Source organism: Papaver somniferum, unplaced genomic scaffold, assembly GCF_003573695.1.
Source record: "Papaver somniferum cultivar HN1 unplaced genomic scaffold, ASM357369v1 unplaced-scaffold_118, whole genome shotgun sequence".
NCBI classification, from domain to species: domain Eukaryota; kingdom Viridiplantae; phylum Streptophyta; class Magnoliopsida; order Ranunculales; family Papaveraceae; genus Papaver; species Papaver somniferum.
In genome coordinates this window covers 4,916,177-4,988,265 of record NW_020620825.1, presented here as the reverse complement: position 1 = coordinate 4,988,265, position 72,089 = coordinate 4,916,177, and the positions used below count along the sequence as shown (strand labels likewise).

Sequence of the window (72,089 nt, the reverse complement as noted above, 5' to 3'; positions counted from 1 at the left end):
GGTTAAAGCGAAAGCTTACCAACACATTTTCCATAAATATATAAGCGAGTTAAACTCAGCTCGAAATATCAAATGTCTATAATATAAAGTCTATATAGCTATACGACTTTTGTCTCAATAGGAGATAGAATAGAAATAGACTTCTGAGTGATAGATGAGTTCAAGTCTCCACATACCTTTTATTGGTAAAGTTCCACAAGCTCCCCTTAGTAGTTCTCGTCTTCAATTGATGAACGCTGTGAAGTCTAAATCTCAACTACACATCTATCATAATCCGAGACATAGCTATAAGTAGACTAGAAATCAAGACTTATAGTTTTTGCAACTAAACTTGACAAACTAGCTTGAGATAGCAACGCTTGAGAGTTCGACCGAGCAGTTCTCTAACAATCTCCCCCTTTGTCAATTTTAATGACAAAACTATCAATACATATGGATTACAAATAAATAAACTTTATATCTTCTCATCCAAATGCTTGATTACTTGGTTCTTCAACATTACTCGAAATCTTCGTCACTTCCAAGTACTACAGTGATTCTGAACATGTTCAACTCAGCATCATAGTTGTTGAAGATCCGTAGCCATAACAATAAGAAAGCAATTGTTCTCAATTATTTTTATACAGTGTCGTAGTATTATTACACAACATCAAAGTCCAATTGTATCACAACTTTGACAATAATACTATGGTGATATGTATCACTCCCTCTTAGTCAATACTTCATCTCACAATGAAAACCACTCCCCCTTACATAATGATCCGTACACCATATGTATTTGTAGCGTTAACTACTTAATAATTGTCCCCCTTTTTGTCAATATAAATTGAAAAAGGTACGAAAACTAGTGGGATCATAATGAAATTCTCATAGAGATACTTCATGACTAAAAGAGAACATATCAACTTTGTTTCAATGATTTCACATAGTCAAAACTTAATGTATCGATCAAAGAGTTTATAAAGATACAAGAAAACTCCTACAATATTCCACAGCCGCACTCCCCATAAATATTTGGCAATTAAGCAGAAGTTCAAATAAGAATTCTCCCCCATAAAATGTCATTCCCGAAAGTAACAACAAGAGGGACCTTACTTTCACAAGGAAAGAAGGATTTCTTTGGACATTAACAAATTAAACAAAACATGAATCTACGTCCAATAAACTCAATTAAATTAACCACAAGAGAACCCATTATTAATATAATCGGAAATGCTCGACATAAGAGAACTTGCGGAGACATACAATACTTTCACATAGAAATGGATCAGGGAAAGATCAATACTGCGGAATACACAAAGATTCATTCTATTTTTCACCAATATTTGCATAATGAAATCATAGACTTAGTCTTTGAAATCAAAAGTTCAATCTATTTTCCATCATTATTTGCATAATGACAAAATAGGATTAACTTTTGACATATATGGGACAATCATAGTTCACGGACGCAAACACACATATCCCGTAATAATTTTTGCAATATATAAAACCAATAAAGTTTAATACTACAAAATCATCTTCCAAATAAACTTTAGAATTTAAATAAATAAATCTAAAAACATTGCAAGATGAAAAAAGTTGGCAAAAACAATGTGTAATCACAAAACAAGCTATTCCAAACACTAGTTATCCTTCTTAAAACACAAGAATAAAATCCTCATAAGAAGTTTCCTAGACATTGTAGAGCTTTCTCAAGGAATCTAATGAGAATTCCTTCTCATTATTGAAGAACTCATTGATTATGATATCATTTAAATCCTCCAAATCTTCATAAATATCAGCTAACTCACTAAGTTCTCTTTTTAGTTCACACAAGGTGTTCTTTGTCAGGGATAACATTTGTTCACAGTGAGCTATCCTTTCCAACGAAAACATGATTTGAGATTTTAAATCATTTCTTTTGCTAATGAAATCTTTCACCATAGCCCTAAAGTTATTATTATCTAGATAAATAGACAAAAACCAGTTAAAGGAAGAACCTTTTTCGTCATTTGTAGATTTCTTCTTTTTATTTCTTGAGGATAGGGTCCCTTCACAAAGATACACATTAACTGCTTCTACTGCATCCCTTTTTGTGGTTCCTATAGTTACAGGAGCCATGAAAATGTATATTTCAAAGAGAAAGGAGTGAAGGGAATTTTGATCACGAATGAATATAAATAGCATACCGGATAAGTAAATCCTAAAAAAAAACTTTGACAAAGTCATCATGGTTCACGATCCATTATCTATTTTTTGATAAGAAAATATTTAATTGCAAATCTTAACTTAAATAATATTAAACTGCCAAGGATAAGAAATTAACAACTATACAAGAATTGAGAAACCTTGATGCAATCCTCATATTCTCAAGTTAATAATGAGGATGCAAACATCATTATAGTTAAATAGTGATGGAGTGAGCAGAATGCTCACATCTTGTGTCACTTGGTGACTTATCAAGGTTTGTTTCATAAACAACTTTCTTACCTCGTCTGACTCTGGTTCTCTCAGACTTCTTCTTGTTGTCAGGAGTTCTCTGTTGATTACCCAAAACCAGATTCATCCTTTGCATGTCATTCTGAAGTTTGGCAATTCATTTGTTGTTCCTCTTAAATTTCCAATACTTACTTTGAACGTGACTTGCATTTCCACAAAACATACACTTCAGAGATGAATTTTCGTTTTGCATATTTGGCTCCTGTTTATCACAATTTTAATATCCACAGTTCCAGAAGAACGGAACAAAGGAATTATTTGTGCTCATAGTCTTGCTTTTGAACCCTAAACCGTTTGTGTTTCCAAAAGACTTCTGATCGAATAACAGTGCTGAAATCTTGTCAAAACTTCCAAATAACCTTTGCAGGTCACACTTAAGAGTATTAATCTCTTTTTCTTTTAAAGATAGGGTTCTGGTGAATTCATCATTAAGACAGTCAATCTCAAGATTTTTCATTTGAAGTGATGATTCAAGTTTCTTCAAACTTAGTTTTAGTTGAAGATTTTCTTGGTGAATTTCTTCATTTTTATCCAAGAATTCAAAAATCTCAGTGTCAGACTCACATTCTAAATCAAAATTTGAGCTAGAGGAAGTTTCTGCTGTGAAAGCTTAAATTTCCTGTTCAAACTTTGGAAGAATGCGGATTGACCAACTGAATTGATTTTCTTTGTATTGAATCATCAGAAGCATTAGAGAGAGAAAGATGTCCCTCAGATCTTTTTCTTCTTCTCACAATTTCCTTGATCTTTTGTAAAATCAATGACCTATCAGGATCAATATGATTTGAACAACATTCATCATCCAAAGACAAGCAAGGACGACTACTTGAGTTGGTCACATCATTGGACGCAGATATTTTGACTGTTTTCTGATCATGATCAAGAACTCTCAACTTTCCAATGAGTGAGTTCCTGGAAAGTGTTTCAAGGTTATTTCCTTCAAATATGGCATGCTTCTTAGAATCGTATTTGGCTGGCAACGATCTGAGAATTTTGATCACAATGTCCTTTTCAGGAATAGTCTTACTCAACGCAAAAGATGCATTAACAATTTCAGACACTTTGTGATTAAACTCATCAAATGAATGTTCATCATCCATACGAAGGTTTTCCCAATCAGAACTTAGATTTTAAAGGCTAGCTTCTTTCTCAGAGGAATTTCATTCGAATACAGTCTCTAAGATATCCCGGGCTTCTTTAGACTTGGTGCATGTAGTCACATGGTGATGAAGATATGGGGTAATGACATGTATAATATCATTTAAACCGTCATAATTTTTCTTCGCATCAAGAATCTCGTCAGGCTCATATCTACCAATATCCTTTGGAACAGTTACATCACCTTCTGTAACAACCGGAGGATCATAGCCATTAACAACACGAACCCATGTTTGAAAATCACGAGCTTGAAGAAAAGCACTCATAGAAATTTTCTACCATGAGCAATTCGAGCCATCGAAGACTGGTGGTACGTTTATAGAGATAGCACTTCTGTCCATAGAGTCAGATTGATACAAACACATACTTATGAGGTCTTAAACGTGTTTGCCTGTTTTGATACCAATTGAAAAGGCGGGGGTCTAACAACCACACCCAATATTTCGTTTAGGTAATATGTATGGAATAAATCCAATATATTTCCAAGAGAATCAACTAGACAGTCAGACTCAATCAAGGAAAATACATCCAAGAGTTATATCTCAATTTCTCAAATCAATCTGCAATCGAACAGATAGAAATCTGTGAGCCGGATTAATATGAGAAAAAACTTAGATGGTACCAAAAACCAATATCCAAGTGTCAATCAATTTATATCCACAACCAGAGGTTGGATTATCTAATTGATTGAACTACGCACAACTTGTGGTATATCAATTATATAAAGATATAATGCGGAGAAGAAATAACACAAACACCAGAAATTTTGTTAACGAGGAAACCGCAAATGCAGAAAAACCCCTGGACCTAGTCCAGATTTGAACACCACATTGTATTAAGGCGCTACAGACTCTAGCCTACTACACTGACAGCGATCTGAGAATTTTCATCACAATGTCCTTTTCAGGAATAGTCTTACCCAATGCAAAAGATGCATTAACAATTTCAGACACTTTGTGATTAAACTCATCAAATGTTTATTCATCTTCCATACGAAGGTTTTACCAATCGTAATTAAGGTTTTGAAGCCTAACTTCTTTTTCACTGGTATTTCCTTCAAATACGGTTTCTAATATATCTCAAGCTTCTTTAGACTTAGTGCAATTTGACACATGGTGCTGAAGATTTGGGGTAATAGCATGTATAATGTCATTCAAACTATCGGAAGTTTGCTTTGCAGTATTTATCTCCGCAGGGGTGCATTCACCAATATCCTTGGGAACGTTTATATCTCCAACTGCCACAACGGGAGCATTATAGCCATTAACTACATATACCCATGATTGAAAATCACGTGCTTGAAGAAAAGCTCGCATAGCAATTTTCCACCATAAGTAATTAGAGCCATCGAATACTGGTGGTACGTTAATAGAGATAACACCTTTGTCCATAGAGTCAGATCGCTACAAACACAGACTTATAAGGTCTTGAACGTGTTTTCCTGCTTTGATACCAATTGAAAAAGCGGGGGTCTAACAACCATACCCAATATTTCGCTTAGCAATCTGTAAGGACAAACTCCAATATACTTTCTAGAGAATCAACTAGACAGTCAGACTCAATCTAGATAAAAAGTATATCAAAGTGTTTATATCTCAATCTATCGATTTGATATATACTCAAGCAAATAGAAATCTGCGAGTCTTTATCAAATACTAGAGAGATAACTTGGATGGTACCAAAGACCAGTATCCAAGTGTCAATCAATTTAAATCAACAACCAAAAGGTCGAATATTCTAATTGATTGAACAACGCACAACCTGTGATATTTCAATTATGTAACAAAATATAATGCGGAATAGAAATAACACAGACACCATAATTTTGTTAACGAGGAAACCGCAAATGCAGAAAACCCCGGGGACCTAGTCCAGATTAAACACACATTGTATTAAACCGCTACAGACACTAGCCTACTCCAAATTAACTTCAGTATGGACTGTAATTGAACCCCAGCCAATCTCACACTGATCCAAGGTACAGTTATACTCCTACGTCTCTGATCCCAGCAGGATACTACGTACTTGATTACCTTAGCTGATCTCACCCACAACTAAGAGTTTCTACGACCCAAAGTCGAAGACTTTAATAAACAAATCTGTATCACCCAGAAAAGTCCACAGTAATAGATAAATCCGTCTCCCACGAATTACCTATGAGTTTTGTTCTGTCTTTTGATAGAAATCAAGGTGAACAAGAACCAATTGATAAACCAGACTTATATTCCTAAAGAACAGCTTAGTATTATCAATCACCTCATAATAATCTTAATCGACGCGGCGAAAGAAGATATTGTGGAATCACAAATAATGAGACGAAGATGTTTGTGATTACTTTTTATCTTGCCCTATCGGAGATATAATCTCAAGCCAATTCTTTCAATTGAACTCGTACGATAAAAATGGCAAGATCAGATCACACAACTACGAGAAAGTAGTATCAGTCTGGCTTCACAATCCCAATGAAGTCTTTAAGTCGTTAACCTGGTTTAGAAGAAGAAACCAAAGGTTAAAGGAGAATCGACTCTAGCTTAGCACAACTAGTATCACACATAATGTGTGGGGATTATGTTTCCCAGTTGCTAGAGTTCTCCCTTATATAGTCTTTCAAATCAGGGTTCGCAATCAATGTTAGCTTGGTAACAAAGTATTCAATATTCACCGTTAGATGAAAACCTGATAAGATTCAAGCTAATATTTATAAACCGTTAGATCGAAAACATAGCTTGTTATACACAAATGAAATGCACGTTTCTAGGCTTGTGTAACCGTATCAAAACTTGTACATTAGTTGGTTCAACAATAGTTAACCAAATGGTTAGCCGTATGATCAGTTTCATATCAACCATATTCTTCTTCACCATAACTAGTTCAAATGACACAAATGAACTAGTTATAGAATTGTTCAATTGCAAGGAAATCTTATGTACTACACAAGACACAATTGAAGCAAAAACGATGTGATTCACTTGAATCAGTTCATGAACTATATAGCCATGGTTTGCAATTGCATTCCTTAGTTTATATAAGAATAAGTTCACAAACATCGTTTTTAGATATAACCTATTCAAGTTCGCGGACTGGGTTCGCGGACTTAAGTTCCCGGATGGAGTTCACAAACTCCAGCAGAAATTCTCGGGTCGAGAACTTCTGCCAGTTCGCGGACTTAGCTCACCCACTACTCCGGTTCTCTTGATTAACAAAGTTCGCAAACTTCGGTTCAAGGAATAAGGACTTATACATATATGTGTTTCCACAACAATGCTTATATCCTCCAATGGTTATATAATTTAAACTCTCATTTCAATCATTTGGAACATTCTTAGAGGACTTTATTATATAGTTGTTATTCACAAACTATTTTTCGTCAAAGTAAGCAATTTCTAAAGTGATTGAAACTTGTCATGACTTTCGTCACTAGGAGAAGATGAACTTGGCTAAAGCGAAAGCTTTACCAACACATATTTAGAGAAGATACCAAATGTGTATAATCTAAGTCTATATAGCAAAACGACTTTTATCTCAAGATAGAAGATAAATAGTATTTTGAGTGATAGATAAGTTCAAGTGTCCACATACCTTTTAGTCGATGAAGATCCACTGGTTCCTTGAGTAGTCCTTCATCTTGTATGATGATTTCCATGGAGTTCTTAATCTCAACTACACTTTTCTATCCTAATCCGAGACCTTAGCTATTGTAGACTAGAAATCAAGACTTATAGTTTTGATCACTAACATTGACAAACATGCTTGAGATAGCAACGCATGCGAGTTCGACCGATCAATGTTCTAACAATCTCCGCCTTTGTCAATTTTAGAGACAAAACTATCAATACATATGGAATACAAAAAATATATAAATAAACTTTTGTAGTTCCTATTACACATGCCTAATCTTCAACATTACTCGAAATCTTCGTCACTTCCAAGTACTCCAATGATCCCAAAGGTTATAAGTTTAGCATCATCGTTGTTGAAAATCCGTAGCTATAAGGGTTAATTTGCGTTATCTCCCCTGGAGAAGATCATAATTTGAGTTACCTCCCCTACATAACAAATATTAGTAAAACCTCCTCTCGTCACTTTTTCCATCCAAACCCGGTTAGCTGAGAAGATCATAATTTGAGTTACCTCCCCTAGAGAAGATCATAATTTGAGTTACCTCCCCTAAGAGCATCCAGCTGTACGAAGCAGCTGACTCAGCTAACCGGGTTTGGATGGAAAAAGAGACGAGAGGAGGTTTTACTAATATTTGTTCTGTAGGGGAGGTAACTCAAATTATGATCTTCTCCAGGGGAGGTAACGCAAATTACCCCTATTATATACCACTCAAATTTTGATAAGGGACATACTACTTTATAAACACACCCAATATTAAGGTACATGCACCCCAAACACATAATAATATTATAGTGACACCAAAATTAGCAAAGATATATATACACAACCCACAGTGCACACATTCACCATAATTAAAAATCATTTTTATTTTTTCATTTTATTTTGGCAAACATAATATTTTTTCGTTTTATTTTGGCAAACATAAATATAATTAAAACTAAATATTTATTCTTTATAAATTATGATTTCAATTACAGTCCGAACAAAAATATTATGCGTGGGTTTTATGTGCCGAAATCGTATTAAGAAAATTACGGGGTGTTACATTATTAACCCCTTAAAAGAATTTCGTCCCGAAATTCAATAACCAAAAATATCGAGTGTCACACTATTGATACCTTAAAAGGAATTTCGCCCCGAAATTCAATAACGAAAAATACCGGGTATCACACTATTAACACCTTAAAATGAATTTTGTCTCGAAATTCCAAACCGAAAATAACGGGTATTACACTATTAACACCTTAAAATGAATTTCCTCACAAAATTCCAAACCAAAAATACCGGGTGTTACACTATTAACACCTTAAAAAGAACTTTGTCCTGAAATTCAAAATCAAAAGGGATTATTTTATTTTTTTTTATTTTCAAAATTTAGCTTGTTAAATACTTTAGTTTAAAATCCACAAATGTAAACAATTTATTATTTAATATTTTATTAGGTTTTTTAGTTATTTACCCTATACCCAAAATAAATTTAAACATAATGAATTTAAAACATGACCCATTTTATAAAGAGAAATTCGATAAGAAAGTACGGAGATTAAAAATCTAAAAATTATTTCGATTATTTAAAACACCAAATCACTGTACAAGAGATTCTTTTTTAAAAGAAATTTTAAACAAGACTTTCAAAAACTGGTAAGTCCATACGCACAATCCAAGTAAATCGAAACTGTGCTCTGATACCAACGGTTCCAGCCCGGATTTTCGGACTTCCAGCCGACACGGATTCGACCTTGTGGGTCGGGTCCGATCCAGCTAGCAAGTTCAAATTTCCGGACCTTCACTCGTGTAGGACCAGGTATTTTTGTTTTAAAAGATTTTAATAAAATACAAAACTCAACTCAAATGAAATATAATAATATTATTTTTAAATTACAAAACTGTAAAATACTAATTATAAAATCGAAAGTACAGAATCGACAAACAACACCTCGATTGAATTTAAAATGCAATTCTCAATCCCCGTGATACATAATAATTTCTTACGTCAATCTCAACCACGAATACTTAACATTTCTTACTCAAAATCTTCAACCTCAAATTCTAGATCATTAATCTAGTTGTCAAAGTTATTCCGGTAAACAAATCACAATTATTCACGAACAGTCTTATTTTTCTTTTTTCAAATGATTTTTAATATAGTTATCAGAGTTATTCTAGTAAACAAACCAATATTGTTCCCCGAACAGTCTTCCCAGGGTAGCCACCAGTAGTGGAATGCCATAAAGGCTTGACATTTCAGCAACAGAGAGATTGTATATTCATTATTCATTTCTAAACATTAGACCTGCGTACAAACACCAAAACATTTTCAATAACTAATAATCTAATTCAATATATTCACTTTCACAAATCAAAACTCAATTAATATGCACTAGGGAATCACCTGTGGCGTAACGGCACTCGCTATTTCACATTGTTTTAAGCTGAGGTATTAGACAATTCGTAAGAGTGAGTCATTCCTTTATCTTGTGGGTTGAAAAAATCTGTGTTTTATTCTTATGAATCCAAGTGGTTATTGGGCAAAGGTGAAGGTTGATTTCAATCCAGGACACGTCGTTATTAAAAGACTAACGCATTATTCTTTGACAAATACCAAAATGATTTTCTTTTGAAGCTCACTCTGTCCACTTTCTCTTCCATATATTTCTTTTTTTTTTGTCCAGATATTATCACCAATCTCCTGTACTTAAAAGATGAAAGCGCAAAAAGTTAAATACTCCCTAATAGACTCCCATTCATCCAACTTAAAGAAGATGAATGAGTAAGAACTAAAAATGAGAAACCTGACAATCAAGCAGCTTGGTTAATAAGGAAGCTGAGAACCCGACAGTATATATATATATCACCAAAACACAAAAATTCTAACAGTCCATACAAAAAAATGAAATTACCAAATATATGTAAGCTTTAACGGTTGAACAACATACAAATCATAAGACACAACTTCAAATAACATAAACAGTTGGACTAAAAAACAACGAAACAAACTATCATAATTATAGGTGATATTTCTTTTGTGCCTTGGGTGATGTTTCCCTAGTTTGTTCTTCAATGCCTTAGATTTAGGTGTTATCCAGTGCAGAGCTTCTTTTGTGCTTTGTGCTCACCTAATAACGTCTGGGTTTAATGTTCGCCATCCTGCATAAATTCCCGACATCGAGTCGGCTCATAGTGGACCGTGGGTCATCCTTTGTATGTTGTATATTTACATAGTCACATTGAAGCTGGTAACAGATTTCGACCCCGGAGATAGTTGTAATGCATCATCAACTGATAAGAAAGGTCCCAATCAGTCGTGTACCTATTTATTATACTTACAGTGCATAATAGTGACATGGTGAATGTATCACAATACATGGTTTCACATCTCTTCACTAAAATTAACACAGAGGTTTCTAAATTTATATCCATGCTTGCTTTGTACATTAGTTAATGTAATACATGTTCATCGACTATATTTCAATAACCTCTAGAGAGGTTCTTTATTGTAGTCAATGAAGAGATTTAGGAAGAAGTTTCCAGTTGTGGATTTATTATGAATGGATCCTAGTTACATGTTCCGCAAGAGGTAAGTCATTCAGAAGATTCACAAAATCACGTTTCCACATATACTAAATTTTATCACCGACTGTCGGGTCTCTGTCTCTCTGTTGTTCTTTTGATCTCACAATTTTTTTTATCTGCCATAAAGTCATGTGGTAAAACCTAGAAATATCATTTGGCACATTACACAAAGATAGTGAACGAAACATGCTCAAGAAGTTAGGTGCAAAACTTATCTGCTCCACTTCAGTATTCAGGTTGTTGAAATGGCACCATTTGTGAGCAACATCACCGAGATTAGAAAATTGATATCACACGGAAAAGCTGCAAGAGCCTCTTCCTGTCATATGACTCGAACATTGTCTGCTAGGAAAAACAAAAAAACATGGGTCAAAACTCTAGGGTTCAGAATACATGAGACACTAAGAAACTCAAAAAAAAGTCCATGAGACACTAAGAAACCCAAAACACGAACGTCAAGTCTAAAACCATATAAGTTTGTGCGGAAGACAGTACGAAAGAAACTCATCACTAAGATCCAATATTCTGTTTGTGGACGTTTACCCGGTGATTTCTTATATTTTCCCGACCTTTCAATCGACCAATTCCGAAACAGTTACACTCTTTTCAAAGCCAGAAATAATTTCTATGCATAAGCAGTAACATCAGTCATATACATCACCGAAAAACAACAACCCACTCCTTTCAACCCAATCATGCAAGTGAAAACTGTCAGGAAAGTTTTTTTCCACCTAAATTAGCGATAACCCCAGAAGATTAATACAATGACGAAAAATAAATAATAAAGCATTATATCCTCCAGCATATAATTAGGAAATCTTGGGTTGATAAAAGAGGCAATTGCATTACCAAAGGTTAATTACTATGACATAAAGCCCTCATCCCAACTTCTCAAGTATATGACTGATGTTACTGCGTGCCGTGAATTGATCCAAAATTTTCTTCCATGGTAATAATGGGATACATATAAAAAAGATAAATTATGCAAGTTAGAGATAACGCTTTCAGAACACAGGTTCCTCATGGAAAAAAGCGTAGCTGGAGAATATATCATATACACGATTAGAGAAAAAAGGTTTCTATGTAACATTAATTTGGGAAAACTGAGTCGATTAACACCCATTTGAACGATCTTCCACATTCAAGAGAGTTTCAGAATTTTTAGCTCAAGGGTTATGGTGTGAAGATTATTCAGAGTGTTAAGACTCTCATTTTCAATTGGCTCTTGCCATGACTTTGTTAAGGCACATATAAACACAAAAAAAAAAAAAGGTAAAAAAAAAAAGGTAAAAAAAAAAAGTAAATAAACCTGGCTAAATAATTGAACTAACCGAATTCCCCCGGAAAAGTATCCACCATTTATTACCCTACTAATATTAGTTATCATCATTCGAATACCTGATAGGTAGACCTTCTAAACATCATCAGTGGCTTTTTTGGTTAGGTATGGCCTGCAAGGAAATTTGTTACCATTAGCCAAATAATAACCAAAGCAATTCAATATTCAAAACAATCAACCCTAGGCTGAATCCTAAACCTGACCTGCATATTGCGAGCAAGCCAAGAAAACTCTATATCTTGACCAAGTTCCCTATACTTCAATGACCATCTTGATAAATCAGGCTTATCTTTCAAAACCTGTTAAATATCAATCAACAGCAGGTTTTAGTAGATTTGCTTATGCATACAAACCATTGACGCAAGAAAACTACTGAAATTACTACACAGCGTAAAGGGTCATAGCTCAAGCCATTGTTGTACGTCTATGTTCATTTCCAAATTGTACATTGTACAGATAAATCACATCTCATTCTAACTCTGTCTTTTTGCAATAATGAATAATCCAACAGAACTTGATTATCGAATGAGATAAGGCCGCATAAGAACCATATATTCTTGAATAAAGGATACAATCAATTTATTTTTGAAAAGAAGATCTTACCAATTCAAATCTGCATATGTATTGTTTCTTGAAGTCGAGCTTGCACAATTAGCCTAGGACTTCTGCGGAGTGTTTCACAGGAGGCGCCGCTGCCATCCAAAGTATAAATATAGGAGAAATTAGTGTTATTCGATGATTACCCGTTTGTTTTCTTAACCAAACTTATCAAGAACTTAATATTATCAAACAATTGCTTGCAAGGGATTCACTCTAGCTACCATTGTAAGATAACTCACGCGCAATAACTGAATTCAAAGTTTTCAAGTAACAAAGGCGTCGAAAAATACCTGGTTGATGGAAGGCACCCACGACTCTGCTCCTGAGGCTACATTTACCGTTTTATCCATCACATCAATAACCCAATGGATCCACCGTATTTACTACAGGTTTACCTGCACGATGTTTCAAAGAATCCACCACTCTACAACAAAGCCAAAGAGAAAAATACAGTTTAGAAGAGAATCCCCTTTAAACCCCATATAAAGAATTGCAATCGAACTAAATTAGAGATACCTGCATCTGTTTCTGGTCATCTTTGCTGCAGGACAATTCAAACTGGTTTGCAGTTGAACGGGTCATGCAAACCCAATAACAAAGACGAATATCCATAATTCTCAGTGAGACAATAAAAGCAAACACTTTCAATGCATTTTTTTTTACCTTAAGGCTATCTCGGAGAAGCAAAGATTGCTGCATAAGACCTCAACATGGGTTTCCTTCTTCATGGATTAAACCAAAAACGCAACCTGGCTTTCTTTTTTCTACAACAAAAATAAGAACAACTTCATTAAACATCACCAAAAGTGAGAAACTTAAATTTAATATATGGAGATTCATTTCTCTCGGTAACGATAATCAAAGTAATAACAAAACCCAAAAAAAAAAACGACTGAATTTTCAATCATATTCTTCGAGCTTAATTCATCATCTATCTCGGTGTGGAAGAACATGATTTCGGAAAACAAAATAAACACAGTGTGGATACAATAGTTGAGGATAAGAATATAAAACTTGTCAATCTAGGGTTTCAAGAAGAAATAACGAATTGGGGAAAATTACCTGAAGCCGTACTGAATTTCTTTGTTGCTGCTTATCGCTCCAAAATTGACGATTCTTCTTACTTTTATCAGAAATGGAGACTGTGAGTGAGAGGCAACAACAACGCAGTATCCTGGCTAAAATCAATAGTGTGCGTTTCAGTTTGATTCTTTTTTTTTTCTTTTTTTTTTAACAGGGAATAATGGGAAGGGGAACAATTGAGTGAAAATACTGTAGAAAAACCCATCGAGTAAATCCTAAAAAAAACGGAAAAATGAAAAGTCAGGAGAATTTAGGAATTTAATGGGCACCATTAATGTGTCTGTGAAGTAACGCACACAACTATTAGATCACATCGTATGAGATAAGGTTGGGAGGGTGAGATCCCAGCCGCTAGTTGATAACAAAGGATGTATCCTGACCACTGGGTGACACACCGGACACTACTGCGGTATGAAGATTGATTAATATAATTTGCTTAATAAATAGAGACAAAACATTACTATCTAGATCAATTGTTAAAATAAAAATCCATAAAAATCTAATAATAATGGTTAATAATCAATATACAAAATTTCATAAATAAATCAATTTATACGAAGAAAACAACTTAATAAATTTAAAACAACCATCATGTTTATTATCATAAAAATGAAAAGGAAATCAATATAATTATCCTGGCTTGATTGGGGTATATCCAAATTAATTGGGGTATACCTAATGAGACAAAAGCCATGTCATTTTGAAGTAAAACAGGCTACCCCTTAACCTTGTATTTTCTAAATGGCTAACTCTTGTTTAATTAACACTAAAAATTTTGATTAGGTTTATTAATTGAGTTTAGATGAATTAATTAAGTAGATTAAAACTTATGAATTTAAGTTATCAAATTTTATTTTTGATTGAGCTCATGTGGGAAGATTTTTGATGAAAAAAGTTGTTTTGAGAATTTGTTTGCAACGAAAATGAAAACATACTACCCAAACACTTCTAAAAAGGGGATTGCAAAGCTAATGTATGAAATCATACTCAAAATTAAAGAAGAAATCAACACTTTCAGTTATGAAACTATGAAAAGTCGGCAGGTTCGACGAATAAAGAACATGCCGACTATATCCGGCCAGCAAGGTCTACGGATGAATAACATGCCGACTTTATCCGACCGACAAGGTCCGTGAATGAAGAAGATGCCGACTTTATTATTTTTGACACACAGGAGAATGTTGTAAATGCTTCACTAGTCGGCATCTTATTGATTTTTTACCTTGCCGGCTATCTTACAGTCGGCAAGGTCGACAAAAAATACCATGGCGAATATAGGATTGTTTGACATACAGAGAAAGGTGTTACAAATGTATAATTAGTAGGCAAGGTTTTAATTTCATAACCTTACCGACTAAACTATAATCGACAAGGTATAAGGATGAATACCGTGCCGACCCTGTAAATATTACTTTCAGAAACAAAACTCTTTGAAAAGTCGGCATGCTATTCATCTTATAACCTTGCCGACTAAAAATAATACATGAAAAGTCGGAATGTTGTTCATCCTATAAGTTTGCCGACTAAAAATAAATATGAAAAGTCGGCATGCTCGACAACCAAATACCATGCTGACTGTGTAACTACAATTCAACAATTTTAAATTTCCTGATCTAATTTGTCATTCATATAACAAAACAAAGTATTAGAATGAATTTGAAAGGATTAATCGACGATAAATAAGATCATAATCAACGATATTTTTCATTTGAAAATGATGAAATATAGAGTAGGAGAAATGAATTGATCATTAGATTGATGATGAAGGAGAAGGAAAGAAATTAATAAGGTTTTGATCTAAAATCCAAAAGGGGTGGTTTTGGTTATTATTAGGAGAAGGGTAATTAGGTAACTTTACACATATTAGACACCCCTTAACCCTCTATTATTGTTGGGAATAAAATGAGTATACCCCAATTAATCTGGGTATATCCCAATCAAGCCAGGATAATTATAATGCTAAAATAGGTTTTGATTTTTGTATTAGGTAGAAACCCCCTACCTTTTTAGAAAATCCTAAAACTCTTGAATCAATCCAAATCCAAAGAATGCATGCACAATTTCCAAAAAGAAGAAGGATTAATAGCTTGGTTTTCTTTTTATTGTTTAAAGAAAAAGAAAAAGAGAAAAATTAGAAGGAAAGAGAAATGAAAGCGATGAATAATAGTGTTATTGGGTTTTTATGCCAGGAGACAAAAGAGAAGAAGTTGGAGAAGATGACAGTGACGACTCCTTTTTGATTTCTTTTTTTTTTCTATTCGCGTATTTGTAAATAAAAAGCCTAACCAATTATTATATATCACTCAAATTTTGATAAAGGACACACTGCTTTATAAACACACCCAATATTAAGGTACATGCACCCCAAACACATAATAATATTATAGTGACACCAAAATTAGCAAGGATACATATATATATACAACCCACAATGCACACATTCCCCATAATTAAAAATCATTTTTATTTTTTCGTTTTATTTTGGCAAACATAAATATAATTAAAACTAAATATTAATTCTTTATAACTTAAGATTTCAATTACAGTCTGAACAAATATATTACGGGTGGGTTTTATGCGCCAAAATTGTATTAAGAAAATTACGAGGTGTTACTGTTAGATCACTGCTCAGTCGAACTCGCATGCGTTGCTATCTCAAGCATGTTTGTCAATATTAGTGATCAAAACTATAAGTCTTGATTTCTAGTCTACTATAACTAAGTCTCGGACTAGGATAGAAAGTGTAGTTGAGCTCAAGAACTCCATGGCGATCATCGTACAAGACGAAGAACTACTCAAGGAACTGGTGGAACTTCATCGACTAAAAGGTATGTGGAGACTTGAACTTATCTACCACTCAAAAGTGTATCTACTCTATCTCATATCTTGAGACAAAAGTTGTTTTGCTATATAGACTTTGATTATACACATTTGGTATTTCGAGCCGAGTTTATCTCGCCTATCTATTTATCGAAATATGTGTTGCTAAGCTTTCGCTTTGGCCAAGTTCATCTTTACCTAGTGACGAAAGTCATGTTATGTTTCAATCAATTTGAAAATGGCTTTGACGAAAAATATTTTGTGAATAACAACTATATAACGTCCTCTAAGAATGTTTCAATGATTGAAATGAGAGTTTACATTATATAACCATTGTTGGATATAAGAATTGTGTGGAAACACATATATGTATAAGTCCTTATTCCTTGAACCAAAGTATGCGTATTTTGTTGATCAGGAAAACCGAAACAAGAGCTGTGAGCTCAGTCCGCGAACTGGCAGAGGTTCTCATCCCGAGAATATCTTCTGGAGTTTGTGAACTCCTTGCGGGAACTTAAGTCTGCGAACTAAGTCCGCGAACTTGAGTTGGTTTTATCTATAGACAATTATTTGTGAACTTATATTTATATTAACTAAAGACTGCAAATTGCAAACTGTGGCTATAAAGTTCAAGAAATGATTCGAGGGAATCAAATCGTTTTTGCTTCGGTTGTGTTTTGTATAGTTATATAAAATTTTTACAATTGAGAAACTCTCTAACTAGTTCATTTGAGTCATTTGAACTAGTTATGGTGAAGAAGAATATGGTTGATATGAAAGTGCTCATATGGCTAACCATTTGGTTAACTACTGTTGAACCAAAAAATGTACATGTTTGGGTACGGTTACACAAACCTAAAATCGTGCATTTCATTTGTATGTAATAAGTTAGGTTTTCGATCTAAAGGTTGAAAGATATTAGCTTGAATCTAATCAGATTTTCATCTAATGGTGAATATTGAATGCTTCGTTACTAAGCTAACATTGATTGCAAACCCTGATTTGAAAAACTATATAAGGGAGAACTCTAGCAACTGGGAAACCTAATCCCCACACCTCATGTGTGATACTAGTTGTATTAGCTAGAGTTGATTCTCCTTTAACCTTAGGTTTCTTCTTAAAAACCAGGTTAACGACTTAAAGACTTCATTGGGATTGTGAAGCCAGACTGATACTACTTTCTCGTAGTTGTGTAATCTGATCTTGCTGATTCTATCGTGTTGAGCACAATCGTAACTATTGGATTGAGATTAATATCTCCGACATGCAAGATATAAAAGTAGTCACAAACATCTTCGTCTCATCGTTTGTGATTCCACAATATCTTCTTTCACCGCGTCGATTAAGATTATTGTGAGTTGATTGATAATTCTAGGTTGTTCTTCGGGAATATAAGTCCGGGTTATCAGTTGGTTCCCGTTCACCTTGATTTATCAAAAGACGGGACAAAAACTTGTAGGTAGTTATGTGGGAGACAGATTTATATATTACCGTAGACTTTTTTGTGTGATATAGATTTTTTATTAAAGTCTTCGACTTTGGGTCGTAGCAACTCTTAGTTGTGGGTGAGATCATCTAAGGGAATCAAGTGCGTAGTATCCTGTTGGGATCAGAGACGTAATGAGAGCAACTGTACCTTGGATCCGTGTGAGATTGATTGGGGTTCAACTACAGTCTAGACCGAAGTTAGTTTGTAGTAGGCTAGTGTTTGTAGCGGCTTAATTCAGTGTGTGTTCAATCTGGACTAGGTCCCGGGGTTTTTCTACATTTGCGGTTTCCTCGTTAGCAAAATTCTGGTGTATGTGTTATTTCTTTTCCACATTATATTTTGTTATATAATTGAAATATCACAGGTTGTGTGTTTGAATCAATCAATTAGAAATCCGATCTTTGGTTGCTGATTGAAATTGATTGATACTTGAACATTGGTATTTGGTACCGTTCAAGTGTTTTCTCTTGTATTCAATTAGACTCGCAGATTTCTATTTGATTGAGTAAATTATTGAATCAAGAAATAGAGGTGTAACTCTTTGATATACTTTATTAAGATTGAGTCTAGTTGATTCTCTTGAAAGTATATTGGAGTTAGTCCATACAGATTGTTAACCGAAATATTGGGTGTGGTTGTTGTACCCCCGCTTTTTCAATTGGTATCAGATCTGGCAAACACGTAAAGACCTCACAAGTTTGTGTTCGTAGCAATCTGACTTTATGGACATAGGTGTTATCTCTATTAACGTACCACCAGTCTTCGATGGCTCTAATTACTTATGGTGGAAAATTGCTATGCGATCTTTTCTTCAAGCACGTGATTTTCAATCATGGGTATATCTAGTTAATGGCTATGATGCTCCAGTTGTGGCAGTAGGAAATATAAACGTTCCTAAGGACATTGGTGAATATAGTCTTGCCGAGATACTTGCTACAAAGCAAAACTCTGACAATTTGAATGCCATCATACATGTCATTACCCCAAATCTTCAGCACCATGTGACTACGTGCACTAGGTCTTAAGATTTTTGGGATATATTAGAAACCTTATTCGAAGGTAATACCAGTGAAAAGGAAGTCAGGCTTCAAAACCTTAATTCCGATTGGGAAAACCTTTGTATGACAGATGAAGATTCATTTGATGAGTTTAATCACAAAGTGTCTGAAATTATTAATGCATCTTTTGCATTGGGTAAGACTATTCCTGAAAGGACATTGTGATGAAAATTCTCAGATCGCTGCCACCTAGGTAGGATTCTAAGAAGCATTCCATCGTTGAGGGAAATAACCTTGATGCTCTTTCCAGAAACACGTTGGTTGGAAAGCTAAAGATCTTTGATCATGAGCACACATCCAAAGTCGGAAAGGATGTTGCTTTCAAAGCACAAAAGAACACTAAATTACTTGATAGAAGTAAAAGTGTTTATGTCTCTGAGGATGATCTTTCTGAGACTGATTCATCAGATAAAGATCTTGACAAATCAGTCTTTATGATCACAGGACAGTTTAGAGATTTTCTAATGAAGAGAAGTAAACGGTTTTCAAGAAACAAACTTAAGTCATCAGTTAAACCTCATAATCATATTTCTCCTAAAAACAGGTACACAGATGAAACTGATGACGAGGATATGCCTCAGTGCTTTAAGTGAAAGGGATTTGGTCATTTTATAAACGAGTCCCCAAATTAGAAGAAATCCACTGGGAACAAAGGTCTTGCTGTAACTCTTGATGAAATGTATGACAGCTATGATTCTAATGAAGACGAGAAATCAATGGTTGCACTTCTTGGTGAAAATATTGATTTTGATAATTGTAGCAATACATATACATCAATCTTGATATTCTTTTAGAATAAAACTCAACCAATCTGGAAGAAAAAATTTACCTTTTTCTTGGAAACTCTGTATGTGATGTTTCAGGTTCCACTATGTGTCTAACAGCTTGCACATCTCAGATACCTGGTTTATATCCAAGATTGACGTGCTCATATTGTTCTTTAAAGGGTCATGAACTATCAAAGTGTTACAAGTACAAACACCAATTGAGGCATGTCAACAAACTTCAACGGATAGCAAATCTATTAGCAAATAAGCTTAAACTTGCTCAGAAGACCGCTGAGGTATGTAGGATTTTATCTTCGTCTAAGAAGTTAGTTTCCAAGGATAAAACAAGACCATTAGAGAAGAAAGTATGGTCAAATCGCTTTGATAGACAGAGGTCCGTGGATTCCTCTCAAGAGGAAAATGGTGGACGAATTTTTATTCACCGCAACACAACTTGATTGTGTTGATTGGTAAATCCTGTCTCATGTGCCTGATCCAAAGAGACAAGATTGTGTACCTCTCAGGCTTTAAGAAAAGTTTGTTTTTTCTTCTTTTCTTAGTTTTGTGTCTATCAATAAATGAGGGTTATTCTCGACAATTATACTCTCTCTGGGGTTCAGAGTTGTGCGTGCACGAACCTGTTAAAAGGTTGCATAACCCTACATTCCTTTTTCCTTCCCTGAAACCTATTTTTATCTCAAGACTACTTGTTGAGTTTAAGTTGTGATTTCCTCTCACAAACCCATACGCTTATGGATACTCCAAGCATCATGTCTTCTGATGGAAAATATGTTAATATGATTGTCAAGCCATCAATCATGAAGGAAAAAGAGAAATCTCCGTTAGCTCCGACATTGAAAAGAAAAAGAAGGAATGCGAGGAAGCCTAGAGTTCTTCCTTCAAATTCTCAGAAGTTTTCTGATGTTCTTGAAGTGTTGAAGGAGATGTAAAAGGATATGCAAAAAATAAAGGCTTTTGTGTTTAAGCCTCATGAGATTCAGAAGGCCCTGGTTCGACAACAGTCAAGAAGGTTTATTGATATTAACTCCTATCTTCATGAACCTTATGTCCCAATGACAGTTGACGACAAGGAGTTCGGGGACGATAAAGAATTCTCCAAAAGTCTTAACGTCTAGTAAATCTTCTATTTTCTTGTTTTGTTTAGAAGAATAACTAGAGTTTGGAATAGCCATTATTGTGATTACACATAGATATGTCCAACGTTTTCATCTTCATGTTTTTAGGTTTATTTGTTTAAATTCTAAAATTGTTTGGAAGATGATTTTTGCAGTATTAATCTTTATGGTTTTATATATTTAAATTTTTTATGGGATATGTGTGTTTGCGTCCGTGAACTGTGATTGTCCCATACCTTGTCAAAAGTTAAGTCTTTCATATGTCGATATGCATGTATTGATAAAAGAATGAATGGAATTTTGACATCACAAAAGTTTGAAGCCTATTATGTCATTATTGATGGAAGATAGGATGAACTTTTGTTGAAAAGGATTATGTCTATTGTATGTCATTGTGTGAATAGTGTTGGAAAATATAATGAGTCCTTGTATATTCCACAGTATTGATCTTCCCTGATCCATATTTTATGTATATACTGTGAGGCTCCGTAAGTTCTTTTATGTTGAGAATGACCAATTAAATTCATCACTTTTTGTGGTTAATTTGGTTGTATATTTCTGATTAGATTAATTATGGGTTCCCTTGTGATTAATCTAATTGAGTTTTTTTGGATTCGAATTCATATTCGTATGTGATTTGTCATGTCCAAAGAAATCCTTTTTTTCTTTTGAATTTAAGGTCGCTCTTGTTGTTCTTTCGGGAATGACATTTTATGGGGAAGAGTTCTTAATTGAACTTGTGCTTAATTAAATCTTTGTGGGGAGTGCGGCTGTGGAATGTTATAGGAGTTATCTTGTATCTTTGTAAACTCCTTGATGAAAGCATTTAGCTTCGGCTTTATGATTGCATCTAAACAAGTTGATATATGCTTTATTTTGGTCATGAAATGTCTCTTTTAGAAATTTCATTAGGATCTCGTTCTTGTACCTTTTGCCAATTTTATTGACAGAAAGGGGGAGAATTAATATGTAGTTCACACTACAAATACATATGGTTTTCGGATCATAATGTAAGGGGGAGTGGTTTCCATGTGAGATGGAGTATTTACTAAGGGGGAGTAATACATATCACCATAGTATTGTTGTCGAAGTTGTGATACAATTGAACTTTGATGCTGCAGAATGATACTATGACACTGTATAACAATGATTGAGAATTATGTTTTCTCATTATTATGGCTACGAATTTTCAACAACGATGATGCTGAACTTACAACCTTTGGGATCATTGGAGTACTTGGAAGTGACGAAGATTTCGAGTAATGTTGAAGATTAGGCATGTGGAATAGGAGCTACAAAAGTTTATTTATTTATTTTTGTATTCCATATGTATTGATAGTTTTGTCACTAAAATTGACAAAGGGGGAGATTGTTATAGCACTGCTCGTTCGAACTCGCATGTGTTGCTATCTCAAGCATGTTTGTCAATATTAATGATCAAAACTATAAGTCTTGATTTGTAGTCTACTATAGCTAAGTCTCGGACTAGGATAGAAAGTGTAGTTGAGCTCAAGAACTCCATGGCGATCATCATACAAGACGAAGAACTACTCAAAGAACTGGTGGAACTTCATCGACTAAAAGGTATGTGGAGACTTGAACTTATTTATCACTCAAAAGTCTATCTACTTTATCTCCTATCTTGAGAGAAAAGTTCATTTTGCTATATAGACTTTGATTATATACATTTTGTTATTTTGAGCCGAGTTTATCTCGCCTATCTATTTCTCGAAATATGTGTTGGTAAGCTTTCGCTTTGGCCAAGTTCATCTTTACCTAGTGACGAAAGTCATGTTATGTTTCAATCACTTTGAAAATGGCTTTGACGAAAAATAGTTTGTGAATAACAACTATATAACATCCTCTAAGAATGTTTCAATGATTGAAATGAGAGTTTAGATTATATAACCATTTTTGGATATAAGCATTGTGTGGCAACATATATATGTATAATTCCTTATTCCTTGAACCAAAGTATGCGTACTTTGTTGATTAGGAAAACCGGAACAAGAGTTGTGAGCTCAGTCCGCGAACTCAATCCGCGAACCCAGTCCGCGAACTGGCGGAGGTTCTCATCCCGAGAATATCTGCTGAAGTTTGTGAACTCCTTCCGGGAACTTAAGTCCGCGAACTTGAGTTGGTCATATCTAAAGACGATTATTTGTAAACTTATATTTATATTAACTAAGGAATGAAAATTGCAAACCTTGGCTATAAAGTTCATTAATCGATTCGAGTGAATCAAATCATTTTTGCTTCGACTGTGTCTTGTGTAGTTATATAAGATTTATACAATTGAACAACTCTTTAACTAGTTCATTTGAGTCATTTGAACTAGTTATGGTGAAGCAGAATATGTTTGATATGAAAGTGCTCATATGGCTAACCATTTGGTTAACTACTGTTGAACCAACAAATGTACATGTTTGGGTACGGTTACACAAACCTAAAATCATGCATTTCATTTGTGTGTAACAAGCTAGGTTTTCGATCTAACGGTTGAAATACATTAGCTTGAATCTAATCAGATTTTCATCTAACGGTGAATATTGAATGCTTTGTTACGAAGCTAACATTGATTGCAAACCCTGATTTGAAAGACTATATAAGGGAGAACTCTAGCAACTGTGAAACCTAATCCCCACACCTCCTGTGTGATACTAGTTGTATTAGCTAGAGTCGATTCTCCTTTAACCTTAGGTTTCTTCTTAAAAACCAGGTTAACGACTTAAAGACTTCATTGGGATTGTGAAGCCAGACCGATACTACTTTCTCGTAGTTGTGTGATCTGATCTTGCTGATTCTATCGTGTTGAGTACAATCGTAACGATTGGATTGAGATTAATATCTCCGATAGGTAAGATATTAAAGTAGTCACAAACATCTTTGTCTCATCGTTTGTGATTCCACAATATCTTCTTTCACCGCGTCGATTAAGATTATTGTGAGGTGATTGATAATTCTAGGATGTTCTTCGGGAATATAAGTCCGGGTTATCAATTGGTTCTTGTTCACCTTGATTTATCAAAAGACGGAACAAAAACTTGTAGGTATTTCTGTGGGAGACAGATTTATCTATTACCGTAGACTTTTCTGTGTAATACAGATTTGTTTATTAAAGTCTTCGACTTTGGGTCGTAGCAACTCTTAGTTCTGGGTGAGATCAACTAAGGGAATCAAGTGTGTAGTATCCTGCTGGGATCAGAGACATAAGGAGCGCAACTGTACCTTGGATCAGTGTGAGGTTGATTGAGGTTCAATTACAATCCAGATCGAAGTTAGTTTGTAGTAGGCTAGTCTCTGTAGCGGCTTAATACAGTGTGTGTTCAATCTGGACTAGGTCCCGGGGTTTTTCTACATTTGCGGTTTCCTCGTTAGCAAAATTCTGGTGTCTGTGTTATTTCTTTTCCACATTATATTTTTTTATATAATTGAAATATCACAGGTTGTGCTTTTGAATCAATCAATTGGAAATCCGACCTTTGGTCGTTGATTGAAATTGATTGATACTTGAACATTGGTCTTTGGTACCGTTCAAGTGTTTTCTCTTGTATTCAATTAGACTCGCAGCTTTCTATTTGCTTGAGTAAAGAATTGAATCAAGAAAGAGATATATAACTCTTTGATATACTTTATTAAGATTGAGTCTAGTTGATTCTCTTGAAAGTATATTGGAGTTAGTCCATACAGATTGCTAATCGAAATATTAGGTGTGGTTGTTGTACCGCCGCTTTTTCAATTACACTATTAACCCCTTAAAAGAATTTTGTCCCGAAATTCAATAACCAAAAATACCGGGTGTTACACTATTAACACCTCAAAAGGAATTTCGCCCCGAAATTCAGTAACGAAAAATGCGAGTATCACAGTGAATATCAATTTCTTTGTTACTAAGTTATCTTAGCTTTGATTGAAAGCAACCCTGATTTGAAAGACTAGGGAGAACTCTATCATCTGGGAAATCTAATCCCGACACTTCCGTGTGTCCTAATTGCAAACTAGAGTCGATTCTCCTTTAACCTAGGTTTTCCAAACCATTATTAGGTTAACGACTTGAAGACTTCATTTGGGATTCGTGAAGCCAGATCCAACTATTTTCTCTTTAGTTGTGTATTCTGATCTCACTTGTTTTATCATATTGAGTTTTATCTTCTCTAAGATTTACTCGAGATTTATCTCCGATAGGTAAGATATAAAAAGTAATCACAACAGTTCTTCGTCTCAGGCTCTTTTAATTCCGCAATAAATTTTTCTGTTAATCATTTGGGTTATTGTGAGGTGACTGATATTTCTAGGCTGCTCTTCAGGAGTATAAGTCCGGGGTATTAGTTGAGTTTGATGTTCACCTTCATTTATCTAAAGATGGAAACAACAACCAGAATAGACATATCTGTGGGAGACAAATTGGTTTACAAGTCTTCGATTTTGAGTTGTAGGAGCTCTTAGTTGTGGGTGATATCATCTAAGGGAATCACATGCGCAGAGTCCTGCTGGTATTCAAGAGACGTAAGGAACGCGACTGTACCTTAATTATTGTGAGACTTGGTTAGGGCTCAACTACATTCCAGTCCTAAGTTAAGTTGTATTTGGCTAGAGTCTGTAGCGTCTTAATGCAATGTGGTGTTCAAATCTGGACTAGGTCTCGGGATTTTTCTGCATTTGCGGTTTCCTCGTTAAAAAATTTCTGGTGTATGTGTTATTTATTTTCCACATAATATTTTTTTACATAATTGAAATATCACAGGTTGTGCGTAGTTCAATCACAGTTGATAAATCCACATTATTTGTTGGATTGAACTTGATTGACACTTGGGCACTGGTCTTTGGTACCGTACAAGTTATTATCACATCAATCAGGCTCACGGATTCTTATCTATTCGATTTGCTGATTGTATTGAGAAAGAGATAAAGCTCTTTGATATCTTTCTTGATTGAGTTTTACTTTTAAGTTGGTGCTCTCAGAATTATATTGGAGTTTAGTTCATACAAATTGTTGAACGAAATATTGGGTGTGGTTGTTATACCTCCACATTTTTACAGCCCATGAATAGGTATGGATTTAAGGAAATCCATAGCGTGTTCAGCTTTGCTACACTGCCAAAGGGTAGCGTCTCTTGCAGATAAGGAGTAGCGACTAGCGAGTGGGCAGGTCTTTCTTGATCGCATCAAAGTATAGGGCCGCCATGACTTCATGAATTGGGGGGCAGCAACATTGATGTTAAAATCAGAAGGATCGAGACCACAGGATTGAGTGTAAGTCTGCAAGGCACATTGATAACTCTGGCCTTGTAAGATAACGTTTTGTAGGTGCTGAGTCTGAGCACACGACGCCAAATAACAGTAATTGGATATGTCGGACATGGTGTATATCCATAAACCACCGTCCTTGATTGGTAAGGTAGTCATACGTTGTTGAACATTCCCAAATCCAGCACCATCACCAGTTATCAATTGTCTCAGATATTGAAACAGGTGTGTATCGAATACTGTTTTAGCTGAGTATATTGATGTAGGACAGGTTGTGCGTAATGTAAAATAGAGTTTTGACACACCAGTACAGTTGCGTAAGTGTAACAACTCACATTGGGATCATGTAGCTGCTTGATAGAATTCATTAGTTGTACTGACTTCTTCACTCTCTCTAGTACCAAGTTATTGCGATCTTGCCAGCCGAGCCTCACAGAGCCTCTAAGTAGCTTGATTCCTCCAATGGGTCTACTGATATTAATAGGAAAAATGTCAATAGCAGTGCTTCGCAGATCAAGGGTCGGCCAGAAGATCTCAGTTTTGTTAATGTTTAAATGCAAGCCTCTGGCAGGACCTTCAACTTGTACTATCTAGAGAGTCTTGGCAACCTCTAATTATTATTGTTATTATTATTATTATTATTATTTTGGATAATTTCCAATTTTCTCTTTTATTTTTTTCTGTCCAAATTGGGGTATACCAATTTTAAACCCATCCAAGGTAGTGCGTTAAAGGGTGTCTAAAATACCAAATTGTCCTTACTATTTTCAGCCAAATTCAAACCCCGCCGACTAAAACCTAAAAATTATCAAAAAAAAAATTCAAAATCTCTACATGATGAAATCAAAAAAAAAATGAAGTATACGGGTTTCGAGATTGGGTATAATTTTGTACCCAATCTCAAATCGAGTATGTAACATACTCAGTTTGAGATTGGGTACAAAATTATACCCAATCTCGAATCCCTTATGATTAAACACTTTTACCAAAAGTCGGCAGGGTATTTTTTTTCGAACTTGTCGACTAATACTAGTCGGCAAGGTTATAGGATGAATAGCATGTCGACTTTTCATATTTATTTTTAGTCGGTAAGGTTATAGGATGAATAGCATGCCGAATTTTCCAAGAGTTTTGTTTCTGAAAGTAATATTTACAGGGTCGTCATGGTATTCATCCTTGAACCTTGCCGACTAAGAACTTGAAAATTTGAACCTTGCCGACTATAGTTTAGTCGGCAAGGTTATGAAATTAAAACCTTGCCGACTAATTATGCGCTTGTAACCCCTTTCTCTGTATGTCAAAAATCCTATAGTCGGCATGGTATTTTTTTTGTCGACCTTGCCGACTTTTCATACTTACAGAATTGAAAGTGTTGATTTCTTCTATAATTTTGAGTATAAAATCACTTAACAGCTTTGCAATTCCCTTTGTAGAAGTGTTTGGCTAGTGTAGTTTCATTTCCATTACAAAAAAAAAAGTCGCAAAAAAAAAAAGAATCCTCAAAAACCATAACACACAATCCATGAATTCAATCCAAATAATACCTAATTTTAGAATTTTAATTCAACTAATTAAATTAATTAACCTAAACATATTATTAAGTAGGGATGATTTAGCCATTTAGAAAATACATGGTTAAGGGTTGTTTTCCTTTACTTCAAAATGATCCGGATTTTGTCTTATTAAGTATACCCCAATTAATCCAGGTATATCCCAATCAAGCATTTTTTGATTTTTTTTTCTTCGTGTGGATAATTTCGGATTCAAAATGAGGGTGACATATCAAATGCATGGAACCTACCCTCATTTTAGCAAAACCAAATGGAAATGAATCTCCCTAGTTCATCAAAATCCAATTCCCCATAAAAATAGATAGTTTATGATTTGCTCATAAATTTTGGATTCCATGTTTGTTTAGTTACTCCAAGTGTTTACGATGAGTTCTTTGATTTTTTATGGAACACAACATTACATCATCTTTTGGAATCTTGTTTTAGTTAATTGTCAAACCCTTTGTTTGTTTCTTCTCTCCAAGTGTTGGATTTGTGCTTTGCCATTAGAACAAGCCAAATTTGGAACTGTTCCCTCAATCTAATCATTCTATAAAAGTTCACTTAACTCCAAATGATTTAAAGATTAAACGGGCTAGTTCATCTTAGAATTATTGGGTGGAACAAACGCATGATGCTTGAAATATAAGTTAATACTGTATTATTATTCTAAACTAGTCTGTCACCCGTTCGATGCACGGGTTTACTTCTTGCTTGTGGAATATTAGACTCATGTTTAAAACTAATTTTTACAAAACGTAAAAATTATAAAAAGAAAAATGGTAAAAAGCAATAAGTTATTATCTGAATTGGCGGGAAAGAAAATAAAACAAAAGAGGGCTAAAACAAATATCAATTTCGTGGGAAACAATGCAATGAAAATGAAATTCTTTTAGCATTCTTTGACATCTTCTTTTTCCTGGTCGTAAAACATTTTTCCACCTCTTCTTTGTCCCTGAACGATTGCTTCCTTGGACATAAATATTCTTCCATTTTCTCTTTGTCTTGGTTTCCATGTTTAACCCAAAAAAAACAACAAATAGAAAGAGAAATATGTTTCTTGTCCTCAAATAATCAAATATTGCCAAAACATCTTCTAGATTGTTCTCCTTCACACTATCATTATATTTCTTTGGAAAAATATCGCTATGAAGGTAGTAGTTATTAGCATAACTAATTCTCCACACCTTACAGAGCTTCTCGATGCTACATTGCATGAATTGTCGTCTAGACTTCTAGTTATATGATTTAATTTTCCTAAGAAGTTTAAGAAGGAAAAACCATACCATTTTCCTCGAGTAGTTTATGAAGATAAAAATGTAATTCTTTCAGCTTCATTATGTGTTTTCTTTTGAAACGTGCACCATTATATTTTTAAAACCTCTAATCTTTGGTTTATATACATAAGATAATTACTAATTAGGGTTGGATGCATATATTTTGTTGACTATTGAGAACTGTTTCGATATTTTACTTGGATATTGAAGATATTTGGTCTCGAAGATTTAGAACATGCACTTTATGCACATTTGGAAAGAGTGATAGGTCCCAGCGATATCAATGCATATACTGAGAGCCAGGGTAATGGATGGTCCTGAAAGGATTTTTCAAATGGTATCATTGCTGGATAACTCCATAAAGCATCCATATGATCTGCAAAATCACTTCATAATATGACAGGAAAAACCACTCCATAATGATGGAAGTTGGAACTAAAAATTTGTGACTTATAAAAATTCTACCAAAACAATACATGCATATTTTTAGTTCCTAAAAGATCAGACAAAGTTATTCTTAAAAAAAAAAACCTAAAGTTCAGCAAAAGAATAATAGACAAACTCCAAAGGAAAGAAATTTAAAACTAAATCATAATAAATTTCTATTCACTGATCTCATTCATGTAGGTCACTGGTTGGTGAATAATACGGTCTATAAATATGGTAGTATAAGATATGCATTGATGCATAATGGTTTTGGCATATGCATCCTGTGAATTATTCTTCTTCATGAAGATAATTTTCAAATTTTTTGGTCCATCGGATGTATTGGAAATGCCAATGTACGTTAGATTTTCAGTTTCATCAAAGCTCCTGATCTCAAGTAGAATCAGGCATTGTGTAAGCATTGTGTTGTGCCCGACTCTCGTCCATTTTCGTAAATAAAGTGTATCTTTAGAGTCACGACTACGAACCGACCGAAAATTCATCATTTTTGGTTAAGCTTATGAGCCACTTTATTGAGTATGATAGTGAAGCAAATAGGTTAGTGCAATAACTAATTGAGTTCGTAGAACAGAACTATATCAATTGATGTAGCCTTGAACCTGGCAGGAAAATTTCTGCTTCTATATACTTCTTAAAGCTCGACATTACTTGTGCTAACCAATTCATACACTTTAAATGCAGCTATAAAAAACAAAGTAAAAAACTAAATGGAAAAACTAATTGTACATACCAATTCATACACTTTAAATTCAGCTATAAAAACAAAGTAAAAAACTAAATGGAAAAACCAAATGCACATTGCCTCATTTAGTTTCAGTGACCTTATAATAATATATTTTTTTTCTAAAGATAGTAGTTGGTTTTTTGCAAAGATAAAATCCAAATACCCACAGTATTTTGGGATTTTTCTAGCACCGGAGCTCTCTAAGATTGATTCAAATGAAAAAGATATAAAACTCTCGGCTCAATGAATGCTTGAATTCCGGGCACATTAAACATAACATCATCACCATAAAGAATATAAACGTGTTCCTTTGTCTTCAGTATTTTCTACATCAATCAGCGTATCACATCTTCCTTTATGGAACTGAACTGAAAAACAAAAATGGTGTCCATACCTCTAACTCGGAAAACCAAAAACTGTCACTGGCATACTTGGCCAAGTTTACATAATCTTTCGCTGCATTTTCCAAAACAGGAGCTTGCCAACAAACTTTTAGTTTCTAGTAAAACTGAAAGGATGATGAAGGATGAAATAAAGACTATTAGTCCGAGATACGATGGAAAACTTTAACAACAGCCTCAGACGCCTTATATGAAAGTGAACTATCAAACTTTTGGACAAATGAAAAAAATAGTAATTACTGGATACCAAATAAGATTTTATGTCCTCATCTTCCATCTTAAAAGGCCTTGACAAAATAAGCTTTCACTTTGAACGGTGATGAAACCGTTGTTTCTTATTTGCCGAAATAGGCCTTTTCTAATGTAGAAGCTATGGTGAGGACACTTGGTATAACTCTATTGATCGGAATATTAAAAATTGTGTTACACTTTGTTTACATCACGTATTTAGCCGTCCATTAGTGACACCGTCAACAAACAGGAAGGTGGACAACACTTTCGTGAGAGTTTTAATCAAATCAATTTCCTAGCATGTAACCCGTGCTACGCACCGGGTGTGATGGGAACTGGCGTCCATTTGGTGAGGCGGGGCTTCGCCTCGCACCTGTCCTTAAAGGAGTTCAATAAACAACTGCAGTGTAATTATTTTTCATTTTGTAAATTAACAACGAGAACCAAATTCGCAAAACTATGTATCGTTTAAAGTTTTGGAGATTATGAAATCTTATTAAAAATTTGAAAAATTGTATCATCCTTTGAAATCAGTCAATAGCTCATTACGTTGTCAGCATCAGTACAATTGATAGTTATATGAAAAATCACATTCTTTATATAGTTGTATTAATATCTGAAATTAAGGACGTCGAATAACATACAATATTAATATTATATAGATAGCCAACTCTAAATAGTGTAACGCATGTGAATTGCTTCCCGTCGAAGTGATATGATCAAGGAAATGCACTGATATAATTTTCTTCGGAATCATATACTTGCGTTAAGAATCAAGCGAACAACTCAAAACTGTATTTCTAGGCTCCAACATCTTATAGTTAAAAGAGAAATCAGACTCACTATATGTATCAATATCTGATATTAGAGATACTAAAAAAAATGATATCAATATAAAATAGATTGACGTTTCTAAATAATAGTGCAAAGCATATGAAGTGTTTCCCATCAAAGAAGATGTAACCAAGGAATGCACTAATATATCTTTCTTCGGAATTTAATACTTTCATCAAGAATCAACCGACCAACTCAATTACTATTTCAGGCTCCAACTCCCTGTAATTAAATGAAAAATTACACTCGTTGTATAGTTGTATCGATTATTATATTAGATACACTAAATAAATGGTATTAATATAAAATAGATTGACCAACTATAAATAGTGCAAAGCATATGAGGTGCTTCCCGTCAAAGAAGATGTAATCAGAAATCATATACTTGCGTTAAGAATCAAGCAACAACTCAACTCGATTTGGTTAATTGAAAAATCACAGTCATTGTATAGTTATAGCAATACCTGATATTAATTAGAGACAATAAAATAATGATATTAATATAAAATCGATTGCCAGCTCTAAGAAGTGAAAATAATATGTAGTGCTTCCCGTCGAAGAAAGATAGATCAGTGCTCCAACTTCTTGTAGTTAAATAAAAAATCATACTTACTATATAGTAGATTCAATGTATGATATTAGAGACACTAAAAAAAACACAATATTAATATAATAAATTTTCAACTTTAAATAGTGCAAAGTATATGAAGTGTTTCCCTTTAAATAGGATGTAATCAAGGAATTGCATTGATATATCTTTATTCGGAAATCATATACTTTCATTAAGAATCAAGCATCCAACTCAACTGCTCTTTAAAAAATCACGCTCGTTATATTGTTGTACCTGGTTATATTAAAGATATTAAAAATAAACATGATATCAATATACAATAGATTGCAAACTCTAAATAGTGCAATGCATATGAATTGCTCCCCGTCGAAGAAGTCGTAATCAAGGAAATGCACTGATATGTATTTCTTCGGAAATCATATACTTGCATTCTGAATCATATTTGAAATTTTTTTCTTCAAGGAAAATGCTTTTTATCCCGGTATTTTCTCTTGAAATTATTATTGAGAGAGAGACAGCACAGACCTACTTTTCAACGCATCAATCCCGATGATAGAGGGGATAATTCAATCCCGGGATTGGGCGTCCACGTAAAATTGTTGTTTCTTGGAATAGAATTTTACAAAAGAAACCAAAAAAGAATAATCAGAGTACCGCCCTAAACATTGGAGGGGGGACACTAAGCCATGTAGTCTAAATTTCCGATTTGGAAAGTAAAGTAAAGATATTATACAATATTAAATTATTCGCAAACACCTACTTGAAATAACTTAAAACATGGATCGATATTAATCAGTGAATCAGTTATTTTACGAACCAACATTAATCAGTTATTTTACGGAAAAAAATGGATTGGGAAAATGATGACGAAGTATTTATCTCTTGATTACTTCCGTAAGTTAAGTATAATTAAGTATTATTGATTTCTTCTAGCCCGTGTTGTTATAGTTGAGAAGGTCACATAGTTAAACTCGGATGACAACCAAAGAATGTTTTTAAATGATTCTAATTGTATTAGAATACTTTATCAGTTCATCCTAGAGCTAGAGAATTACATTTTGACTGTGCAATATTCCTACAAAAACTAAAATGGAACATTGAAGGAATACCCAAGACCATAGTTCCAAAAAATTTACTTGAAACATGAACATTACTGGACGGACCAAAATATGTCCAGAATTTTTTAAAAGTTAATAATTCAAAATTTCTGCTAGTGTTTAACAAAACCTAAATTCGATGGCTATGAAGGTTATCTTAGAAAACAAAACTTAATAATACTGCGGATAAATTTAACAAAGTCGTTGTTTTCTCATGTCTTCCTAAAAATCCTGATTCACTATGCCCATGGTGCCATTTGAATGTATAAGGTGCTAAAGAACTGGCAAAGATAAAAGTAAAAAAAAAATCTAAAAGATAAAGTATTAATTAATAAATCTAAGCACCACCTTAATACCAGAAAAAAAAACTCCAACAACTTTCCCCTCACCTGCTCAATTCATCAAATGCACTATTGATGGCTCTCCACGGCATAAGGTTTATAAAGTCCACGTAGCAGTCCTCAACATAGATTTTTTCGAGTGCGTATTAAACTGAGGTAGCAGTGGTACCAGTGTATCTTGAGAAAGAATATAATCACCGGCGATGTTACCCATCAATTGACATATTATTTCCCAAAACTCGTGGAGCAAAAATACTAATACAAACAAAGATCACCAGCGTGCCAATGAATGCTAACACAAACACCCATGCTTTGAATTCGCCATGTAATTTTTTTTGGGTAGCACTATAAATAAAAATCACAAAAACTTTGAATCAAATCTCACAAATTGAAAAAAAAAAAAAGGAATCAAATTTAGAAACACAAAACGGGAAACACAAAAACAAACCTAGATGATTAGCGCAGAAGTGTCTTAGGTTGTCTCATTACCGACCAAATTTTGTCCATTTCTTTTTTGTTTAAAAAAGCTTCAACTCCTGTATCTTTGCATTGATTTTCATTTTTATTAAATTGTCGAGAAATGATAAACGGTTTCACCTTTCTGCAAGAAACAAATAAATAGTTTTAAACCATTAAAAAGAATAAAAAAATGCATATAAATAGAGTTCTTGAGGAAACCAAAGAAAAGCAAAAAATTAAACCTAATTCTTTTTTCTTTTTCTGAATGTCTTGGTCTTTGGGTTGATTTTTCGCAAAAATTAGTTTTTTTTTCTTATTTTAAATACCCGAATATATATGCAAATGATTCTAAAATAAAATATCTTTTAGAATATTTGTATATTAATTTCGAAAATTTAACTAATTTTCTTTCCAATATAAAATTAAATTTGATAAAACTTAATTTATCGTGTCTAAAACTTTATGAAAGTCCAAACTTAATTTGGACATCAAGTGCCTAATATATTAGTCTAATTTGAGAACACACGCCATCCCTAACCAACTCCCATCAATGTTCTGAACATTTCTTTCTGCAACTAATTTCCTTTATTCTCTTAACCTGTTTTTGTTGTTGTCTTGGCTAACAAACGAAACCATTTAAGTTTTTTTTCTAGTATTTTTCAGGGATATAGCTGTTTGATTCCGCTCAAAAAAGAAAAACTTAGAATGAAACGATTAGACGAAGAAAGAATTAAGTTTTTTTATTTCCCCACTTTTTAACTTCAAGTCATTTTTGGCTGACCAAAAGTCGGCTTTCCCCAAAAAAAAATGGCTTTCCTTATAAAAGTTATTATATATTAGGACTCTTTTTTCCTAATTAATACATAAAGGAAAAAAAGTTCCAAAGTAACACATAGAGGAAAAAAATAACCCACATATTTATTTATTTTTGTGAAAGTAATAAGAATAAATAAATAATTTTTTTTTCTTTTCTCCACCCTTTTAAAATATTCTCCCAATAACACCAAATAAAAAAGGCATCGTCACGGTGCGTGGTGGAGCCCCGTGAACACCAAATTAAAATCAAACATACGCTTATAGAAAAAGCCCGACGCGCAGCACGGGCACAAATCTAATCCTCATAAAAATCAAAACAACATTATCAATGCCATACTAAGAGCAACTGCAATGGTGCGAGTATAACCAAAGATCAAAGACCAAAAAAAAATGACCAAATTTGAGTTTAGTCTGGTGTGTGACGCTACGGGTAGAAGACTAAATTTGGTCGAGCGTGCACTATACGTTCGCCTGGTGTGGGGCGTAAACTATACATTCGTCCGATCAAATTCCAGAAAACTAAAAAAAAAATAAAATAAGATGGGGCGGAGGTATAAACCCCGCCCCATATATATAAAGTGTAGAAAAAAAAGAGTGGGGCGGAGATATAAACCCCGCCCCACCCAAAAGAAGAAAAAAAATAATTGGGGCGGAGGTATAAAGTACGCCTGGTGTGGGGCGGGGACTTTATGCACGCCTGGTGTGGGGCGGGAACTTTATGCACGCCTGGTGTGGGACGGGTACTTTATGACGGCCTGATGGTGGGGCGTTAACTATACGTTCGCTCGACTATATTTGGTTTTGGTCTTGGTCTTGGACCAAATATAGTCTAGGATTTGATCTTTGGTCCAAATTTTAATCGATAGTCTGTCCGTTGTGTCTCGTTTTTTGACCAAATATTTGGGTTTAGTCGTCCATTGTGGACGCTCTAAGCACCGTGAGAGATCAAAAACGCAAAGCACAGCTTAGCAAAATAAGGTTACAAAAGAAAGGAGGCCCATTCTGTTCTGAACGCTTAAAGGATGAGATCATTGGTAACATAACATGTTATTTTCACTGGCAGTATCAATAATTCAATTCCCATGTTATCAATAATTCAATTCCCAAACCCAATGGTGTAAAAATAGTTGCCTATAACCCTCTTTGAACTCCGTGCACCAGTCCAATAACTCTGTAATTTCAAGACATCTTCAATCTTAGTCTTGGCTATTGCTTTCCCCTAATAATTCCACGACATCTTTCTTGATTGCTTGCCCCTAAAATTACTAAAATATCAAATAAAAATCCATTTTAATATGTGATGTTACTCATTATGCATAAATAAAAAAGGTAGGCACTTCACTCGTGAAACTATATTTGGACCGTGGGTTCAAATTTATACACCTCATTATATTCTTGGCACCTTCTTACTCTTCAGATAACTTCATGGTAGGGGTGTAAATAATACCCGAAAATACTCGGCCTGCCTGTACCGCCTGACCCCGCATGTACCCGAAGTAGTCCAAAGCCTGTTATGGTCCGTCATAGGCCACCCGGCTTGGTCTGGATTAATTTATTGGGCGGTCTCGTGTTTTGCAATTAATTATGATGCCCGGCCTGATACCCGACCTGGTGCCCGGCCTGAAAGCCTTCTATGTGTCATTAATCATTTAATATCATCTTAAAAAGACTTAAAAGTTACCATTTTATAATTGTCAATTTTCTGTCAAGAAAAATAAAATATATAGTTGTTTTTACTTATAATTAGCCTTTTAAAAACATTAATGGTAATAATTTTTCTTATTAAAAAGTTTATTGTACTCTAATTAATTATTTATTATAAACTAAAATTAAAAGTTTGTCATTATAATTTAAATATAAAATAATACTATCATTTACGGTATGCAATGTTAGAAAGGAAAGGATATTGTATTAAAAATAAATACATTTAATACCATTCATTTGAAAATTTAAACTTAAAATAAAAAAAAAAATTCAAAATAATGGCCTGTCCGGCCCGATCTTACCTGCCCGTATAAAAAACGGACTTTGAACGGTCTTTGGATAGCAAATTATCTATTTTTACCTGGCCTGCCCGGCCTGAATTTGTTTACGGACTCACAAATGTTAAGCCTGGCCTGCCCGGCCTGTCTTAGTTTTTGGGCCGGGCGGTCTGGCCTGCCCGAATTTACACCCCTACTTCATGGTCCCTCAAATGCTTTAATCTTGCACAATATTAAAAAATGTTCCAAGTACAATTTGAGCTCATTACTGCTGCTACCACCAATAATAAAATAACTACAAGTCTTGAACAGTAATACAATAATAGAGCAGACATTACATGAAAAAGTAGGCCTTTAATGGGAAATACTTGGCTTTGACTGTCACAGATACGAAGATAAAGAAAACTTAACAAATGAAACCACATTTTTAACTTTCAACGGAAGTCCAACCATGGGAAGATTTAAAATTGTGCATCATCAAGATCCAAGCCTACCAAGAAAAATAGAATAATTTGTACAGAACATATACCTTTCCATTACACGGTATGTCAATTTTGCAAAATAGAAGGACTAATATAAAAAAGATCTCGGAGACAAAAAACAACCAAGTTCTTTTAATGCCGATAGGTGTAAAGGCTCAAGAACTTCCAGAGAGCTCTTAGCTCCGAAGTGATGCAAAGTCTACAGTTTATTGATTTGTTTGATATTAACGATCAATTTGTATTTGGCCGAAAGATAAAGGGGAGGTCCAAAGGTTGGAATATGATTCTATTATATTTTTGACGTACCTAGATATACTCATTCCCATCATAAGCCTCTCTTTTGCGCTGGATCACTCGTAACCGGCCAAGCTGTTCCGCGGAACGGGTTGCATATCCTGCAGATCGATGTATTACCAGCTAGGGTTTAGAAAATAAAACCTAAATAAAATCGATAGGATGTAAGAAAATATACCCGATTTCATTCAAGGATGATGCTCCCGCACGTCTTGATTTGTAGGCACTGTATGAAGATTAGGTCTAGGAAACAAATTAGAGAAACGAGTAAAAAAAGAACGAAAAAACATCATTGAAACAATAACAAACAAATAAGAGAAATTATGATCAGCAGGGTTAGAATACCCATATGAGCGAGGTACTGTTTTCTGACGGAATCTCCATATGAGAGTGATTACTGTATTGAGAAGCTCCTTTTCAGTTGATGGAAATAGAATAATAGTTGTGTTTTAGAATAAGTTATGCTTCATGTAGAAAGCTAGATGAACTCCCTCATTTCATTCTTCAATGCGAGGAATATATATCCACCAGGAACTGCAAAATAAAATCAACAAAAAAACATAAAATCGACGAAGAATACACAACAATAAAACCCTAGAAGAAGATAAAAATAATTGTGCAAGCGGTTAGAGTTTGCGTTGCTTGAGTGCTTTATATAGTTGTTGACAAAGCCTAGAAATTCCGTAGATAAAATACGATATTTTGGAAATAATATCATTTTTTAATTATTTCGGGCAACCATATATTTTTTAGTATCCATATTTCCTGATTGAAATATTTCTTAAAATAGAATTGTTTTTATTTTCTTTTATGGAATTAACGAAACTCATGTGAATTATAATTTTTGCTAATGATCCTTTTCTTCTTTTTCTTTTGAAAAACTTTTGCTTATTATCATGCTCTAATGCTTTCCCCATGATTTTCTACTAACGATTTTGTATATCGACTATTGAACATGATTATTCTTGTTTGGCAAGAGGAAGCATGTTTCGATCCACAGGTAAGTATCAACAACTACCCAAAGTTTGATTTTGAATTTTAAGTACCCATTAGTTTAATTGTAAATTGATTGGAACTGTAATTGGAATTATTCTAATAATAAGAATTATAATTGAACATTGGACTTTTTTTTTAATTTTATGGATGATTTATTTTTATGATGAGGATCAAGAGACGTAGTATAATGTTAGTAGGTTAATCATGACGTTTGATATATGGCTTTTTAATAAAGTATCCCTACTTTTCACATTACACTAAAAAATTGCCCCCGTTTTTTTGACTACTCATCTGTATTATTATTATTGTTGTGTATGAAACCCTAATTTTCATTTACATCTAAATAAAATTCAGCATAAGATAGTTCCCATTTATTATTATTGCTCGATTGATCTTTGCTCATTTATTACATTATTAATTAATTGAATCATGTGTATTTGTTGTTTATCCCCATCTGCGTTTTCTATGATATCGCGACAAATCGCATGATAATGTAATATTTGATTGCCCTAACATCCTAACTTTTCTAATATTGCTGTAAATTTTCAAAATTCGGACTGTTTGAAATTTTCCTCAAAATGAAATCTTGCTTTCCTAAGACAAATATGGGAAACTAAGGACCTCTTATTGGTTACGAGTCATAGATCTTGGTATTGGATGCAGTTGCAAAGGTTTTGAATAGTGCTAAATTGCAAAAGCAAAAGGGGGTCAGTTCTGTATTTGTGTTCATGAGACACGACAATTAACTTAAAAAGGGTTTGTACACCAGGTCTTGCATCTGAGAAGCTGGAACTCAAAGAAATAAAATTTTGTCTGTGTACGAGAGATTTGGATGAGTTTATTTTGTTGTGGTTCTGATTACATAAATAGATTAGTCACCCAGAAAAGATTCACCAAAGGAAGAACACCACTACCAGTATAACTTCAGATAGAGTTGTTAGGATCTTATGGCATAGTTGAATACGTAGTTGTAACTAATGAAAATAAGTTCTTTGTTTTAGCATAGTACTTTATTAAAAAAAGATGCAGTGGTGAGATTACGTTTTTTTGCAGTAAAAGCCTGTAATCTTGGCATCTTGTAGTATTAGTTGAATTGTTTCTAACATTTAAATGCAGATTACACAAAGGTTTCATATTTTCGTTTCTAATAAACAAGTTATAGGGTAGATAATTCGGAGCTTTTATTGTTTATGTAGATTATGTTGGAGAAAGTACTGGCACCGGTAAGGTACCTTCACTTACACTGTTAATTTTCATTTTTTTAGCGAGAATGATTAGACTTTTTAAAGTAAAGGAAAAGCAGAGAGAAATTGCTGAAATTGCCAACGGAAGGGCACCAGTCAAGAAGCAAAGTGCAGGGGAGTTACGTCTTCACAAAGTTCTTTCTCATAAGCTTGCTTATACAGAATAGTTTGATTTACTTATGTTACATTCAAGGGCATCGTGTTCTCCACTAGTGTTTCTTTCTTTTATTAGGCGATATCACCATCGAATGTTTTTATTTTACTTCTGAAATTTTGGGTTCTGATCTATTTTTCCAAGATATCAGTGAGTTGAACCTCCCACAAACAACTACCATAGAATTCCCTAATGGCAAGGATGAGTTGATGAATTTTGAGGTTTCCATTCGACCCGATGAAGGATTTTACCGGTAAGTGTGTTTTGAAAGCATCTTGGTGCTTTCAGATAACTTAAGTTGAGCTGCATATATCTAAGTTTCTTTTTTCAATTTGAAAGAGTCAATTAATCACTGGAGCTGTTATAAAAAGTGCAACATATGGTTTACTTGTTTCAGAGATGGTACGTTCATGTTCACTTTCCAAGTCTCCCCAATCTACCCGCATGAAGCACCGAAAGTTAAGTGCAAGACAAAGGTAGATATCATGGCCTTTCCCATTACCTATTTATGTTCTTTTCATAATGCTCTTGAAAAAGTATCTGCGTAGTGATTCTTACTGGTACTTCTAGCAAACAGGTTTATCATCCTAATACTGCTCTGGAAGGAAATGTCTGCCTCAACATTCTGCGTGAAGATTGGAAACCTGTTCTAAATATAAACACTGTTATCTATGGACTACATCATCTTTTCACGGTATCTCTACTACTTTTGCGATCTTTGTTTTCTATCTTTGTAATAGCGATGTATTTGTGGACACATTGATCGACAGCATGCTTCATCCTTGGTGTTAATGTCATATGTTCAGGAACCCAACTGTGAGGATCCCCTCAACCATGATGCTGCTGCAGTGTTGAGAGATAACCCCAAGTTGTTTGAATCAAATGTTAGAAGGGCAATGGGCGGTGGATACTTAGGAAATACATATTTCTCTAGGTGCACTTAGAGTTGGTCTCTAGTGAGTTCCTTAATGCTCTTGATGATTCTCAATCAGCGTTAATGTGTCATTCGTTGTAAATTCGGATTGAGGCTAACGTTTTCTATGAGAATTTGTGGGATTTGAAACTGTAATGTAGAAGAGGAGAAGAAAAATATAATATGTTATGATATTAATTCCTTAAAAACCATGATTCTGAAAACTCGCACAGAAACTGTTTGTAAGGTGTAATTCAGGACAAGTGTATGGCATCTGTTGGAAACACTGATTTTCTGTTTACCCTATGCTCTTAGCTTAATCTAAAACACATATGTACGTGTGATTGTGGTATTAGGTATTCTGTTTCTCTCTCTTGTTGGCCATCTTTGCTTTGTCTTGCACCTGTAAAGAATAGATTTTTACTTGATATGCAATTGAACATCTTCCAGTTTGAAACTTTTTTTTTTTTTTCTAAAAAGATTTTAAGATGTAAATAATCTGCGCTTGGAGTTACAGTTACTTTAATGGGTTGGATTGCTTGGTTCTTGAGATTCAACCATTTTTTTTTACCACCAAGCTGGGTTCTTATTTTAGCGATTAGGTTTGATATCCTTCGTCAGGGAGTCGAGATAAGATGCTAGCAAAGAAATTCAATGTGCTTGTAAAGTGGGTTTAAGAAAGAGCCAACTGACGCAGAAATATCAAATGACAAACTAGGCTTCAAAAGTTGCGTACCAAGGAGAGTACAGTGTATGTGGCTCTCTGGAAGTTAGCGATGACCGATATTAGTATGCGGTAGTACTAGAATTGTTGCTACCACCTCTAGATTTCTGTCTACAACAAGTCTGTGTCCTCAACAAATGTGTATTAGCATCCAGTACCTATTTTTACGTGTACATAAAAGAGTTAGCCGTTTTATGTGTAGAGGAGTTGTTGTATTAAGTCTACTGTCACTTCTTCTTACATGTTCCTAAAATCTAACCAAACAAAGGAGGAGGCACAAGGGCTGGTATCTCTAAGTGATCTCTACCTCCTCTCTGAAAGGTAAATCTAGAGTCTATGGCTATGGGTATTCTGTAGAGAGTAAGGAGGACTTGCACCGTTACCAGTTCAGTTCAACCACAGTACCTGGTTGCTATTATACTAAAACACACACCTTTAACTTTACGCGGGCCAACTTCCACTCGTGATGTCGCATTCCCTCCGGCCCTTGTAGTTTTAGCAGCTCACTCGGTCGTCGCATTCCTTCTTAGTTGTTTCTGTTTCTGCACGTGGAATGTTGAGTAGATAATAAAGGTATCCTCTTCACAGGGTTATTTTATCAAACCTATTGGGATGTGGTGGGGGAAAGTGTCGCATAAATGGTGAAGCAATTTTTTTGACTCTGAGCATATTCTAACTCAATTCAATCATACAAACATTGCCTTGATTCCTAAGAACCCTATGGCTGATTCTGTTGATCGGTTTAGACCTATTGGGTTTTGCAATTTTGCTTATAAAGTGATATCTAAAGCTATTACCAACATGATGAAATCTTTGATGGATAGAGTGATCTCTCCCAATCAAAATGATTTTGTCCCAAAGAGAAAGATTATTGATAGTGCAATATTAGTTCATGAACTTATTTATATCACAAAGCAAAAAAATAAAGGTAAGATGGGATATGCAACAATTAAATTGGACATGTCTAAGGTGTATGACAGGCTAGAATGGTCTTCCTTGGCCAAAACTATGTCCAAGTTGGGGTTCCACCCAAAATGGATAAGACTCATTATGAATTTCCTAAGCTCCGTCTCTTATGCCATCATTCTTAATGGCATCTCAATGGGGAATTTCAAGCCGAAAAGAGGGTTAAGAAGACGGATCCCATGTGTTAGAGCATGGCTCGGTTGAACTCACCAAGAGTTGGCACGTCAAGTTTGGTTGTCATATTTTAGTATCAAAACTCATTTAGAGTCGATTGATTATAAACGAAAGTCTAGGAATGTTGAGACATACAAGTATTACTCGGAAGACCTGAAGAATGAGAAGAAGTAACGAACTACAACGACGACATCATCCTTCCTCTCGAGGTTAGTAATACTGACTTGAACTTGTTTCAATTCCTAACGTATCTTTCAAGTCGTGCATATTGAAAACATAACTGCGAAGCTGTATATACTGTACATATTCTATATAATACTCTAGTGATGTGACATTATCATAATAGTATGATCATAGTCTTAAGGAATTAGACTACGGAGTATAACGCCTATCTTTTGATCTTCGTAGATATGACATCGACATAATCTTGTATATAGTTTTATGATTATGTGTATGGATTATGGTGAAGATTTCATTCTAGGAAACAATGTTTTACATTTGTTTAAAGGAAGTATATTGATGAACTTATTTTGTGAATCGAAAAGGAAATCAATAGGTTATTGGTATTGCTATTCATTGCATATCTTTGGATGATCAATATGTGTGAGTTGGTAGAACCGATCTCAACTTAGGTTATGTATCTTGGTATTACGATCAAAATACCTAGACTTATTAATTGGTATGACCTGTACTGGTAATTGGTGTAACCGATCCTAAGTAATCACCATGAGATTGTATGATCGATCCTTGTAATTGGTGTGACCAATCCTGGTCATCGGTGTGACCGATCATAAGTGTTGTATGAACGATCCTTGTAATTGGTGTAACCGATCCTAGTGACTGGTGTGACCGATCACAAGTAGATACCATGTTTAGGTAGAACCGATCCTAGTGATTGGTATAACCGATCCGAACCCATGTATGTGACTTGGTAGGACCGATCACAACTAACCATTGTGATTTGGTATGACCGATTACATAGTAGTATTGCAATACTGGTAAACCAATTCTGAACTTGTTTGGAAGTGTGGTATAACCGATTCCAAGAAGCAAATCCATGTAAATATGAAATAGGGATTTGCAGTGAAAAGATGTCAACATACTTTGAACACGAGCAGTAACTCATATCATTTATTTTTCAAAGATATTCCTTGGTACTCAAGGTGATCCCGTGCCGAAATAAATTAAGAATCTTTTAATTAAGGTTTTTGGTTTTATATGCTTTAATTACCAGCAATTAATGCATAGTTCTAGAGAATAAAATTAGTAATGTGCATTTACTAATTGGAGATTTTCTATTGAGAGATTTCGCAAATATTGGACAAGCATTTATTGGAATTAGGAAAAACGAATTTGGGCATTCATTGCATATCTTGAGAATATTTTTGGTTTTGGAAATTCCTTGGTGTCCAAACATCCTTGGTCTATAAATACTTAAGTTTTCATTTCTAGCAAACTATCCTAAGAGCCAAGTAAACTTCATTTCTTATTGTTTCTGGTGGAGCCGTCTATTCAGAGAGGAAAGTATCCTAATTAGGTGAAATCTCTTGCGACCGCTCGTTTAAAGACTTTGTGGGATCAAAAAACTCTCGAGTACCATTGGTGTAAAACTAATTGCAGTATAATTAGTTTTCGTTTTGACTTGATTGACTAACGGTTATTAAAACTTTGATTGCACCTTATTTTGTTTATTCTTGAGAATTTTCTGTTCTGATATAAGATTCACTCAGACTAGATCAAAGTATCGACGTGATCTTTAGAACTGTTTTTAGATCTAAAGACATCTTGTGGTAATCCATTGTTTATAGACTCCGTTCTGTGTGTGATTGATCACAAGATATTCAAGTGGTGTTATGCAGGTATTTGAAGGAAATAGAATATTTGAAGACGAAGAAGAATTCTTATTAGTTTTTGTATCTTGTGAATTTAGTGTGTTATAGCACTGCTCGGTCGAACTCACAAGCGTTGCTATCTCATGCTTGTTTGTCAAGTTTAGTTTCCAAAACTATAAGTCTTGATTTCTAGTCTACTTATAGCTAAGTCTACGATTAGGATAGAAAATGTAGTTGAGCATTAGACTTCACGACGTTCATCGATTGAAGACGAATAACTACTAAGGGGAGCTTGTGGAACTTCATCAACAAAAGGTATGTGGATATTTTAACTCATCTATCACTCAAAAGTCTATCTACTCTATCTCCTATTTGAGACAAAAATCGTATAGCTATATAAACTTCAATTATGTACATTTGATATTTCGAGTTGAGTTTAAATCGCTTACATATTTATCGAAATATGTGTTGGTAAGCTTTCGCTTTAACCAAGTTCATTTTATATTCTTGACGAAAATCAAAAGATGATCATGTGAAAATCGCCTTGTAACATCTTACATGATTTGTGTGAGACAGTCATTTGATGTAGACTTGGAATGTTTCGTATTGATCATTCGATCACTTGAAAATTGCTTTTTAGCTAATAGTTTGTGTGAGATAGCTATTGTCATCTTCCGATAATGTTTCAATGATTGAAATTGAGTTTAAACAATTGGATATAAGCATAGTATGCGTACTTGCATATATGTAATCCAAGTCTGGGAACCATAGTATGCATACCCGTATGCGTATTGGTTGGTTTAGTGAAAGTTCGGGAACCTTGTACGCATACCGGTACGCGTACTGGCGTGAGGCTCAGGTCCGAGAATTTCTGCTGAGTTTGGAAGGTATGCGTACCCGTTCGCATACCGGCGAACCCAAACTTAGTCTAGGTACTCAGGTATGTGTACCCGTATGCATACCTGAGTAAGATAAGTTTTAAAATCGATTTGTTCATGAACTAATACATTTATATAATAAGGAACGCAATCTTTTGCAAACCGTAGCTATAATGTTCATGACTTGATTCGAGTGAATCAAAATCGATTTTTGCTTCAATTGTGTCTTTATACTTCTATGAGAATATAAACAATTGAACAACTCAAGAACTAGTTTCATTTGAGTCAGTTGAACTAGTTATGGTTAAGATGAATGAGGTTGATATGAAAGTGTTCATATGGCTAACTTCGGTTAAATATTGTTGATCCAACAAAGGTGTACACGTTTAGGTACGGTTACTCATATCTAAATGAAGTCACTTTTCATTTGTGTGTAACAAGATAAGTTCGATCTGACGGTCGAACGACATTATCTTGAGTCTAATCAGGTTTTCTTTTAACGGTGAATATTGAATGCTTTGTTACCAAGGTAGCATTGATTGCAAACCCTGAATTGAAGACTATATAAAGGAGAACTCTAGCAACTGGGAAACTTAATCCCCAAACCTCATGTGTGATACTAGTTGCGACTAGAGTCGATTCTCCTTTAACCTTAGTTTTTTCACGAAACCCTGTAGGTTAATGACTTGAAGACTTCATTGGGATTGTGAAGTCAGACCCAACTATTTTCTATGTAGTGCGTGTTCTGATCTTGATGTTTTCTATCGTGATTGAGTACTATCTTCTCTAAGATTTGCTCGAGATTTAATCTCCGATAGGCAAGATAAAAAGTAGTCACAAACATCTTCGTCTCATCGTTTGTGATTCCACAATATCTTGTTTCGCTACTATACAATTAAGATTATTGTGAGGTGATTATTATTTCTAGGCTGTTCTTCGGGAATATAAGTCCGGTATATCAATTGGTTCCTGTTCACCTTGATTTATCAAAAGACGGAACAAAACTCATAGGTTTATTTGTGGGAGACAAATTTACCTATTCAATAGACTTTTCTGTGTGACACAGATTGGTTTATCAAGTCTTCGACTTTAGGTCGTAACAACTCTTAGTTTTGGATGAGATCAGCTAAGGGAATCAATTGCACAGAATCCAGCGCGGTCCTAGAGGCGTAAGGAACGCGACTATACCTTGATCAGTGTGAGATTGGTTAGGGCTCAACTACATTCCAGTCCGAAGTTAACTTGGAGTAGGCTAGTGTCTGTAGCGGCTTAATACAGTGTGGTGTTCAAATCTGGACTAGGTCCCGGGGTCTTTCTGCATTTGCGGTTTCTTCGTTAACAAAACTTCTGGTGTCTGTGTTATTTATTTTCCACATTATATTTTTTTATATAATTGAAATATCACAAGTTGTGCGTAAGTTCAATCAATTATGAATCCAACCTTTGGTTGTTGATTAAATCGATTGACACTTGGATATTGGTTTTTGATACCGTCCAAGTTACTTCTTATATTCAATCGGGCTCGCAAATTCCTATTTGTTTGATTGCAGATTGAATTGAGAAATTGAGATATAACTCTTTGATATACTTTTCTTAAAATTGAGTCTGACTGTCTAGTTGGTTCTCTTGAAAGTATATTGGAGTTAGTCCATACAGATTGCTAAGAGAAATATTGAGTGTAGTTGTTAGACCCCCGCTTTTTCAATTGGTATCAGAGCAGGAAAACACATTTAAGACCTTACAAATATGTGTTTGTAGCGATCTGACTCTATGGACAGAAGTGTTATCTATATAAACGTACCACCAGTCTTCGATGGCTCGAATTAATTATGGTGGAAAATTGCTATGCGTGCCTTTCTTCAAGCACGTGATTTTCAATCATGGGTTTATGTTGTTAATGGCCATGATCCTCCGGTTGTTACAATAGGCACTGTAATAGTTCCAAAGGATATTGGTGATTATGATGCTGTCGAGATTCTTGCTGCAAAGCAAAATTCTGATAGATTGAATGCAATCATCCATGCCATTACCCCAGATCTTCAACACCATGTGACTACGTTCACTCGGCCTAAAGATGCTTGGGATATCTTAAAAACCGTATTTGAAGGGAATACCTGTGAAAAAGAAGCTAGGCTTCATAACCTAAATTCTGATTGGGAAAACCTTTGTATGGCAGATGAAGATTCATCTGCTGAGTTTAATCACAAAGTGTCTGAAATTGTTAATGCATCTTTTGCGTTGGGTAAAACTATTCCTGAAAAGGACATTGTGGTGAAAATTCTCAGATCATTGCCATCTAGATACGATTCTAAGAACATGCCATCGTTGAAGGAAATAACCTTGATGTGCTTTCCAGAATACTCTCGTTGGGAAGTTAAAGATCTTTGATCATGAGCATGTATCCAAATATGGAAAGGATATTGCTTTCAAAGCATAAAAGAACACTAAATTACTTGATAAAAGTAAAAGTGTTGGCATATCTGAAGATGATCCTTCTGAGACTGATTCATCAGATGAAGATCTTGACAAGTCAGTCTCTTTGATCACTAGACAGTTTAGAGATCTTCTTTTGAAGAGAAGTAAACGGTTCACTAGAGATAAACCTAAGTCATCAGTTAAACCTCATAATCGTATTCCTCCTAAAAACAGGGATACTGACGATACTGATGACGAGGATATGCCGCAGTGCTTTAAGTGTAAAGGCTTTGGTCATTTTGCAAATAAGTGTCCAAATCGTTGAAAAATACAGTGGAAACAAAGGTCTTGCTGCAACTCTTGATAAAATGTCTGATTACTATGATTCTAATGAAGACGAAAAATCAAGTGTTGCACTCCTCTATGAAAATATTGATTTTGATAATTGTAGCAATACGTACATCAATCTCGATATTCTTCCGGGAGAAACTTCAACTATATTGGATGATAAAATGGAGTTCTCTTTGTCTACTGGAAATTCTGTTTCTAACCTTTCAGGTTCCACTATTTGTCTGACAGCCTGCACAGCCATGGCGTCTGAACCATCCTCCACACTGACATGTTATTATTGTAATCTCAAGATGTCATGAACTCTCCAAATATTTCAAGTACAAACATAACATAAGATATGTCAACATATTTCAACGAAGAGAAAATAAATTAGCAAACAAGCTCAAACTTGTTCAGAAATCGTCCGAGGTATGTAATCTCATCTCTTCCCCAAAGAAGTTAATTTTCAAATAAAAAATTAGACCACTAGAGAAAAGAATTCGGTCTAAACAGTCTGTGAAACAGGGTTCTAATAATTCCATTCAAGACGGTTATGGTGGACAGATTATTGTTCACCCCAGAACAACTTAAACGTGTTGGTTGTGTATCTTGTCTCATGTTCCTGGTTAAAAAAGAGACAAGAATTTGCACACTTCAGGCTTTAGGATAAGAGAAAAGGATTTCTTTTTCCTTCTTTTTGTCTTGTTTTCACCTTTTTGGAATTCTTCCATCTTTTCATATCTAATTGATATTGAAAAGACTTTACCCTATTTGAGCAATAAAAAGAGGGTTAAAATCGACAATTCTTCCTTATTTAGGGTTGTGAGTTGTGCATACGTGAATCCTTTAGTGTATAAAGGTTTCATAACCCTACATTTCTTTTTCCTTCTCTGAAAACTCTTTGATCACAAGATTGCTTGTTGAGTCTGATTTGTGAATTCCTCTCACAATCTCATACTGGTATGGAAAATCTAAGCAGCATGTCTTCTGATGGAAAAGATGTTAATATAATTGTTAAGCCATCAATCATGAAGGAAAAAGATAAATCTCATGTACCTTCAACTTTGAAAAGAAAAAGGAGGAATGTGAGGAAACCAAGAGTTGTTCCTTCTAATATACAGAAGTTCTCTGGGATTCTTGAAGAATTGAAGGAAACAAGAAAAGAGATCCAATAAATAAAGGCTATTGTTTTAAGGACTCTCGAAATTCAGAAGGCCCTGGTTCGGCATCAGTCTAAAATGATTGTTGGAATTGACTCCTTTCTTCATGAACCTTATGTTCCTATGACTGTTGACGACAAGGAGTTCGGGGATGATAAAGAATTTTTCAGAGGCCTTAATATCTAGGAAAATTCTTATGATAATTTATTCTTGTGTTTTAAGAAGGATAATTAGGGTTTGGAATAACAATTATTGTGAGTACACATAGCTATTTCCAACGTTTTTCATCTTGCAATGTTTTTTGAATTTTTATTTTATTTAAATTCTAAAGTTTATTTGGAAGATGATTTTGCAGTATTAATCTTTATGGTTTTATATATTGCAACTTGTTATGAGATACGTGTGTTTGCGTCCGTGAACTATGATTTTCCCATATTTGCTCAAAAGTTAAGTCTATCATATGTCTTTATTGATAAAAGATATAATGAACTTTTGACAACAAAAGTGAAGCCTATTATGTCATTATGAGAATATTGATGGAAGATAAGATGAACTTTTGTTTACAAAGATTAAGTCTATTATACGTCTCTATGCAAATATTGATGAAAAATAGAATGAGTCTTTGGATATTCCGCAATATTGGTCTTTCCCTGATCCACATCCTTGTGTAAATACCGTGCGGCTCCATAAGTTCTCTTATATTGAGCATTTCCGATTAAATTAATCATGGGTTCTCTTGTGGTTAATTTAATTGAGTATTTTGGATACAAATTCATGTTTCATGTGATTTTTTAATGTCCAAAGAAATCCTTTTCTTCTTGTGAAAGTAAGGTCGCTCTTGTTGTTCTTTCGGGAATGACATTTTACGGGGGATAGTTCTTATTTGAACTTGTTCTTAATTGCCAAATCTTTATGGGGAGTGCGGTTGTGGAATATTTTAGGAGTTTTCTTGTATCTTTATAAACTCCTTGATGAATACACTAGTTTTGGGTATGTGAAATCATCGAAACAAAGTTGATATGTTCTCTTTTGGTCATGAAGTATCTCTATGGAAATTTCATTAGGATCCCACTAGTTTTCGTACCTTTGCCAATTTATATTGACAAAAAGGGAGAGAATTAATGTGTAGTTCACACTACAAATACATATGGTTTACGGATCATTATATAAGGGGGGTGGTTTTCATGTGAGATGAAGTATTGACTAAGAGGGAGTGATACATATCACCATAGTATTGTTGTCATAGTTGTGATACAATTGGATTTTGATGCTGTGTAATAATACTATGATACTATATAACAATGATTGAGAGTAACTGTTTTCTCATTGTTATAGCTACGGATCTTCAACAACGATGATGCTGAGTTGAACACGTTCAGAATCACTGGAGTACTTGGAAGTGACGAAGATTTCGAGTAATGTTGAAGAACCAAGGAAATCAAACATTTGGATTGAGAGCTACAAAGTTTATTTTATTTTGTAATCCATATGTATTGATAGTTTTTGAAAATGCGAAGGTCTAACAACCACACCCAACAATTCGTTTGGAAATATGAGAAGACTTACTCCAATATACTTTCTAGAGAATCGACTAAACAGTCAGACTCAATCTAGAGTAAAGTATATCAAAGAGTTTAATATCTCTAACTCTTAATTCAATCCGCAATCAGCAAAAAGAAATCTGCGAGCCTGATTGAATAAGAGGAGTAACTTGAACGGTATCAAAGACCAATTTTCAAGTGTCAGTCAATGTAAATAAACAACCAAAGGTTGGATATTCTAATTGATTGATCTTAACGCACAACCTGTGATATTTCAATTATATAACAAAATATAATGCGTAAAAGAAATAACACAGACAACAGAATTTTGTTAACGAGGAAACCGCAAAAGCAGAAAAGCCTCGGGACCTAGTCCATATTGAACACCACATTGTATTAAGCCGCTACAGACACTAGCCTACTACCAATTAACTTCGGACTGGACTGTGGTTGAACCCTAATCAATCTCACACTGATTCAAGGTACAGTTGCGCTCCTTATGTCTCTGATCCTAGTAGGATACTACGCACTTGATTCCCTTAGTTGATCTCACCCACAACAAAGAGTCGCTACGACCCAAAGTCGAAGACTTGATAGAAAAATTTGTCTCACACAGAAAAGCCTATAGGATTGAATAAATCTGTCTCCCGCAGAAATACCCAAGGGTTTTTGTTCCGTCTTTTGATAAATCAAGGTGAACACGAACCAATTGATAACCCAGACTTATATTCCCGAAGAACAACCTAGAATTATCAATCACCTCACCATAAACTTAATCGACTAGCGAAACAAGTTATTGTGGAATCACAAACGATGAGACGAAGGTGTTTGTGATTACTTTTCTATCTTGCCTATCGGAGATATAAAATCTCGAGCCAATTATTTCAATTGTACTCAACACGATAGAAACGGCAAGATCAGATCACGTAACTACAAAGATAATAGTTGGGTCTGGCTTCACAATCCCAATGAATTCTTCAAGTCGTTAACCTACAGGGTCTCGAGAAGAAACCTAAGTTTAAAGGATAATTAACTCTAGTTATGCAACTAGTAACACACAGGAGGTGCGGGGATTAGGTTTCCCAGTTGCTAGAGTTCTCCTTTATATAGTTTTCAAATCATAGTTTGCAATCCAAGTTACCTTGGTAACAAAGCATTCAATAATCACCGTTAGATGAAAAACCTGATTCAACCAAGCTAATATCTTTCAACCGTTAGATCGAACTTAGCTTGTTACATAGAAATGAAATGTACCCTCATTTAGGTTTATGTAACCGTACCTAAACGTGTACACCATGTTGATTTACAAATAGTTAACCAAGGTTAGCCATATGATTACTCTCATATCAACCTTATTCATCTCAACCATAACTAGTTCAAATGACTCAAATGAAACTAGTTAAAGCGTTGTTCAATTGTTATAGAAAAAACAATTAAAATAAAATCAGTTTGATTCACTTGAATCAATCAGGAACATTATAGCCACGGTTTGCAAAAATTGCATTCCTTATGATTCAAATTCTTAAGTCCATGAACTGGACGATTTGACAAAGTAACCAGCTTAAATATACGTACGGGTATGCGTACTTAAGAAACCGTATTTGAGTTTGTTTAGTTTCCAAACTCAGCAGAAATTTTTGGTTTGAAAACTTCCGCCTGTATGCGTACGGGTACACATACTTAAGGTGACTAGTTTAGTAGTTTGTAATTCCCAAACTCAGCAGATATTTTCGGTTCGAAAACTTCCCCAGTATGAGTACGGGTACGCATACTTATCTTGTCTCCTTCACCAATTTGGTATACACACATATGCATACACTTGGTTGCCAGTTTATGGATTTATACACTAATGTGCGAACACACGATATATGCTTATATCCAAACGATTACATTCTCAACTCTTTATTTCAATCATTGAAATATAATAACAATAGCCATTTTCACACACTATTAGCATCAAAGCAATTTTAAAGATATTGAAATAATCATTATCGAAACATTCCAAACCTACATCAAATGATTGTATCACACAAACCATGTAAGATGTTACTCGAAAATTTTCTCATGATATAAGATGAACTTGGTCGAAGCGAAAGCTTGCCAACACATATTTCGAGAAATATGTAAGCGAGATATACTCAGCTCGAAATCTCAAATGCGTATAGATAAAACTATATCTTAACACGACTTATGTCTCAAAATAGGAGATAATACAAATAGACTTTCCATGTGATAGATGAGTTCAAATCTCCACATACCTTTTGTTGAAGAAGTTCCACAAGCTCCCCTTAGTAGTTCTTCGTCTTCTAATGATGAACTCTGTAAAATCTAATCTCAACTACACTATCTATGTCCTAGTCCAAGACATCTATAAATAGGCTAGAAATCAAGAATTATAGTTTTGATCACTAACATTGACAAACATGCTTGAGATAGCAATGCATGCGAGTTCGACTGAGTAGTGCTCTAACAATCTACCTTTGTTAATTTGAGTGACAAAACTATCAATACATATGGATTACAAAATAGATAGAAATTGTAGCTTCTCATCCAAATGCTTGATCTCCTTGGAATATTCAATGCGACTCGAAATCTTCGTCACTTCCAAGTAATCCATGATCCTAAAGGTTGAAAGTTCAGCATCACAGTTGTTGAAGATCCGTAACGATAACAATGAGAAAACAAAATTCTCTCAATCATTGTTATACAGTGTCATAGTATTATTACACAACATCAAAGTTCAATTGTATCACAACTTTGACAACAATACTATGGTCATATGTATCACTCCCCCTTATTCAATACTTCATCTCAACATGAAAACCACTCCCCTTACATAACGATACGTAAACCATATGTATTTGTAGTATCACATTACACATTAATTCTCCCCCTTTTTGTCAATATAAATTGGCAAAGGTATGAAAACTAGTGGGATCCTCATGAAATTTTCACAGAGATAATACATGACTAAAAGAGAATACCATATCAACTTATTTAGATGCCATCATAAAACCTAAGCTAAATGCATTCATCAAGGAGTTTATAAAGATACAAGATAACCCCTAATATTCCACAGTCGCACTCCCCACAAATATTTGGCAATTAAGCACAAGTTCAAAATAAACTGCCCCCCATAAAATGTCATTCCCGAAAGAACAACAAAGGCGACCTTAATTTCACAAGAAAAGAAGGATTTCTTTGGAAAAAATAAAATCTCATGAAAACATGAATTTGGATCCAAAGTATTCAATTGAATTAACCACAAGTGAAAAGGCGAGGGTACACAAATATACCTCAAGATAAAACTTTTCTTACCTATAAGTCCTTTCTCCGAAAATGATTGTCAATGGACTGAGTCGAGACAATACAACTAATAGGTTCACACTTCGTGTGATCGTCTATGGATACGATATCGATACAATACAACAACGAAGTATGTTTACTTGATACAAAGTTTCGGACTTAACCAAACACAATAGGATTGTTTATCAAGTAAATAGGAATTAACGTTTGTGTAATTTACTTTAATTATAATAAAACAATTATAATGCGGAAATATAAAGTAAATGAAATAGCAAGATTTTGTTAACGAGGAAACCGCAAATGCAGAAAAACCCCGGTACCTTGTCCAGAATTGAATACTCTCAGGATTAAGCCGCTATACAAAATTACACCAACTTCGTATAGTTGAGACCAAGCAACTAAACCTATAGTACACCTAGTTCCGTCAGTATTCTCACGCCTCCAACTTATAAATAAGTCACGTACTTGGATCAATTCCTTTGGTTCGTATTCCAAACAGTAAAGGAACAACAAATCTGTTTGGTATCAACTCTCTTCAACCAAGTGATATGAGTTGGACAAAGTCTCCTCTGTGTATCTTAACATAAACTCCGTCGTCAGGTCCTTAGATTTATCTTATGTTCAATTACTGAAGTAATCGTTTAAGATTAATCCAACAACACTCCTAATCCAAAGAATTATGTTGATGCCGATCTACTCAATTAATCAATCCAATCTACCACAAGGATAAACGTATTATTAATTGGATCCTCTTTTACCGAAACAAGTATTGTGCACACCAAATATTATGAACTCACAAATCAGAAATCTTCAATATCTTCTTCGTCTTCAAATCTTCTTAGATATTCAATATAAACCTGCACACAATCACTTGAATCTCTTGTGATCAATCACGCACAGAACGGAGTCTGTTAACAATGGATTATCACAAGATCGTCTTTAGAACTAACAACAGTCTAAAGATCCCTATCGAAACTATGAACTAGTTTGAGTGAATCTTATATTAGAAGAGAAGTTTCTCAAGAATAAACAAACTAGGTGTACTCAGATTTCAACCACCGTTAGTCAATCAAATCAATCGAAAACAAAAGATAAACCGCAATTATCTAATTTACCACCAACGGTACACGCTAGAGCTTCTCAATCCCAAAGAAGACTTTAAACTGAGCGGCCGTAAGAGATTTCGCCTAATTAGGTTACTCTCCTCTCCGAATAGGCGGCTACACCGGTAACAACAACAAAATAGGAAGTTTGTTGTTACGAAGGATTAGTTTGCTAGAAAGTAAAAATTCAAGTATTTATAAACAAGGAAGTTTGGACACCAAGGAATTTCCAAAACCGAAAATATTCTCAAGATATTCATTAAAGCACAAATTCGGTTTCCATAATTCCTGGAAATGCTCTGTCCAAAAATAATGATCGAAATCTCTCGGAAAATCTAATTAGTAAATGTACATTACTAATTCTTGTATTTCCCTACAAAATCAAATTAATAACCTTAATTAAAAGATTCTTAACTTACTTATGTTTCGATCCTGGGATTTTCTTCCTTTAGCTATTAAGGAATAAATTTTAACAATTAAAGGAATAAACATTCACAACACGTGTTCAAAGTATGTCGACATCCTTACTTTGTAAGTTCTCTTTCACACTTACAACCTTGAAACCGATTTTCCACACTTCCAAACAAGTTTAGAATTGGTTCATCCGACTTTCAAGAACTATGCGATTGATCAAACAAACATTCAATCACAATCACGGGTTTAACGGTTCTACCAAAACAAGTTTCGTTTTTACCTCCATGTGAGTACTGTGCATAGTCACACTAGCTTTCCTAAATTTGGTTGATTAGGTACTAGGATCGGTTCCCCACATATTTATGGTATCTAACTCATATGTGTTGCACATGTCCATAGTATCGGTTCCCCTTTGCCTAAAAACGTGTTGCACATGTTCATAGGATCGGTTCCCATTTCTGATATAAACCTTGCTGCACCCCATACAAGGATCGGCTCCCCTTTGTGATGTACTGCACCTCTTACTAGGATCGGTTCCCTTTCCCAAATTTGGTCAGACAAAACACAAACCCGATCATACCATCTCAGGTGATTACTTAAGATCGGTTTCACTAATAAAAGTCATACTAATACATAAGTCAGGTCTTTGTGAATAGTTCTACCAAGAACACAAACAAGTTGTGAGCGGTTATACTCAATCACACATATTGGTTGTTCATAAGATAAGCAATGAATAACAAAACCAATAACACCTGGAAATTTCCTTTTTGGTTCACAAACAAGTTTATGAACTTACTTCCTTAGAACACATGTAAAACATTCTTCCCTAGGATGGAATCCTCACTTCATACCGATACATAATCACAATGCCATTCAAATGAATATGACGATGTCTTATTTACAAAGTTTAATGGTTAAGCAATAAACCTCTTAATATATTCCTTAATACTATGTTTATCTAGAGTTCAAATATGGTTCGCAGTTTTGTTTTCAATATGCACGACTTGAAAGATACGTTAGGGAATGAAACAGTTCAAGTCAAATATCACTAACCTCAAGTGGAAGGAAGATTGTTGTCGTTGTAGCTCCTTGCTTCTTTTTAATGTCTCATATCCTAATACTTTCAAGCTAACTATACGAAGTTGACTCTAGTACATAATCAAGCGACTCTTAACATGAGTTTTGATTCACTAAAATATGACAACCAAACTTGACATACCAACGCTTGGTTGGTTCAACCGAGCTATGATCTAACAATATCCCCCTTTATCAATTTTAGTGACAAAACTATTACATCATATGGATAAACAAATTACAAGAATTCATTACACATACGCTTGATTCCCGAATTCAACAGCACAGTAAACTGCTTACATTCAATCCTTGAAAATGCCGCTGTTGACATTATAATAACAAAGAAAATACTCACCCTAAGGAAGATAGGTAGATATTTAATCCGCACGTATTTGTTACACCAATTCATATGACATGTTACTCCTCTTTAGTCTGTGCTTTCACTCTTTCGTTTAGATAAAACATTTAAGCACCAATGTTCTTTTCCTAAGCGACACCAATCGATATAAAATCAATGCCAATATCACTTGTTTACTCCATATATTTCTCCCCCTTTTTGTCACAAAATAACAAAGAAACGAAAAAATAAAGGACAACACGAAAAGAATCTTACAAATCTCAAAATAGACTTGCAATCTGTAGAGTTAGGCACGAGGGTTCCACACATCATGTTCTGATAACCAATATCAAAACCAAAACTACAAGTAGTTTTATTTTTATATGTTACCAAGGAAACAATTGTCCGAAACAATTTTTCCAATTTAGTTTAGCAAAAAAAAAATCAACTAAGCACCTTAGTCTCTTTGCTAAACCGATTGTTCAAAAACAACCGCTTAATTCGATAAGACCAAAATAAAGATAACTCTATTTTTCTCATCAGGTTCTAATTATCCATAAGCTTATACCTTTCAATTTTAAACAAGAAAAGTACTAGGTTAGTTAACTAGCATTTCTTGTTAAGGCATTCGATTAGACTTTAATAACCGAAACCTCAACTGATAAGTCTATCTAAGATCATAATTAACTTAGCTTCTCTTATCCGGAATCGAATTGGACTAAACAACTCATCCCGTACACTTTTTATTTCGTTAAGCCATAAATAATTCATACAAACCAACATAAATCAACTTACATAATTATTCGCCTCAACCGGAACCAATTAAAACAACATAGACATTAAAAGCACAGCAATTACACCGAAATTCTGTAAGCCTAAACAATTGATACCGCATAATAAAGCAAGATAACTATAGTTTTTCTTAACTGGAACCAATTGAGTCACACACATCCACACATACATCATGGAATACTTATCAATTGAACCGAAATTTCGTTAAGCAAAATGCAATAAATATATATAATATAAACTCAGGCTTTTCTTAAATAGGAAAACAATTAACTAACAAGATTGTCACCTCAAATTTCGCATCCACTTCTCCAATATGATTGCATCTTCGTACAGGGAGAATTGATATTGAAATATCATCATGTTGTCATCCTTATGCAAAAACAATAGAATAACAACAACCAACCTTTACCAGAGAAAGGTTGTAAATCGGTTTTAACAATTGCAAGCAAAAGTTGAAAACCGTCGAAACACATATGCTTTTATGCTAAACCAAAACCGATTCAACATATTGTGACTTTTTCACATATTGTTTCTACCAGAACCCCTCATGATTCTTTGATAAATCCTACCAACATGGGCTAGAACTTAATCCTTCTATACCAAAAAGTCACCCAAACCACAAGGGTTCACTATATATGAGATCTAATATTAAGGTGGTAAAACCGAAATCAAACATCTCGTAAACACAAATGCAATACACCATAAATATTAAGTAAAGAATCAAGAACTGCAATTACCTCTATCCTGTAGGGAATTGAATTGCGAAAACAACACAAAAAGAATGAGGTCATTCCGAGTTCGGACGAAGAAGTTATGGGAAAAACAGTTTTACACTTCTTCGTAAGGGGACCTCTCACTAGGATCGGTTCCCTCACCATGGCATGGTACTAGGATCGGTTACCTCACCATGACAGGGTACTAGGATCGGTTCCCAAGAGTTACTTGTGACAGATCACAATGCTAAATTGTTTTCGACATAATTTTTGCATATGATGTCCGAATTCACTGATTTTTGGCTCGTTTTAACCGTAAAAATAAGAGCTACACATATATGATCAGTATGTATCAACATCATAAACTCATAATTACCGTTTATATCAAAAACCTCAAATATAGATAGAGAAAGTATGAGTATAGAAGAAAAGAGATCTCCTAAAGATGTTATTTAGTCATATAAAAACCGAGAGATCATGTGCTCAGTTTCATGTGCTTCCCCACCTTTAAAAAATTGAGCACCAAGGTGAGTATGCACATTCTAACACAACTAGGTTGTGTTGAGTTGATCCTTGTCTTGTTCGTCACGAGTGACTAAGCCAGAATCATCATTCTTGACCTCTTGCTTGATTTGTTTTCTCTTGTTCCATCTCTTGTTTTTCTTCTTTGACTTGTGATGAAGAGTGTCATTATCACAACCTTTACTAGTACAAGAGATTTCAGACATAATGTCTTTCTTTAGCCTTTCAAGAAGACTCTTGCAATTATCGTCACCAACAATTAACAGCTGAGAGTCATTCTTGTGACTAACTTTTGGTCCCTTCTTGGCTATAGAGGACTTCGTGACCCATTTAGAGTTGGGTTTTGCAGGAGCAACCTTCTCCTTCATACCATTAGGATCATTGTCCTTTTGAGTATTTTGCGAAACACCCTTTCTCCAATTTGGAACATCAGATCTTATCTTTGCATTTACAAAGTTATCACTCTTTCTATATTCGGATCTTTTATGAGATGACCTTGTCGAATGATATGCAAAATTTGAATTATAATTATAATATTTTTTTTTGCCTAATCTTAGGATAATAACGATCTGAGTTCTTATGAGGAGAAAACTTAGCCAATTCATTTGATACAAAAGAAAGTGCATCTTGCATCCCCATTGCAAGTGTCCTTTATTACCACAATAATAACAATGCATAATATAAATATACAAAGTATGAGTTTTGATGTTACCTTTTTGTGGATCCTCTTTCATTGGAGCTCGAGTAGTTTTCTTCTTCTTTTCTTTGTTCAACGTTGTTGCATTCTTGACATTAGCAGAAATGCCTTCTTTGATTAATGCTGGTTGAACACTCTTCTTAGACTTGACAGACTTCTCTTCTTTACAAGAAATATGAGCATCTTTGTCATCAGTGGAAGCCTCTGATTGAGAAGGATTCGTAGCTTTAACAAATTTTACCTCTTTGCTAATATTTGAAGCATTTATTCCCTTATAGCCCAATCCTCGTGTATCACGATGATTTCTACCTGCTTCTAACATTGAGGTTAACTTGTTTGAGCTTTCATTGGATTTTTTCAGTTCTATTTGAGAGTGAAAATAGTTTCTGCTGGTTTCGGTAATTTCGTGTGTTGTGGGTGAGAAACGAGTCTAAACCCTAAACAATGTACTGCAAGGGAGTACTTTAGATTCGAGAGATCAATCTGTACAAATCCGTCCAAAACCAAGAAATGGCTGTTCCAGATTTCTTTGGTCACAAAGTGAAGGAGAAGGGTTGGTTTTTGGGAGGGAAGCGAAGAGAGTGTTGAGACCAGAATAGTTGATTCTGGAAGAGTAGTTGTTTTGACTTGTATCATAAAGCGTAAGCTAACAGATGGGAAACCGCCAAACCAATACCCGCCTCATTCTTATGACACTGTCTTGTAACGAGTGTAGTGTACGCCGCACGCTGTAAACCGCCAAACCAATACCCTAATGAGCATCCCCCAGTTTGTGATATGTGTTGATGTCTCGAGTGTTTTCATGGAAAACATGTAGCATGTTGTTGCTGTTTGGAAAGTTGAGCTTGGGAGACTTGTCGGCTCGGTGGTGACCCTCGACGGTCGAGATTTGCATCTTGAGAGGAAAGGTAGCCGTTGATTATTGCAAACCTTCGTTTGGTAGCTAGCGGCATGAAAGCATGGTCGGCATGGCCAAGCTTGGATTTTGGCATAGTTTAGGCGCGGCCAAGAACTAGGGTTTTGGCATAGTTTGGGCGCAGCCAAAATTAGGGCTTGGCGTTGGCCAAAGGTCACTACGCGTTAGCTGGTGACCTTGGACGGCTAAGTTCTGCATCTTAAATGGAAGGGTGTACGTTGATTGTCGTAACCCTTCGTTTTGGTAGCCAACAACATGGAGAAAGGCTGGCATGGCTTTGACAAAGCGGTGCGACTGGCATGGTTGGCATGCCTTGGCGGGGAGATGTGGCTGGCATGCCATTAGCACATGTGGAGCGCCGACATGGTTGGTATGCTTTGGGCGCTGAGATGTGGCGCGGCATGCCGTTGGCACATGCGGCATGGTTGGCATGCCTTGGCGCGGAAAGGTTGCACGACATGCCATTGGCACATGTGGCATGGTTGGATGTCTTGGCGTGGAAAGATTGCACGACATTCCATTGGCACATGTGGTGCGACTGGCATGGTTTTGGCGTGGCCAAGCTAGGATTTTGGCATAGTTTAGGCGCGGCCAAAAAGTAGGGTTTTGGCATAGTTTAGACGCGGCCAAAATTGGGGCTTAGCGTTGGGACAAAGGTTACCACGCGTTAGCTAGCGACCTTGGACGGCTAAGATTTGCATCTTAGATGGAAGGGTGGTCGTTGATTGTTGCGACCCTTCGTTTTGGAAGCTGTGATGGAAAGGACGGTCATGAGATGATTTAGGCGTGGCCAATCTAGGATTTTGGCATAGTTTAGGCGCGACCAAAAACTAGGATTTTGGCATAGTTTGGTGTTGTAGTAATAATATTGCGATAAGTAAGGGTTTTCGTTTCTCGGACTTGAATAGATTTTTAAAACAAAAATATATACAAAAATATTAACAATGGGCGAGAGGTACTAGGACTAGGATTCCGCCAAATTCATTTCTTAAGGTTCAAATAATAATTCTTTTATCAATAATAGCTCGAAAAATATATTAAATATATCGACTCTAATTTATTGCCAAGATAGATTCTCAAAATATTAGGTGTAAATGTTAAGCATGGGACATCAAATCATCTAAGCTAAGCATGACCCATCAAATCAAACCACAACTAATTAATTTAAATCATAATTTCAATTAAAATTAATGCAAAAGTCATGAAAGAATTAAATATAATTACCCAAGTGTGAAATAAGGCTTCCTCCATCGCCCCAGTGTTGGGATTTAGCTTCTCATATTAATCATAATCTCAAAATACATGTATGTTGCTCAAAAGTTGATTAAAATGATAAAAATGAGTAAAACAGTGAATGTACGACCAACAGAAGGCGTCACAAAAAGAACGATAAGAGACAGGTGCTGTTGATATTTCCAAAATAATAACGAAAATTTCCAAATATTCTCGGTTGCCAATAATAACGAAAATTTCCAAAATTAACTCTGTCACACGTTAGAATTGGTTCTGCACCTCGAACGTCCCTTAATCACTTCCATGCATAGCCAAAACACACACAACAGCGTGTACAGGGTGTGTTCTGTCCGTGTAGCTCTGTTTTGAGCTCGAGAATCAAATCGATATTTCCATCCAATTCCGATCAAATTCGACACCCAAACTTTGTTCCTTATGCCAAATCACATCTTTCTTCCAATTTTCAGCGACTGAATCGCACTCTAACCCATTCATTTTGACAATCAAAATTCTGCCAGTTAAAAACTTCATTTCCCGCCAAAAACACAAATTCAAATTGTTGAAGAAGGTGCCCCTTATCCAGAGTGCTGGGGTGCGAATATCAATTGGGGTGGAAATATTAATTTTTATGGGTTCCTCTGGGACATTTCTGGGACGCTTCCGGTGCATTTCTGGGGTGCCTACGATACATTTCTCCGGGGTGTAAACCACTGCTTTTTGAGCCCATTTCGCCGCGAGGGCTTATTTCTCTAAAATTTCCTACAAGAACACAAAATAACACAATAAGTACTTAATCGAGTCTAACAATACAGAAAATTGAGAACAAAATAGACACATAAATGCGTCTATCAAATACCCCCAAACTTATTATTTGCTAGTCCTCGAGCAAATCAAATAGAAAATAAAATCCTAACTCACTGTCGCAGGCATCGTCGATTGCATTTAGCGTATGCAATAAGCCTTTAAACCCCTAGGTGTCCCTAGTGGCCGAGTTATAGTCTCGGGAGGGCTTACTAGAGATATACCCACAAAACCTTTATACTCTAGACCCTAGCTATCTACAACGAACCTTGGAAGGCACTAAAGAATCTCCTTGGTTGGCATACTTATTGACTACAAGAGGAAGTACCCTGATGCGAAGTTCCAATTGATGTACACGAGTTTGCACTCAAGCATACTAAAATTCATATATAAGTGACAGAGCTCTACTCAGATAGTTGCACTATGGACATCATATTCGGAGTCAAACTAATCATATGGATAGATCAAGAAGATGGATATAGAAAAACATAGATGGTTTTGATGTTTACTAAGTGAACGACGTTTCCCATATCTGTCTGAAGGCCTCCGCCAAAATGAACCTATCCTAATGGATTGAGATATTAGTCTGACTAATATCAACACACTGGCATATACAAGGGAACCAGTGGTCGATAACCTAACTCTAGGTCAGCACAACTGCATATACAAGGGTACCAGTGATCGAATTTATTGAATTTATTCCTTTTGGTCAAATGGTCTGGTTTCAAAATTTTTTTTTCTTTTTCAACTTTTTTTTTTATGGTATCTCAATCACTCTAGTTCACCCTAGCATTGGTAACAACTTGAATCGTGAGCCCCACCTAATCACTTAGAGAAACATAGTTTAAAAACAAAACAAAATAAAAATAGAAGTGAAAAGGACTCAACGAGATATGGTGAAACTATCATGTTATTTCTAACACCTGAGCTCTGTGCTTTTATGAATAGACTCTTCTAGATGTTGTCATCTAATCAGATTGGTTCCTCAACTCCTACGATCAAAATGCTTCCATCCACTTAGATTAGTTAGTGCAATCCTCAATAGGCATAAATTTCTAGGTTCTGGAGTTTATTTATTCATACTGCAACTAAAAAGTTTCTCCCATACCCCCAAACGTAAATCTAACATTGTCCTCAATGTTCTAAAAATGAAATTAAAAGCATGAACAAGGAGAAACTGTTACCATTTGAAGCAAAAGAGATAAGGAAAGATATTACTGTGTTGCATGAGATTGGGTTACCTCCCAAGAAGTGCTAAGTTTAAAGTCTTCAGCCAGACATAAAAAAGGTTTAGTCAACTCGAACCGTATAACAGTAGCCGGAATAACTGTGGGTCTTTAAAACCAAAAAGAGCTGACAAAAGGAAACTGCAGTGAACCAAGAAAATGTACAAGACTAGCATGCCCTTACCTAGTTTCTGGATAACTATCGCTAATCGCGGTTCAGGTTCAGGTTCTATGAAGGGGTCTAAATAAACTATTTTCCTCGGATGCATTTCCTCATAGGTAGGATCCAAATTATTAGGTCCTAGAGTCTGTAAAAACTCAGATAAGAACCTGGAATCACAAAATAAACTAAATAATTTAGGATCCTCTAAGTCAATTAGGTATGACTTACATAGTTGACCACAGTCAGAGTAGTGGTCATTCTGAAGCAAATTTGTCGATTCTAATTTCCTAAAGTACTTAGGCTTAGTCTCATAACTTAATAAGTGACACATTTGAAATTTATACGTTCCTACAATTGGAAGAAAACTATTTGGTGGGAAAACAAAGTCAATCTAGGTATCATAGCCTGGGCAAACCACATCAACCAGAGGATGGGTTTCTAATAACTGAACTTCGTTATGGACATCACTAGGTTCAGGAAAACGTGTATGAATATAATCTTGTAAAATGGTTGAGGCAGATATGTCAAGACCCAAGTGAGGGACCTTTCTAAGAGTTAAATCACATGGAGAATGATAATCACCCCCAAACTTGGAGTTTTGGGTGTCTCTAGATAGACTAGCTACAATTTCCCTAATTTCTAGATCCTGAGAATCATGAAAATGGTCAATTGCTTCTTCTAGGTTATACTCAGGTGATGCCTCCTCACACATGTTTAAATGCTCTGCGAGTTCATCTTCTTCGTCTAAGACTATTGTTTCTAAATCGCTAGACTTTACAATATTTTTCTCAGAATAAACTCGTTCCTCTAAACCATTATCGGCTTCGTAATCAAAAGGAAATACTAAATCGTCTAAAACGGGGGTATCTCTAGTCAAATCCTTGTCCTTTTGAATAGGTGAATAATTGTTAAAATTATTAGGATCTGAACCAGAAATAATATAATCATTATAAGGCTCAATTGGATTACTAGATTCCTGATCACTATTCCTACATATTTCATGTTCTTCATCAATACTATCCTCATCATAATCATCATTATAACATGAAAAAGATCGAACCTCATCAAAACAAGTAGTGCTACCAATTCTAACCTTGTTATCTTGATTATGTAAATAACTATCTTCATTCTCAAGGGTATTATTGGATACACTATATTGACAATTCAAGTAATTTCAAGCAATTCTTTCGTTCGTCTCAGCTATCCGCTTGAGGTGGTCTTCTAAAGAAGGTTCACTCATTATTGTAGTTCTTTCGTCTATAATTATAATATTCATATCAGCTAACTTACGCGTCGACTCAGCTAACTTACGTGTTGACTCTAGTAAAGAGGAATTATCAGAAGGATCATAAAAAGGACTAATTTTCAATAGTTTGATTGTATCCTCTAGAGACGAAGAACTAGTACTATAATCTTCTTGCTCGTAAGACTGATGCATGTGTGGATAGTAATTGGGCTCACCAGGGTATGACCCATATCCTTCCAAAGGATGGCGTTCCCAACCACTATTCCCAACATGGTCATAAAAAGGATAATGTCCATATTCAAATTCAGGTCGATAATCATTGTATTGGATTCTATCATACCAGTTCGACATTCTTAATTGCAAGGGAATTCTACACAATCACAAACAAGGCTGACTCGACCAAATCAAACCTATAGAATCTAGCAAACAAAAAGCATGATGGCTCCACTTAGATTGTTTTCTAGACCAGCTTCTATTCCTTCGAAAAGGAATTCGTTACAATTTGAGAAAACCCCTCTGGAATCAATCCAAGTCAAAGTAAGTTGAATTGAGGCGAGGGAAGCTCAGTGGAGATTTGATACCCAAGGCCTCACCGCTATCACAAGGCGGCGCAGTCACGCATTCAACTCACAGAAACCATCATGAACTTTGGAGTGTGCTTTAAGAGCAACCCGATATTTTTCGAACGAGTTTCCTACTAAGCTCGTTACCCTATCGGTCTCGTTCTATTCCAAATTTTAAGCTTGGGTTCGCGTTAGGTTTCGTTTTCCTAAGGCGGGCAAGAAGGGAGCGGTGATGAAATCCGAACCCTTATCTTGTATTGGTCAGGCCTTGCCCTTTACTAGGAATTTAAAAAAAAACAGTCCAAATTCGTCCTCAATCAATGAATCACCTTAAGGAATACAGTAACTCGCTTACATGAGATTCGCGAGTGTTTCGATGGACTTACCTCCCGTACCAGACGGGGGATGAACCGTTGAAGTCGACTCGGGCCACGACGCCTATGTCATGTACGAACCCGAGGGGCCGAGACGATATAGTAATCATCGTCCTTCCCTGCACACAGTTTATATAAATTTTTTTTTTTAATAATAATACCCTTCCGTAGGGTTAAAAAAATAAAGTCAAATTGTTTAAAGTCCAAAGTCCAAAATAAATAAAAACAAATTACAGTTTTCCTCACACACTCTAAAAAAAATTAAAAATTAAAAATTAAATCCTAAAATTGTCCTTTTTTTCTTCTCTTTTCTCTTTAAGCTTTAAGCTTTTTCCTCTCCAAGTCCTTAGTGCTCCATTTCGAACCTGTAAATCAAAGAAAAAAAGACAAAGTAAAAAGGAACAAATAATAAAAAAAAAATAAACCTAAAAAAAATAAAAAATATATATACAAGTCCGCGTCGGCGGCGCCATTTTTGTTGTAGTAATAATATTGCGATAAGTAAGGGTTTTCGTTTCTCGGACTTGAATAGATTTTTAAAACAAAAATATATACAAAAATATTAACAATGGGCGAGAGGTACTGGGACTAGTATTCCGCCAAATTCATTTCTTAAGGTTCAAATAATAATTCTTTTATCAATAATAGCTCGAAAAATATATTAAATATATCGACTCTAATTTATTGCCAAGATAGATTCTCAAAATATTAGGTGTAAATGTTAAGCATGGGACATCAAATCATCTAAGCTAAGCATGACCCATCAAATCAAACCACAACTAATTAATTTAAATCATAATTTCAATTAAAATTAATGCAAAAGTCATGAAAGAATTAAATATAATTACCCAAGTGTGAAATAAGGCTTCCTCCATCGCCCCAGTGTTGGGATTTAGCTTCTCATATTAATCATAATCTCAAAATACATGTATGTTGCTCAAAAGTTGATTAAAATGATAAAAATGAGTAAAACAGTGAATGTACGACCAACAGAAGGCGTCACAAAAAGAACGATAAGAGACAGAAGCTGTTGATATTTAGACTGCGCTGCGACCCACCAGTGCGCGTCTTAGACATTGTTCATAAACGACTACCCTCGCGAGTCCGTTCTTCGTGTTCTTGGTGTTCATCAGCAGCAGCAGCAGAGTTTTATTAAACTCTGATTTTGTCTTCTCTAGCTCTCCCTAGCTCCCAAAACTCTCGACAACCTTTCCCAAACTGTTTTGCCTTGTATTTATAGTGAATTGGAGCCAAAAATCCGACCATTGATTGCATATATTTTCCATTTAATCCAAATATTCTCGGTTGCCAATAATAACGAAAATTTCCAAAATTAACTCTGTCACACGTTAGAATTGGTTCTGCACCTCGAACGTCCCTTAATCACTTCCATGCATAGCCAAAACACACACAACAGCGTGTACAGGGTGTGTTCTGTCCGTGTAGCTCTGTTTTGAGCTCGAGAATCAAATCGATATGTCCAGCCAATTCCGATCAAATTCGACACCCAAACTTTGTTCCTTATGCCAAATCACATCTTTCTGCCAATTTTCAGCGATTGAATCGCACTCTAACCCATTCATTTTGACAATCAAAATTCTGCCAGTTGAAAACTTCATTTCCCTCCAAAAACACAAATTCAAATTGTTGAAGAAGGTGCCCCTTATCCAGAGTGCTGGGGTGCGAATATCAATTGGGGTGGAAATAGTAATTTTTATGGGTTCCTCCGGGACATTTCTGGGACGCTTCCGGTGCATTTCTGGGGTGCCTACGATACATTTCTCCGGGGTGTAAAACACTGCTTTTTGAGCCCATTTCGCCGCAAGGGCTTATTTCTCTAAAATTTCCTACAAGAACACAAAATAACACAATAAGTACTTAATCGAGTCTAACAATACAGAAAATTGGGAACAAAATAGACACATAAATGCGTCTATCAAATACCCCCAAACTTATTATTTGCTAGTCCTCGAGCAAATCAAATAGAAAATAAAATCCTAACTCACTGTCACAGGCATTGTCGATTGCATTTAGCGTATGCAATAAGCCTTTAAACCCCTAGGTGTCCCTAGTGGCCGAGTTATAGTCTCGGGAGGGCTTACTAGAGATATACCCACAAAACCTTTATACTCCAGACCCTAGATGGAGACGTAGATGGCATGGTTGGCATGGTTTGCACGGTGGCGCGACTGGCATGGTTGGCATGCCTTGGCGCGGAGACGTGGCTGGCATGGTTTGCCATTGGCACGGTGGCGCGGCTGACATGTTTGGCATGCCTTGGCGCGGAGACGTGGCTGACATGGTTTTCCATTGGCACGGTGGCGCGGTTGGCATGGTTGGCATTCCTTGGCGCGGAGACGTGTCTGGCATGGTTTACCATTGGCACGGAGGCGCGGCTGGCATGGTTGGAAGGCCTTGGCGCGGAGACGTGGCTTTCATGGTTGGCATGCCTTGGCGCGGAGACGTGGCTGGCATGGTTTTCTATTTGCACGGTGGCGCGGCCGGCATGGTTGGCATGCCTTGGCGCGGAGACGTGGCTGGCATGGTTTGTCATTGGCATAGTGGTGCGGCTGGCATGGTTGGCATGCCTGGGCGCGGAGACGTGGCTGGCATGGTTGGCATGCCTTGGCACGGAGACGTGGCTGGCATGGCTTGCCATTGGCACAGAGGCGCGGCTGGCAGGCCTTGGCGCGGAGACGTGGCTGGCATGGTTTATCATTGGCACGGTGGCGCGGCTGGCATGGTTGGCATGCCTTGGCGCGGAGACGTGGCTGACATGGTTTTCCATTGGCGCGGTAGCGCGGCTGGCATGGTTGGCATGCATTGGCGCGAAGACGTGGCTGTCATGGTTTGCTATTGGCACGGAGGCACGGCTGGCATGGTTGACATGCCTTGGCGCGGAGACGTGGCTGGCATGGTTTTCCATTGGCACGTGTGGTGTGAGAATTAAGGTTTGGTATGAAGATGATGTTGGTCAATACTAAGGGTTCTGTCGTGGAACATGACACATGTATATAAAAAAAGTTACCTTGGTAATTCTTACGTAGGCATGTTGAATGATTCAATAAATGCGCTAGTGGCCGTAGTGACGTCATGTCAGATGTAAGTTTTACGATTTTAACCCTAAGCTAAAAACCACCATCAATATTAAGTCCCCTGCTTAGCTCGGAACATGAGCATTGTTGCGAGGTAAGCATAAGATGGTGACAGGCAAGGACAAGATCGAAATGGCAAGTCAAGAAAAGATGATCAGGAAGACTCGGCTAACCATATTCGAGAGGTAAGGAGAATTCGTGATTCTTGTGTTGGCGGCCTTGTGTAAATTCTACTCGTGGTGTTGTTGGCTAGACCGTGAAGTGGTGAGATGTAAACTGTCGACTTGGCTTGGTCCCACGTCATCTGTGATGGGCTAGGAAACGTGGAGGTGCTGGCTTAGCAAGTTGTTGGCGTTGCTCGGCTCGGAATAGGAGCCGTCAGCGTAGTATTGGCTTGGAATGGAGCCGCCAGCGTAGTATTGGCTTAGAATGGAGCCGCCAGCGTAGTATTGGCTTGGAATGTATCCTCCAGCGTAGACTTGGCTTGGGCGTTGGCTTGGGATTGGGCGCTGGCTCGGTGTGGCGTGGGCGTTGGCGCGGACTTGGCATGGTGCGTATTTCTCGGCATGGTGTTGGCTTGGGATGGCGTGGGTTTTTGGCACGGTGAGGGAAGGCTTGGCGTGGATTGTTTGCACGGTGGTGACTTGTCTTCGCGGGCCGATTGCGTCTTTTCCTTACTTAACTCAAATAGGAAGTCCTTTCCTTACTCAAACTACAAAGTCTCACGCCTATAAAAGGGGTCGGCCTCTCCCTTTTATTTCACACCTTTGTTCTTATGTCCTGGTCGCGCGGTAGCAATCAAGTGAGCAAGTGTATCCCAGGTATGTCTTCCAGTGTTTCCACTTCAATTTGTTTTTCTTGTTTTCTTGTGTTGGTGCAAACCTTAGCCATAGGTGTACCTTTCATGAACTTGTAGAAATATTATTCTTCTGTATTGGTGTGAACCCTAGCCATAGATATACTTTCCATGAATTTGTTGAAATATTTTGGCGTGAATACCGTAGTAATGTTGGCCACCTTAATTATTACGCAAAGTACGCTTTCCGTGGCTTCGTAGGGTTTGGTAATCTCCATTTCTTCGGTTATGCATGTTATGACTTTGCAACCAAAACAAGTTGGTTCGCGTCTAAAATGGATTCTCCATTGCTGAAAAAATAGCTTTCATGCACCTTGTAGTAACTTCCCTTTGTTTTGTTTCCAGTGTAGTTACCTCGATAGCGAAAGTGTAAGAAACTTTCGTTAGGATGTCACCTGAGAAAAGTCTTGTTGTACCAAAATACGTTGGAAACTCCAAACCAAACACGGATGATGAATTCTTCACGATGTCTTCTGCCACATATAGGAGAAATCATCCCAAGTATGTGCCGATTATTCTGACCGGTTCAGAAAATGAAAGCACGACCCGGTCGGTTCAACCAGAGGGTGTAATACAGTTCTGTCTCCACAGAGGAGAGTACTCTGCTTCCCCTATTGACTTTAAAATCAGTGTGAGTCCATTACGTTCTTTCGACAAATGGATGTGATTCATGATAAGCCAAGACTGCGTAAGAGCTATCTTGACAGGGGCGCAAATCATTGATGCTGTCGCGGCCTCTGCAACGCTTCAAGTTAGGAAAGATATCCCAGGTATGGTTGCTTTCATCTCCAGGTGGTGCCCAGGTACTCACACGGACGTATGTAGGTGGGGCGAAATGACTATATCCTTAGAAAGTGTGGTCGTTCTGATGAATTTTCCCATACAGGAAACCTCGATATCAAGTTATCAGAAGATGAAGAAGAGACACACACCGCTCTGGTTACGAAGTCGAAAGGGTTCGTTCGGAAAGAAAAATAGACGAGGTGTTTCTACAGCTGGTGGGTGTCTCAATGGTTTCCCGATGAGTTGGATCCGGATCAAAAGAATAGTACACTTCATGTCGCGGCATTCTTGCCTCTTTGGTTATCCAGAGGTATTTTCGATGATGGCTCTGGTAGGAAGGAGATAAAACCTGAACTTATCAAGCTTTCTATAAAATTAGCGAAAGGCGTCGCTCACCCCATTGGCGGCTTATTTCTTGGTTCTCTGTACACACACTTGGATCATCTGGTTGCAGACATGCGCGCTTCAAATGGCTACATGAAAGTGGACTCGTATGTCCATGCCGCTTTCCTCCAGGCATGGTTATAGGAGCATTTCGAGATATACACTCTTAAACCGTTGGCTTCACTTCCCGAGGCTTGCGGCGGTTCGAGGATACTTCGCTGGTCGAATAAGATCCCAAGAGCCGGTTCAAACCTGGTTGATTTTATCGACAATTCGTACGCGATCA

At 35.7% G+C, this 72,089-nt stretch overlaps 1 protein-coding gene and 1 long non-coding RNA gene across 9 annotated transcripts; one reads left to right on the top strand and one right to left on the bottom strand.

Moving 5' to 3' along the window:
- Positions 1-9,182: 9,182 nt before the first annotated feature.
- LOC113330648 lies at positions 9,183-14,063 on the bottom strand. 8 transcript variants are annotated; one of them, XR_003350382.1, is made up of 9 exons: positions 13,835-14,063; positions 13,289-13,536; positions 13,063-13,196; positions 12,776-12,864; positions 12,376-12,471; positions 12,232-12,284; positions 10,377-11,175; positions 9,653-9,954; positions 9,183-9,553 (listed from the first exon to the last, which is right to left on the bottom strand). It is a non-coding gene; the product is annotated as an uncharacterized LOC113330648 (long non-coding RNA). The 8 variants fall into 8 exon arrangements; XR_003350381.1 differs by having other exon boundaries at positions 9,653-9,949; XR_003350383.1 differs by lacking the exons at positions 9,183-9,553; positions 9,653-9,954 and having other exon boundaries at positions 10,045-11,175; positions 13,289-13,330; positions 13,436-13,536.
- Positions 14,064-38,800: 24,737 nt separating this feature from the next.
- LOC113330702 (NEDD8-conjugating enzyme Ubc12-like) lies at positions 38,801-41,489 on the top strand. Its single transcript, XM_026577531.1, has 6 exons — positions 38,801-38,878; positions 40,140-40,253; positions 40,417-40,525; positions 40,670-40,748; positions 40,850-40,966; positions 41,079-41,489. Exons 1-6 carry the CDS (start codon positions 38,863-38,865, stop codon positions 41,214-41,216), a joined length of 573 nt encoding a protein of 190 aa, XP_026433316.1. The 5' UTR covers positions 38,801-38,862; the 3' UTR covers positions 41,217-41,489.
- The last annotated feature ends 30,600 nt before the right edge of the window (positions 41,490-72,089 follow it).

Excerpts from the sequence above, each read along its gene's own strand:
- LOC113330702 (XM_026577531.1), top strand. Across the intron at positions 40,254-40,416 it reads GGAGTTACGTCTTCACAAAG|ATATCAGTGAGTTGAACCTC; the intron begins TTCTTTCTCATA and ends TATTTTTCCAAG. Across the intron at positions 40,967-41,078 it reads GACTACATCATCTTTTCACG|GAACCCAACTGTGAGGATCC; the intron begins GTATCTCTACTA and ends TCATATGTTCAG.